At 35.7% G+C, this 72,089-nt stretch overlaps 1 protein-coding gene and 1 long non-coding RNA gene across 2 annotated transcripts; one reads left to right on the top strand and one right to left on the bottom strand.

Moving 5' to 3' along the window:
* Nucleotides 1-25,574: 25,574 nt before the first annotated feature.
* Nucleotides 25,575-38,405, top strand: LOC118766215. The gene is made up of 2 exons (XM_036509503.1): nucleotides 25,575-25,869; nucleotides 37,531-38,405. Exons 1-2 carry the CDS (start codon nucleotides 25,798-25,800, stop codon nucleotides 37,840-37,842), a joined length of 384 nt encoding a protein of 127 aa, XP_036365396.1. The 5' UTR covers nucleotides 25,575-25,797; the 3' UTR covers nucleotides 37,843-38,405.
* LOC118766217 lies at nucleotides 38,379-53,475 on the bottom strand. The gene is made up of 3 exons (XR_005002122.1): nucleotides 53,379-53,475; nucleotides 53,217-53,221; nucleotides 38,379-38,389 (listed from the first exon to the last, which is right to left on the bottom strand). It is a non-coding gene; the product is annotated as an uncharacterized LOC118766217 (long non-coding RNA).
* Nucleotides 53,476-72,089: the final 18,614 nt, after the last annotated feature.

Genomic DNA, 72,089 nt, shown 5'->3' with positions numbered 1-72,089 from the left:
ATATATATATATATATACAGAGAGAGATGGAGGTGGAGAGAAGATATATTTAAATATGAATATATATTTATGTTTGTATATATATATATATATATATCTATATATATATGTTAATAAAATAGAATATATGCATATATATAAACATATATGTACGTACCTACCTCTACATGTACATATACACGCATATATGTGTACAGGACACCAAAAGATGTCGAACACATAGAGAGACGAAACACATAGACACAAACCAAGGAACAAGACAAGCAAAAAAAAGGGAGAGATACAGGACAATAAGCAGAACGAAAAATCCCCTTCTTCAGTCGCTAAGATTTCATCTACTAAACGTTTCGAAGGATAAAAGCGAGACGTATACTTCGAAGAAAAATTCCTTCCGCGAAAAGCAAATCAATTAAAATTCTGAGATCTTTTCGCAGAGGGGTAAAAAAAGCAAGACGGTAACGACAGTACAAACATATAAACAGTAAAAAATATATATATAAACAGTGGAAAAATAAATATATAACAGTGAGAGACAAGACAAGGAGAACAAGATAGGAAGGGCTGTAACGCCAGACGAAAAAAGTATTGTAAACGCTGGATTATCGTGGAAGACAGAGAGGAAAATTTGTCAACCAGAAGCCTTGCAAGGCGGGCGAGAAAGGACAGGATAGCAGTTACGACGGAAGTATCGTCGCAGATGGATGACGGGAATGGGGGAGGAGGAGCAAGAGGAAGAGAGAGAAGAAGGGGAATGGTGCGAGGAGACCATGAAGAATGGTGAAAGGGAGAGAGAGAATAAAGAATGAGAGAGAGACGAAGAGACAAGTTAAGTGAGGGAAAAAAGACGAAAAAGGGAATGGGAGAGAAAGAAAGATGCAGAGTCGCGTGAGAGTTAATATCAAGGCTAACTTGATAAACAGAACAATATATATATATATATATATATATACACATCATCATTATCATCAAAATGCAATTTCATTTCAGTTTCGGCAATCTGACTATTCATTTGTCTAAGAATTTCTCAAGTTCCATGTGCTTCCCAGCCTCCATTTCTGTCAACGTCTTTCTCCCTAGATAACGATATATATGTAGATAAATAGATTTATGAATATAAATTAAAGTCTTTCAACTTCATCTATAATTGTCGTGCAATTTCATTATATGATTTGGTCTTCAGCTCCTATCAGTACAATGGTTTGCTTAAATTTCTTTCTCTCCCTTATAAATTGCATAAAAATACGCTGAATTTGCAAACATATTTACTTCTAATCAGAACGAAAATGTTTTCGATGCATTAAAATTCAATCTTCAATTCGGATAAATGCGATTAAGACTGAGGCTTAGAGAAAGTTACATTATGCAATGTCACACAACGGATACATTTAAAGATAATGCGGTGTGAGTGACCGAAACCTCAAAAGTACTTCTTCACTGCCTGATGAGACATTCGCTCTTATTAATATATCCAATCTTATAATATATCCACTCTTGCATTCATAGCTTATAAGCGCTTAACCCATAGGTTGTCCTTTCTAATCTTTCCTACTCTTATTTTCCTTGCACGATGTCACAGCACAAGTTAAGATAGTTTTCTTTGCCATCGACATAACCAGTGTTTTGTTTTTGCATTGCTATTAAATTCAGAGTAGTTTATTCTTTTTCTTTTATTTATTTCCGTCATTTGACTGCGGCCATGCTGGAGCACCAACTTTAATCGAGGAAATCGACCCCAGGGCTTATTCTTTGTAAGCCTAGTACTTATTATATCGGTTTCTTTTACAGAACCGCTAGGTTACGGGGACATAAACACACCAGCATCGGTTGCCAAGCGATGTTGGGGAGGACAAACACAGACAAACAAACTCACACACATATATATATTCATATACATATATACGACGGGCTTCCTTCAGTTTCCGTCTCCCAAATCCACTCACAAGGCTTTGGTCGCACCGAGGCTATAGTAGAAGACACTTGCCCATACTGCCAAACAGTGGGACTGAACCCAGATACCACGTGGTTGCTAAGCAAGCTACTTACCACACAGCCGCTCCTGTGCCCTGTTTATGTCCTAAAGCTGCAATACTCTTTATTATTTCTTTTACTCTATGTTGTACATAGCATAATTATATGCCCTGATATCTGAGTTATGATTATTTCTTAACTTCCTTTAAATAATTTCCGGGATACGTATTGTGTAAGGGTATATGGTTGAGATACGTGTTGTGCAAGGGTATTTTTCCGATTTTTTTTCTAAAATTGAGTATACTTCTTTTTCAAGATATTTTTAATTGGATATTTCTTCCATTTATTATAAAGCTGCATTATAATTTTATACAGCTTCTAATTAGGGAAGTGCCTTCGTTTCTGTTGACTTACATCAATATGGGGTGCATTAGTTTAGATCACTCGTGTTTAGGCTCTGATATACCAGAGGCTATGATATGGTTGTTAGTGTAAAAATATTTTGACTAATTCTTTTAAAGCATTACTTCATGGTGGTGGTATAATTTCAAGAATATCATATGTGTAACTCTGCCATCAATGAATATTCTCTTAGCTAGAAATCCAATTAATTGCTTCTTTCCAAACGCATTTTTAGTAACCGTATTCTTATCAGGTTACATATATATTTGTAGATTTTTATATTTTTCCCGAGTATGACACATGTAATGGATTTCTTTGGCAATGTTACATTATTTCTTCACTTCTAGCATAGAATATGGGTTACCTTTTCTTCTAATCAAATTCATTTTTTCTTCATTCGTCTAATTTTCTTCCTTCCCCCACATTCAGCATGTTTCATATATCTTAATTTCGTTGAAGACCAAAACCCAATCATCTATCTATCTATCTATCTATCTATCTATCTATCTATCTATCTATCTATCTATCTATCTATCTATCTATCTATCTACCTATCTCTCTATCTATCTATCTATCTATCTATCTATCTATCTATCTATCTATCTATCTATCTATCTATCTATCTATCTATCTATCTAGGATGTGTGCTCTAAGGAACAAAGGTGTTGGAGCCGCGAGAGAGGCCCGCGTGGCAGAGGCGCAACAGGGCAACAAAGCCACCATTCGGTCCCTGGTAGATGAACAGGGGCGCGAATTGCTCGAGCCAAGTAAAATGTGTGAGGCCTTTCAGCAGCATGTTGCCCGACTGTTCGGAACGAGTGGAGGGCAAGAACGTAGGGTGGACTTTACAATTGTATGCCAGACTTGTTTGGAGATCTCTTGGCGGCGGTGTACTGCAACTGGCAGCAAAACGGGAGCATTCCTGGTTTTGTGAGCCGAGGAGCCGTAACACTGCTGAAGAAAAATCTAAACAAGGGAAATGTAATAGATAACTTTAGGCCCATCACTCTGCTTAATGCAGACTTGAAAATTTTGGCCAAGGTGCTAGCCAAGAGGTTGGCGCTTGTCATCGGGAAACTGGTCGACAAGGCGCAAACATGCGCCGTGCCAGGCCGGACCATCCATGACAACCTCCACCTGATGCGCTACATCATATACAGGGTAGTTAACGAACCTGGCATGGGTGTGGCGCTGATCAATTTGGATCAATCGAAAGCTTTCGATAGGGTGGACCATCGATACTTGGAGGCGGTCCTCGGAGCGGCTGGCTTCGGTCCCGTCTTCCGCGGCTGGATAGCCGCTTTGTACAGAGGCATCCGTTCGGTAATTCGCGTGAATGGACATCTATTGAGACCCTTTGACATCTCACGTTCGGTCCGTCAGGGATGCCCCCTCTCGACGCTTCTATACGTATTGACTCTCGAGCCATTATTGCGGAAGCTGGCAACTTTGAGAGGCATCCCGCGAGAACTGGGATGCGGGACGAGCTTGTCTGCATACGCGGACGACGTCACCGTCATAGTGTCTAGCCACGAGCACATTGAGCAGGTCGGCGAGACACTGAAAAACTACGAAGCGGTGACAGGAAAATCAACCGGGAAAAGTCAGTGGGCTTGCGACTAGGCACCTGAAGAAGCAAGCCCATGCCGTCCACCAGCGCCTCCGTCGTGGGACGCTGGACCGACGGCTCGGTTGATTTGCTCGGGGTCTGGTTTAGTCCGGACCTCCAAGTGGAGAAGAACTGGAACGAGTGCTACCGAGAAGCGCTACCCGTTCGGGATAAGCTCTACAGACACGGCTCGAGAAACACGGGGCCGACCTGCCCGAGATGCGGTCAGAGCGACGAAACCTTTCTGCACGCACTCGTGCAGTGTCCAACAATTTCCGACCTGTGGGCTTATGTCGAACAACTGCTGTCACGTGTGGGACGAGTCGGTTTATCAGCTGAGTCTATCGTCAATATTGTCACGCCTCCTTCCTTCAAACGGGAAGGAAGAGCTATTTTCATCATCTTTGTGGCTATGGCGAAAGAATGTATCTGGTGGACGCGTCTGAAAGTATTGGAGACAAACACTTTCCTCTCTGGTCAATCTCTCATCAACTTCTTCAAGTACCACTTGAAAAGGAAAGTGAGAGTAGAGAGGCAAGATTTGTCTAGCGAATATTTTTAAAAAAAGATGGGTGAATGTAGCAAGAATGGCACGTATGAATGACGAAGCCACCTTGAGCATAATCCTATGAACCCAGAAATTGAAAACAGAGAGTTGCTTATCCGCAAAAAAAAAAAAAAGAAATATAACATGTGACTCCATTGACCGAAGTTACCGTGGTCTTTTCCGTAGGCTTTTCTTTCCACGGGTAAACCTCACCTGTCCTCCCCTTTACACTTCATATTGACATTTCTGTGATAACAATCCCTATTGATCAAAATTTTTTTCCTCTCCCCCTTTTTCTTTAACCCCTCTTTTTTTGTCCTCTTTCTCTCCTTTTACGATCCCTTTTGATCGAAACTCCCCCCTTCCTTTTTTTTTCGTTTTTTTTTTTAAACCTTCAAAAGAAAAGCTCTACCTTGTAATTTGTTCTATCTGTGTGCAGCCCTGTGTGGCTAATAAAGAAATATATCTATCTATCTATCTATCTATCTATCTATCTATCTATCTATCTATCTATCTATCTATCTATCTGTCTATCTATCTATCTATCTACCTATCTATCTATCTATCTATCTATCTACCTATATATATATTTATCTATCTATCTACCTATCTATCTATCTATCTATATATATATATATATATATATATATATCTACCTATGTATCTATCTATCTATCTATCTATATCTGTCTGTCTGTCTGTCTATCTATCTGTCTGTCTGTCTGTCTGTCTCTCTATCTGTCTATCTGTCTATCTATCTATCTATCTATCTACCTCTCTCTCTCTATATATATATGTATATATATATATATATATATATATATATGTTTGTATGTATGTATGTATATATTTCAAAGTTTTATGGGTATATATCGTAAACCATTTTATTCTAAGCAATCATTAATTACCTACGTTATTGTTACTTTAACATTTTTTTCTCTGGGCCGACAGATGATAGATCAGTATAATTTTGTGTTTTGTCTTTCTTCAGTTTCAGAGATTAAGAAAAAATTGAGCCAATTGCTTCATCACCTTCTGATTTGTTGTTCGACTCTCTAAGCAGATCATTAACTCTTTCTACATGCAACAGGTGGATGTGTGCCAAATATTGCAACCAAAATACAAGGACTCCTCACTACAGTTTCCAGTAACTTCCTTGATATTTAATGAGCTGATATGGATCCCTTCAATTATTCAGGTACTAGACTTGATGTGAACATACTCTTCCGTGATATCCTTTCAATTTCGTTAACCCTCCATATTCTTACCAGTTCTATACTTTTACTGATGTCATCTAGTTCTGCTTAATTTTTAATCTATGGAAACATTGAAGTTCGATGTCCTTTACAATTTCACATATTTACGTACAGAATTTTATAACTACAACTTTTTTATCTTTCTAATTTGATTCATTCTACGTTTCAAATGCATTTTTATCTGATAAAAATCGATAACATTGCAATAATAAGCTAATGCCAGTTATTCTTCAATCTTGCTACTGTTTGTTTTCGAATTCGGTTGCTGTTCTTTGGGATATTTTTAACGTTATTTTCTGTATGATATGTATCGATGGCATCCGCAGAACTTTGGCTATATAACGTATCTATATTGTATATTGTTCGCCAATTCACAATTTCTTTTACTTTACTTTCTATGGCGCTGCTTTAATTTTTATTTCACTTTTACATAGATACTGATAAAATCGTTTTCAATTACGTAGAACAGTTTGTTTTGTTCAAAGAATCATATTTTTTAACGATGATTCTTTGTGATATAATGAGGAAGACTTTCTTTGATATCAGAATAATATCTTTTTTAGTTTTGTTATATTTCTTTAGTAGTTGTCGGTCTTTCAAGATTTTTATTTATGTTTTTCCTTAAGGATTGTGAACTCATCTTTCATATTCTGGTTTTGCCTGGATGTTTGTTTTCAATATTACATAATTGTTTCGATTTTTCTATATGAATAAATATGAGTGAATACTTATATTCCATTATAATTACTATGGTAAGTGCATATATTATCTGGTTAATCATGGTAAAATTGATGCTTGTGTCTATTTTTATTAAGCTCTTTGATATGCATTCTTTGCATTTCTTTATTTTGTGTTTTAGACAAAATAATATTGAGAGACACTTTAGCTAAGCTATTAGGAAGATCGTGTATTCATTTTAATCTTTCAAATATGTCCGTATAAGATTATTGTCTCTTATTTTTTCTCATACCATTCATTCTCATAGTTGATGGTTTTCTGTACATTTTCTTGTTTTTTTTTCTATCTTGCTAGTATTCTCATATGCGTTCTCTTATCTTCTATGTCTCAATCTTTGTCAATATCTGAACGCTCCGTCCCTGTCTGAAGATAATATTTTTTTTTATGATTTCAGTAGTTTGTTTTGCAAATGTGATGTCTATGTTAGATATGTATGCTCTCATTCTTTCTATATCTATGTCATGTTTTATTTTTGCTATTAGTTGTTTTTTTTTGTATTTTGTCTTTCTCTTGAGTATTCTTTTTCTAAATTTGATGTTTCGAGTTTTAGGTTGTCTTAAACTGGCTAGACAATTAAGACAAAACTTTGCTTATACATTAGGATCTTTTTAATTTTTTTTTGATTCTCAGAGGAAAATGCTTTAGTTTCCTTGGGAAAGTATAATGTAACTGTACAATTTAATTCCTACTAATAATAAATGCATATTATTGTTTGAGAGAATTGACGAATAAATTCCATATCTTCATTCAAATTGTCTTCATACTCACTGGCTGGATGATTAGTACTCCATTTCTAAAAGTTGTTTTATATATCAAGGTTAACGGATGCATTTGCGTTTTAATTTCATTTGTATTCCATGACATTTTGTATAGGGGAAATAAGACAGTGACGTTTCGTTCAGCTGAAGAATTATTATTTTTATACGTTTTGTTTCGTTCATTGAATATTTAGTTTTTTTTCTGCCATTATTATACTGCTATGCATTAGACTACATGCTTCCTCTAGAGCTATAAAATTCTATTCGATATACATATTCAACAGTAATTAAAATTTTTTCACCTCGAAAGATATGTTACAATTGGGTTAAACACAGCTATAGTGCAATTCACAGTTTTCTGATGTCCCTATTTTACTTCCTTCTACTTTAAACCAGGCACACGACATGTGATTAAGCAACAATATTTTCCTTTTTATTGACTGACGACACTTGGATCTATTTGCTTGAACTTTTATATCTAATGCTTCTTTGTCATGGATGTTTTAATGCAATATTCCATTGTATTTTCATACCAACTTTCAATTTGTCGAGTCCAAATTGCGATTAGTTTTCTTTTTACTACTTATTGTAAGTACACCGAGCAATTCTTTACATTCAAATACTACTTGTGAAACCATATATTCTCATTCACCCTACATTCCACAAGCATCTGAGATGTCTTCCTATCTGTAATCTTTCTAATGTGTCTTGATCCCACTGTTTAATGCTACTGCTAGGATCAAGGCCTCCGTCTCTTTCCTGAAAGCGTCATTCTTCTAGCAATTGAAATGATATGTGAATCTCGATTCAATGAAATACAATAATTTGAAAGCGGTTTTATGTTTATTTCCTTCTGTTCGTATATTTGCTTTTCTTATTTTTGAGATTTTCATTTCTTCCTTTTTATCCAGCTACCATGTCGCTTCTTACTGAATTTAAAGGCAAATCATCCACTCTCACTAACGTATTTCCTTAAACACTCCACATCTATACCGGTAGTTTTATGACTTCTCATTTTTATCGATCCTTGTCTTTTTTCTTTCAAAGCACATTCTGTGAACCACTGCCCATGGGCGTAGGGTTCTTCAGATTGTTAGCAAATGCTTTGTTTTCCATCTCCGTTCTCAAGTTCTTCCTGTCTCAATTTCATTATTTCAGCGCTGTATTGAAGATGAATGATTACTTTTAGCTTTTGGCACTTTTGGTATTTATATCATTGACTTTAAATTTTAATATCTTCCTTGCTCTATAGAAATAGTATTTCTTGATTTCATCTTCCATTTCTCTATTCTTTATATATCAGCATCCAAGTCATTCAAATGTTTTTATCCTTCATCGGTATCAATCTTCTGTATTTTCTTCTTGTTTAATAGATATATTCTGTCACTTCTGGCATTTTCCTTCTTTGACTTCATGGATACCCCATTTTGAGAAGAAAATTCAGTTCTGATCTCAATGATAAACACCTTCACTGTACTGCGAGGTTTATTCTAATTTTTACGCTCGTGTCGTATGACTTTAGATCATCCTTGTATAGCAGATGATTGATATTGATTGAAATTTTAGAAGGTTATAACTATAGTTTATTTTTTTGAATACGAATGAAATAGGGATAAGAATGGTGGAAATATTTGTGGTGAGCAGGTAAGAACATGGCAATTACCTAAATCTATTTCCACTTTTGCCAAATTACTGTTGTGATACTTGCAATTTTGTTCTCGAATTCCCATACATACATTTATAAATTTAGTGATGTCATTTGCAGTTTGAACATGTCTAATGATTTCAAACTGCAAATTCAGAGACGATTTCATTCTTTGTTTGTAATTGATCCATTCTAATACTAAATAGATAATTTATAATAATAAGCGCAACGATTAAATTTTAGTCTAATTTTCCACATAAAATACCCCGACAGACTTTATATTCTTCAATATAACAATCTACATGTTGCTTCTTGCTACTAATTTATGCTTAATGTTTGTGAATTTGAATTACAATTTTATGTTACGTTAGTAGTGATACTTATAGAGTTGTATAGTGGTCTGACCGCTAACCTATTTTTTCGAATGTTATTCGCTTTGGTTTCTAGAATCTTTTTCTGTTATTCTTCATCCGTTTTCCCACTCACAGGTTCCGCTCATATATTAGCAGTCTTCCGTAAAGCTCAAGATTATCGATTTTCTGTATTATCTCCCAGCCATGGAATGTCAAATAAGATGCTCGAGAGTTTCGCGTTTTCACATATCCTTTAATTACAATACTGCTCTCTAAGGAGCATTATCATGCCATTTTTACACAGAAGACACCCAACTCCAAATCAGCAATATCCTTCATACAATTTCAGATCATCGTTAATTAAGAGGACCCGTTCTGCATGGAATCACTTTCTCTCTATTTTATATTTCAAATTAATTTATTTATGGTAAAACTTTACAGGTGATTCATATGATGAAGACGAGCATATTGATTCCAGTAGTTTCCTAGTATTCACATTTGTTTCTAAACATATTGACATATTGTCATGAAACTGATACGCTTTCTGAAACATGAAATGCCACTCATATAGTACATGACCAATCACTATCTCATAATCGATCAAAGTACATAAATAGTTGATTTGGATTTATTTTTCATAATAATAGTGTAGAATATGTTTACCAAAGATCTGACCAAATGCTCCATACAATGATGGGTTATAATTACATAAGTCATCATTAGATGTTTTCATAGGTATCTAAATTGTGCTAGACATCGAGTAACATATTTCGGACAACTATTTTACATATTTTCAAATTGGTCAACGAGGTGATTGTTCCAGATCCCAATGTACCTAACAGAAATCCTCAACTCAATCATTGTAGCGAGATGTTTCTCACATTTCTACTATAGCTCCAAGTTTTCTATAAAAAGGACAAATACTATTTCTAAATTATGGCCAAAGATAATTCTACGCATTGCTACTATTCTATATAAAGTAGGCAAGATGTTTCCGAAAGCATTTTAATGTTGATATTTGGAAGCATTATGAATTTCACTTTTACCTGCTAAATCTATTTGGAATTTTGTAGGGTATTGGCAGAGACATTGCTCTGCAGCACCCAAAATTGAATGATATTTAGTACAACATATTTTAGAATTTTTTTTTGATATCAAAATACATTTCTCATTTGCTTTTCTTCCTCAAAAATCTCCTTTAACAAGTAGTCAGGTCCAACTAAGAAGTTATTGGATTTTCTTAACGAGTAGAGATTCGCATTACATTCAATCATTCATTTGTGAGTCTGACTGCTGTAACTATTGGATATTTATTTATCACATGTCATGTCATTCCCGTTGGTGTATTTGGAATACATACATTCATACCTACCTACCTACCTACCTACCTACCTACATACATACATTCCTACCTACCTACCTACCTACATACATACATACATACATACCTACATGCATACATACATACATACATACTTACATACATACATTCATATACATACATACACACATACATGGACAACCTTAGATCATGAATGACCATGGTATTGTGCCTAGAAGTTTCTCTTTCGATGCATGATTCCGGGCAAGGCTCTTTATGGAAGGCCAGCCTTCACCCATACATACAAGCCCATCCCTCTCCAGTCCACCGATGTTATCCAAGTGAAATGTGAAAACAGATACAGCATGGCCCTAATGACGTCACAACTCATTTCTACAGATGAATGAACTGGAACAGCCTGAAATAAAAATGTCCCACTCAAGAACACAACACACAGCCCGGTCCGGAAATCGAACTCACTACCGCGTGATTGCGATCCTGTTGTCCTACACACTCAGCCATACACATTGACAAATAGACCTGTGTGTGCGTGTGTGTGTGCGTGCAGGTATGTATGTGTGCATGTATGCATGTATGTATGTATACATGTATGGATGTATGTATGTATGTATGTATGTATGTATGTATGTGTGTATGCATGTATGTATGTGTGTACGTATGTATGTATGTATGTATGTATGTATGTATGCATGCATGTGTGTATGTATGTATGTATGCATGTATGTATGTAAAAGATGTCCGGGCTAAATATTCCAGTTTGCTTAAAAGGAAAAGAAAATACAAGATCCCATTTAAAAATATGAACTGGGTTTGGATGGGAGATAACAACTTTCTCCATCGCTTTAAAACAAAACCTAGAGCATGGGGTCTCCTCGGTGTCTATGCGAAGATTTTCGAACACCTCCTACATCTTGGCCCCCACTTCGGCCTTTGTGCTGGAACTAAAAAATGGTTGTTGTCTTTCTTAAATGGACGCTCCCCACACTACTTCATGGGATTACAACCGGGGTTATTAAGATGTCCTTAATTTGGTTGACAAAGTCGTAGAATCTTTCTGACAATCATTTGTGACACTTTCCCGATATTTGACCGAGACCTGCATATGACATTCCAGCAGCAACCCGCTCAAGCTAGGAATTGACCGTTCTCTAGCAGCGTCACATATGTATTTGAATTGAGCCAAAGGCTCTGTTCCAAAACTCGGGGATGATCATCGACTTGGGGACACAGAATGCCCGTTGTTTCCCTGTTGGCAACGGCATCGTAAGCATCGTGGCAGTTGTCCATGTCTCATTGTTCACAGAACAATGAACAGCATTCTTCATGATGCAGGTGACAGTATTCCTGTATTCCGACAGCTTCCCCTCCATCACGTCAGCTAACTTTTTCTGTTATTATTCAACTTTTATATTTATACTCTTCAATGCCGTTGACTCTTCTCATATTTATCGTGCAGTACCTGAAAAAAAGAGACATAAGTAAGCAGTAAATTTAGTCATAACACCCTATATATGTGTGTGTGTTTGTGTATGTGTGCGTGCGTGTGTGTATGCGTGTTTGTACGTGTGTTGAGTGTATGTATATACATATAAATACACAAACACACGCATACAAACATATAGTTCATTTGTGTACGTCCATATGTTTAACTAGAAACAATTTCATAATGGAAAACAAGAGAGAAGCGTGAGAATCTTTTATAAATTAAGGGCTGAAAATATCAAGAAAATGCAAGACCGTGTTTCATTTTGGAAGCAAGAAGCAAAATCTCTTTGTTGAATGTCCAGCCGAAGCCCGACATTTGTTTGTTGGAACGACTGGCGGGGAGAAATGTCGAATGACATATGTGATATGTTGCCAAATAGGATACGTCTGACATGTTCCGCTAACCTGTCCATCAGATGATAGACAATTCATCCTTTGGAAATAGAACCACATTATAAAACTTGTAAACAGGTTAGGTTGTTGAACTTATAATGCGACTTCACTGTCATTTAAATAAGTATCATGAATGCAATGCTTAAGTGTGGTAGTAGAGAAAGAAGCAAGAGAAGAATAAAGACCGGTGGGTTATGATAATCAGTGTAAGAGGAGACAAAGTCCAACAGTTGAAATAGCAAACGTGAAAAGTTATTCTCACGCTAAACAGTGGATGTGGCGGATGAAGCGTTGCTGGCGGACGAGGTAACAATGGAAGGAGAGAAGGGGAATTGTTGAAAAGGTTTGTAAGAATAAGATGCAGAGTACAACAGGCACATATAAAAGAGCAGGTTGGAGGAGAGTCGGCGTTTAATGGCAGCAGGTAAATAACCCAGACATGGGTGGATCACAAATCGTATAGTGTAGATTACAGGAATGAATCATAGAACAAAGATTATTTGAGAAAATAAATTATAGCGCGCAGCATGTTTAAGAAGGTAGGAGTACAAAGAAAGTCAGCATAGATGACGTAGAAGACGGGTAGTTATAATAAAAAAAAACTGAGCCTGAGAGGGTGGGTGTAGAGATATTAAGGATAATTAGACGACGTCAAGTAATTAGATGGAGCTCTCAGGGTTTAGGCGATGAACCATTTGTACACGTATATACATTTACAAATCTGCACCAATACATAACTTTACATGGGTTCCGAAATAACTAAAACGGATTCTAAGTAACTTTACATGGGTTCCGAAATAACCAAAACGGATTCTAAGTACACATTGATATTGAAATATTCCCTGGATCTTAATATGTCATTTGATATATACTTAATGAAATGCAGATGCGTATCGACTTTTCATACACACACTCACACGTATACATATACACATATAAACACATCTATGTAAAATACATGCATACATATATGTGTGTGCGTGTGTGTGTGCGTGTGTGTGTATGTGTGTGTGTGTAATACATCTAGATAAAAATGCTTCAAGCTGGCAGAATCGATACCACGCCGGGCAAAATGCTTAGAACACTTCGTCCGTCTATACTATCTGATTTCAAATTATGCCAAATTAGACGTAGCTCTTCTTAGATCGATAGAATGAGTGTCTGATGTCAATGTGATAGACTTATTTTCTTCCCCGAAATTGCTGACATCATTCCAAAATTGGAAACTAATATATGTATTTATAATTATGTATGTATGTGTCTCTTCTATATTTTAATTATTAGAACTATTCCACTGAGGAAGGAGCCGGTTTCTGACAAAGAGACAAGTCTATATCTTTGGGATGTAGTTAACACAGACAAATTCACATTTGGAACTTGATAAATGTTCTGCTTGTTTTTACACTTCCACTCTAAGACTGCACTTGTAATGTACGAATTAGCCGGTCGATTTCAATTTCTGAGAATCCCAGTCAATCCAAATTCTCCTTTAAGCATTTACTAACAAAACCTAGTTTGTGTTTATGAATGTATTCCATAACAGAAGGGTTTTCTAAGTTTATTTCAGGATAGTCATTTTTGCGGATGGCATTGTAAATTGTTTTAGCCACAACAACGTGCCGAATAGGGAGGTAGGACGGTGGCGAAATTTTAGGACAGCTGCTAATCACATACGTGATGTCTTCTTCGGAAACATGACGGTCGACCTTGGAATCACAAGTACGTCACTTTTTCTTTTGTTCACTGGGTACTTCGTGGCGATCTCCTCTTCCTGGATTGCAAACGCATAGCCCTCAAAGTGTATTGTAGTGAACTTGTATCCATGAGAGACTGCACTTCTTGTCAATTCTACTGTCCTTTTCAAGCTTCCGGGCAATATACCCATGCATAGCATTTCTTTCCTTTCTTTTTGTAAGAGTGCTTTCCATCCAGGTCTGCTCTGGCGTAAGAGAGCACAGCTATTTTGGGGCTGTATAGATCATCATGAAGAGAGGACTTCTTGAGGAGCTCACTGCCAACTCGTATAATGTTGCTCACTTCCCTTTTCAGCACTGCATTTATATACTTATTTTTGCTGCTGCTGTTTAGCAGATGCTGCCTGAGTAGTATCATGGAGTGGATTTCCTCTATAGACCAATCAAGTACCTCAAATGTTGCGATAGGCTCTGGTACTGCAAACGCATTGTGGGATATTGTTTTGTTGTAAGAGGAGAGTTCCGACTGCCATATTTTCCTAAGTCAGGTGCAATATTCACTGGTCACTCTATCTTTATTCACAGTGCAATCATGCATGTATGTATGCATTTATGCATGTATGTATGCATTTATGCATGTATGCATGCATGCATGCATGTATGCAAGTATGAATGTATGCATGCATGTATTCAAGCATGCATGTATACATGTATACATGTATGTATAGATGGTTGATTTGAAACTATATTTTTTGGTGCATTCGAAACATATAACATAAGTTTAGAATCGTTATATTTTTTCTTAAAACCTATGCTTTCTCACAAGAGTCCTATCAATCTATAACGGTTGATTAACTTGGAATGATACCATAATTGATAGTACTATGAATATATATTACTATTCAATAACAAACTGTTAAATGTGGTCTCATCTTCACTGACATATATGTTTTTACCTTCTACGGGTGACTTTTGTAGATCTAATTCACCAGAAAAAATTTAAATTGACGTTGGTCACTAATGATTATTGAATTATGGAGACAATTTTTTAAGTTAGTATAACAATTTCCCAAATATGATGTAAAAAAGGAATTATGTATTTAATTTAAATAATTTAGTGTCCAGAACTCGAATGAACAAGTAAAGTACTTTCTGTAGAATGCAAAGTCTCTCTTCGTTTTATATTAAGATTTTTATCGGTGGGAAACCTAAACTTATATATATATATATATATATATATATATATATATTATATATATATATATATATATATATATAATATATATATATATATTAGTTGAAAATTATTTGTCTATATTTAATTCTTCAATGTTTCCAGAAGAAAATTTAATTCAGAACTAAACAACTACTACACGAAAACATCACCATGTATATATATATATATATTATATATATATATAATATATATATATATATATAAATGAAAGAATGGAGTTGAACGACAATTTAACAAAATTCCTTTATTCTCGACATATGTTTCGAAGGCTGCATATTCCTAATTTGCTACCCAGGTATCGGTTAACCGAATTATCCATACTAAGATAATTGATTCAACTACTTATATATAGGTATATATACATATATATATATATATATATAATATATATATATATATATATATGTATATATATATATGTGTGTGTGTGTGTGTGTGTGTGTGTGTGTGTGTGGTGTGTGTGTGTATGTGTGCGTGTGTGTGTTTGTTTGCGCGTGTGTATGTATGTATATATATATATGTAAATTTTGCTAAAAATGTACCAAAAATGTAAAATACAGAAACAAATAAAAGAAAACGCACGAGTTCATAAATATGGAAGAGGACTTTGACGTCTTGCGCCAATATTCTTGTACAGGGAAGAATGGGAGTAAACAGTGAAAAGGAATTGGTGAGAGGAAAAAGAAACGTGTCTGAATGAACGGAGCCACATGTTGAATTGACCGGAAGAAAGTTGCTGGCGGAGTCGGTGACACTCCAAATTTATCGATAGTGAAAATGTGGGTATCTAAATTTAGAAAGGGTGGGGAGGTTCTTAAATATGATCCAAGTTCTGGACATCTTCAGGCTATCACCAGCGAGGAAAACATTTATCGTATTCAACACATGGCAACGGAGGCTATTGGCTATAAATCACCTAGCCAATGGTATTAGCGTCACGCCTGAGCGACTTAAGAATATTCTCCAGAAGGAATTTGGCATAACGAAGGTCTCTAGTCAGTAGGCATCACATCCATTCACATCTGATCAAAAGTGAACCAGCTTGATCGAATCACAGGAAAATTTGAGGCAGATCCAGCTGGTTGAGCTACGGATAAATAGACAATCCGTTCAGGGGAAACAGCCCTGCTACTCTGCGCCAAACAAGGCCAACATTGTTTCGTCTGCAGGGAAGATGATGGCCGCAGTGGTTTTAGGATGCAAAATGCAATGTGGTCAATGGCATGAACAGAGCTACATCATCCAATGATGATGTGGCTTGTTACGGCAGTTATAAAAGGCTACCAAGAGCAAGTACCCAGGAAAAGTGATAAAAGTGTTTCGTTTCATCAGGACAATACTCCGGCACACAAGTCATTAGTGTCAATGGCTGTTGTGTGTGACTGGTCACCCTCCATATTCTCATGATTTGCTTTCATGTAACTACCTAATGTTCCCCAGCATGAAAAAACAGAAGGCTGGGAATTGGTGTCGCAGTGATAATGACGTGATATTTGTTGTTGATGACGTTTTTGGCCAAGAGCATTAAAGTTTCTTCACCTATAAAATACAAAAATTACAATACCGATAGATAAAGTAAGTGGACCTCATTTAGTTACATTCTATGAGAGCCAGCCTATGAAGATTTAAGTTTATATGGAATAGGTCCAAGTTTAACAAAAGGGCAGCAGTGTTTGATGTGAGGGGAAAGTCGATTAAAACAATCTCAGTACTTGACTGATAATTATATTATCGATCCCGTAATAGTTGAAGGGGAAATTCGAGCACGGTGGAATTTGATGTTAGGACCTGGAGACTAACGAAAAGTGGCTAAGCCTGACCAAAATCCTGCCGGCCGGCTGCCTAGATTTAAATAAAGAATAAGCACTCTCTTTCATTTGTATACTAACTGTAGTTGAAAATGCGTAGATGTAAGCAATATAGAATCTCGTCGTTGAATTTGTACATGCAAGTAAAAATACAATGCCTTGTCTCAAAAACGAACACGCGCAGATGTACACGGTCTTGAGTTGATTCTGACTGCACTACATTATGGGTACCCATGTCTATGGAATATTCGTCCGTTGTAGACAGTAGATGTGCGGGTGTATGCATGTGTGTTTGAGTGAATATATATATATATATATATATATATATATATATATATATATATATATATATATATATATATATATATATATATATATATATACTACATGCATACATACATACATGCATATATATTTAAGTTTGTACATTTCGATATTTCGAGGTAATTCGCAAATTACTGTAATGGAACAAGAATATTTCTCTCGATAGCATTTTGAATAATTCTGTCGTTTCAGCTGTATTATAGATCTCACAATCTATTACAGTCAGTTAATAATTCAAATACGATAAATACGTTAACAGACCAGAAATCCACCAATGCTCTTACAAAATTTATAACTAATATAAGTATCAAAATATGTAGCCTTTTCTCTAAGTGAATTTCGATACAGACGGTTGAAGATTGTGGCGAATAAGAAGATTTCATACATCATACAAACCTCTGTCATTCCGATATATATGAGAAAAAAATTGCCATATTATTAGCTCACACTATTTCAATTTTTACATTACGTTACGTGCAGGAAAAATATTGCTAGCTTACAACAATGGACTCCTTGTGGGGAATGCTTATGTACTCTGAATTGATACAATAATCTCATTTTTGTGAGTAATTTATTTCTGGCGGTAATTTTGCGTGTTCAGTTCGATCGAGGAACAGAATATGTTCCAGTATAAAGGATTCCCCCTTTAGGACGTGCTGCCTTCTATCAAAAATGCTCACATTCATATAAACTTCACGCAGCCTAAGCTAGACCCCGAGCAATTAATAGAATTGATTATCAAGATATATCTGAAATGAAATACATTTTCACACGTATATTTTTAGCGTGAATGTGTGAGTATTTGTATTGAGTTGTGTACATATTTCTCACAGATAGCAAGAGCGCTACACTAATATGTGTTCTTAGTATGTTTGTTGTTTTCAGCTGCCATTTGTTCTTATGTTTTTATCTGTGTTAATGTACATATGGTTTCTTTTTTTAAAAAAAGGAAAATGGTACTAAAAATGTATTATATGCATTCTTAAATGTTTGTGTGAGTATTTTCAAGCTTAGAGAAATATTTATCAACATAATTTGTCATTGCTGCAGGAATCTATATGTTCAGAATACATTTAATGCTAAATTTAGATTCACTTTTATTCTCTTTCACTCCTAAAAAACTTCAAATTTTGAAAGTCTATTTTTATTATAAAATGTCTTAGTGATTTATCACTTTAAAATATATTAATTAAAATTATTTAAAATTGCTTGCATCTTCAATGGTACATGGCTTAAGAAAATTCTTACCAGGGAGTACAATTTTGTAAGTATCGTAGATGTAACGTTGTTCATAAATATGACAAACTTTTCATTAATGTGATGTTTAAAATTGCTTAGTTTCAATTTATATTTTCAGTGAAAAAGGCTATGCTGACGAGAAGCGTCCTTAGAAGATATAAAAGTCACATACTAATTCAAAGGTTAATATACATTATTTAAACTGCTTGAGGCAATTTCTTGCTTAGTGTATATGAAAAGTTAACTAAATTTTAAAATATTTATCACGAAAATTTTATTTAAGATTTTTTTTTTTAAATACTAGTCTTTTATTACTCATGTAATATGAATGCCAAATTTCATATTATATATATAAATAAAAAAATATATATATATATATATATAATATATATATATATATATATATATAATATATATATATATATATATATATATATATATATATATATAATATATATATATATATTATATATATATATATATATATATATATATATATATATTATATATATATATTATATATATATATATATATATATATATATTTATATATATATATATATATATATATATATATATATATATATATATATTATATATATATATATATATATTATATATATATATATATATATATATATATATATTATATATATATACATATCCTCTCCAGGCATGTTTCAACCAACTATTATTATACGCGGAGCAGATGTAGTCATCTAAATCAATTGTGCACGTTATGTGAGTATTGAAGCCGCCACCGAAGTTGTTATAATATGAAGAAAATCGAAATATTTTATCTATTTTTATCTAGTTTATCTATTCTGTTGCACCGTAATCACAACTTAAAATACATAATATAGTTTTAATATAACTGCAGAACAGAGCGGAAAGCTAGATAAACTCGGAACAAACTTTTTGAGTTCAGACCTGCTACAGATTGATCACCTCGTTGCTTCGTGTATAGTACAGCTATTTGCAGCATACACCTAATAGTAGTACAATATATGTCAACACAGAATAACAGTAATAAAATCAATATTTTATCATACAATATGTCATGGAATGAAATCTAATCTATTTGTTATTTAGTTCGTTTTATAGCAAATAATTTTTTTTTACTCTTTACTCCTTGATTAAAGTGAAATAGTCGTACGTTGCTATAAAGCGACTTTTTACAATAAATTTCCACATAAATTAGCTGCTTCATTTCGTCTATAATAGCTATATCATAAAGTTGGATTCCATATACCATCAACAATGGTAAACGTGTTTTACGTTGAATTTAAAGTGAGATTTATAAGATCCAGTTCTTCATTGATATGTTCAACGAAGATATTTCGAAACTAGAGGTGCTAATAATGGCGATTAAATCAAAACTGAGACTCTGTTATTTCAAACGCTAAAATTTTCTTGTCATTCATTTTGCAGGATTGTTGATGTGTTGAAACATGTTTGGTATCTTGCAAAGTTCATTATGCATATAATACACACACGCAGGTTCTCCGCTTAGTACATGCAAACACCATGCACATATGTATGTATGTATGTATGTATTTATGTATGTATGTATGCAATATGTCCATATGCATACATGTACGTATGTTTCTTCTTCAAAGTGTTTAAGCCGGTCGCTAAAAAATGACAAAATCTTTTGACCAAGAGGGTTCCCGGTCTTTGTAAATATGTGGCTGTGTTGCTTGAACTGCCAATACATACACTCAAGTGTGTGCATCTATACACATACAAACCTCAGGTAGAGAGTTCTGGGAATTTCTTAGAAATATTCACTGTTCTACTAAAAGATTCGCCCGTTTGAGTTGCTCTTCCTCCGTGGAACCGAGTATTTTTAGGTTTTTGTGCTAATTCGTGGGTAAATAACCCAATGCACTTATAATGGTAGGTAAGAATAAAAATTCATAGTTAAAGTACAAGAGCTGTGAATTCTGACCCCTACAACAGTGCATGACTTTTGTTCCCTGCCCCACAGAAAAAAAAACATCAGGTTTGCTATGTTTGCACCGGATCGATGATTTCATTGGGGTGTTCCACCAGTATTCCTTCTTTTTTAAGATGTGAATACCGACTGGTTGTGACATGCCTTTGATCTATATATTTGGGCCGCCCTTCCTTTATATAACATTGTAAATATATTTGCATCTATAATATGCTGATGATAAAGGCGATATCTTTGACACTGGTGTAGCAGAGCCAACATTTCTTATCAGAACGAGGACGTTTGGTGGTATCGTTGTCCCTCTTATCGATGAGGTGTCTAGTAGCTACTTCCTGCTCCTGGATAGCGCGAGCATACCCTTCTAGCAGGGATGAAATATATCTGCGTATCCCAGTGAGTGTACAGTCTAATATCCAAATGCTGGTACTAGCACTGGTATTGCAAACGAATTGTAGGATACGGTCTTGTTAAATGCACATAGCTCAGCATTCCATATTTTCCGGAGTCTACAGGAAGTACTCTTTTGTTATTTGACTTTAACCACAGAACCAGCATACGCAACATTTTCATCATTAGAGATAGGTAAAACAGACAAGCCATCAATGTATATATACTGTGGCTGGTCAAAATTCTTTCTTCGGCTGACTATAATGTCTGAGCATCTATCTTGTCCAAACTCCATTCCTCTATCTCGTGTGAGTTTTGGGAGTATCTCTTGATGTTGATCATATTATCAAGTTATAAGTTTAGATCATCAACAAAAAATGTGTGGGTTACATTAATTCTATTCTTCTCTGCATATCCTTACACTTATCCCTGACATTCTGTTAACAGTGCTGGCAGGGGATTCACTGCAAGTACAAATAACGTTAGAGGTAAACCATCACACTGGAATATGGCTGTTGATTCGATAATTATGTCTGCAATAATAGGTGTTGCTTTAGTTCTTGCCAGTAATAACTGTGTGGACCATGGGGTAGCCGGTAATTCAACGGTATTTACTAAAGCAGGCGGTGCCTACGCAAGATTTACTGATTTTATCACCCACAAGGAAGTCACATGAGTGAGCCATGAGTGCGCTGAAAACCTTCTTGCAATATCATTAAGAGATTACGGTGATGTTGTTTGGATATCTTATGGACAATTTGTTGGGGATGAACTGTTTTGCAGAGCGCCAGATTTCTTTCTTTCATTCTGCTTGTTAATCAGTTACCAGACTATTTGTTTCAACGTGGGCCATGGCGGAACATACTCAGACAATCGGTATCACAGTTTGCACGTAACATTCAAGCATGCTATGGGCTAATAATGTTGCGCCACATGAATCGTTGTTGCCAGTAATAATTGTGGGGACCATGGGGTGGTCGGTAATTCAATGGTATTTACTAAAGCAGGCGGTGTTTACGCAAGATTTACTGATTTTATGACAGCTTGTCATCCCTGTGTGAATATATCTATGTGTGTACGTGTACAAGGGAAGTATGTAAATGTTTGTATGTGTGATTATTATGTACCTTATTTTGTACGTTATGCTTGTATAAAATACTACAATTAGCCGTCAATAAGGAATTGACGGAACGTGGTCAGGTAGTGTATATTATATATACACAGGTGGGCTGTATATATATATAATATATATATATATATATATATATATATATATATATATATATATATATATATATAGCAATAAAGGGTTTAGTGATACTAGTTGCGGAATTTGGTGATACTAGTTGCGGATTCTAGCTCGCTCTGATACTGAGTTGAGTTGGTGCCTTCTAGTATCTCAAAATTCAATATATAATCATTTATGATTATAGTATTCTACGCTGAAGAGGACAGAAGTTTTGGTAAGGTAGAATTATTTAATAGTTAATTCTTATGCTTTCCTAAAATCTTGATTTCGAAACGTGCGTCCGTAGATAACTTAAAATTGTATGATAGATTGCCGTCAATTCATTCTCTCTTACCTGTTTGTGTCTGCATTCCAATTGCTGTTTTTACTGAGATCTCACTTTTTAGTAGAAGAAATAGCTATAACTCTTTGACTGCTATTTCTAAATTCGGTATGTGGTAAGGCAATTCGTTGCTAAACCCTTTATTGCTTAGTATTACTTAAATTTTCCTCGAATGAGGCTTTTACATGCCGAAGACTACTTGGCGTAATTGATAATTATTCCAAATTAATTAATTTCACCCTTCATTATTACGGATAACCATATTTTATCTCAGTAGATGACCACAGCATCTTGTTTTGGCTACACGCGGGGGGGAAGGGGCTTGTGACACAATCTTTTCATTCACACGTTGAATTTGGTGATACTAGTTGCGGATTCTAGCTCGCTCTGATACTGAGTTGAGTTGGTGCCTTCTAGTATCTCAAAATTCAATATATAATCATTTATGATTATAGTATTCTACGCTGAAGAGAAAAGAAGTTTTGGTAAGGTAGAATTATTTAATATTTAATTCTTATGCTTTCCTAAAATCTTGATTTCGAAACGTGCGTCCGTAGATAACTTAAAATTGTATGATAGATTGCCGTCAATTCATTCTCTCTTACCTGTTTGTGTCTGCCTTCCAATTGCTGTTTTTACTGAGATCTCACTTTTTAGTAGAAGAAATAGCTATAACTCTTTGACTGCTATTTCTAAATTCGGTATGTGGTAAGGCAATTCGTTGCTAAACCCTTTATTGCTTAGTATTACTTAAATTTTCCTCGAATGAGGCTTTTACATGCCGAAGACTACTTGGTGTAATTGATAATTATTCCAAATTAATTAATTTCACCCTTCATTATATATATATATATATGTGTGTGTGTGTGTGTGTGTGTATGTATGTATGTGTGTGTGTGCACGCGTGTGTGTATGTGTGTGTTTGTATACAGAGTCAGAGGTGTAACTATAGAGGAAGTAGTTTGTGTGTGGTGAGAAATGTGCATCCCAACCACAATGCTCCGGTTCCATTCTCACAGCATTGCACCTTCGACTTGTCTCATCTGCTAAAGTCTCCGTCTCAGCAAAGTGTCGTGAGTGGGTTTGGGAAACGGAAACTGCAGCATGGCAAACGTGTATACATGTATGAATATATATGTGTGGCCATCTGTATGTGTCTTTGTGTGTGAGATTTTCCCCCATCATCGCTTGTCACTCCCTGTTGACGCGTTTAATTTCCCGTAAGTTGACCCTTAGAATAAGCATCGGGCCTTAATAAAATTACATATGCTCTGGTTGATTCATTCGACAAAATAGTCTTTAAAATGATGATCCATCATTGCCGCAGTCTATTTAGTGAAACAAATAGTAGATGAAAGATGCTTATATATATATATGACTTGGCTTGACTTGAGACCGCATTCACCCGGGGTAGGTTGAGATGGCTTCATTCATCCTCAATGCTGTATCTCTCACAAACGCCGACTAAACCTGGCGATTTGTGGATAACGACCGCGTGATCTCCAACCACTCCTTATTGCAGTGGCGAAAGCCATAGATATGGGGGCCTAGGTTGGTTTCCAGGTCAGCCTTGGCTGTCATCAGCCAGGTTTTTCCTTGTCCACCACATCGCTTTCGCCAACCCTGTAGGGGAGCTGGGGAAATTGCTTCGTAGATGAATTCTCCTGGTTGACGACGGAGGGCATGACCCAGCCAACACAGAAATATATATATATATGATTCGTAATTTGGTGGTGCGTCAGATCTCAGATCTTGACCAGAGTCGACTCAATGCACGACTCTGTTCAAGATCTGAAATCCGACGCACCACGAAAGTACGAATCATATATATATATATATATATATATATATGTGTGTGTGTATGTACATGTATGCATGTATGTATATATAAACTCTCGGGGTACGTCTAACTTTGTGTAAAAAGGTGTATTTAGATGTTGTTAAAACTACGTGGATGTAAAACTTACAATATGTATTACCTCAGTTCTGGTCAATCCGGTACATATGTGTAAATACAGATACTTTCTTGGGATCCGATGACCTATACATGTAAATATGCTGCGAAACTAGAGAATGTCCAAAGGCTCGCGTCGCTTTTGAGTACATAGTCTAAATCGAGTTTCTCCTTCTAGGAGCCACGAAATTTCTTCCACCCATGACCCGATTCCTTTCGTCTGTAAAATCGAATATGATTTTGGTGATAGGCATTTAGAATGTTTTAGGGAGTTCATCGAAAACCTTCTCAGATGTAATACTGTTGATCGTGCTAAAAGAGCAGTTGGCCCACACAAGATGGTCGGTATTATCTACAATTACAGAAAATGCAAGGCTCAAAGCTTAGCGCGAAAACAATTTGCCGACCTATTTGTCAATAACATTCCATATTATTTCTTTGGGAATATTCGCGCGTGGAAACCGCAACTCTGCGTAGTTTACCACATCATTGTGTGTAAAATCCGTTTTCATTCCGCCGGTTTTTTAGAATTTAGTGATTAAGCCGTATTGATGAGTATTGGATTATGTCGGTCGAGATTCATTCCGACCTTAGACAATGTAGGTAATATAAATAGTAGCAAATACTTGCTCATTCAGTTACCCTTTTGTCTTATTTATTAATGCAATGGCACGATTTCATAATGTAATCGCCTCTCTCTCTCCTTACGTATGTGCATATATATATATTGTATATATCAACTGTCACACTTGATATTGCAAAATATATCAAGCAAACTAGATAGATTTGAAATAATCTGAACTAGAAGAGTCTGAAGTGTTTTGAGATTATTATGAAAATATTGAACTATTCTCGAAATATAATTAGATTTGTATATAGAGAAATATAATCTATATATTTATAGATAAGACCACGAACTCTACTGCGCGAACGTCATATTTTACAACTGCATGTTCTTCGCATTCATAAATGAACTTGACGTAAACGTCGAATTCCTATTTCGTTTATGACATCATATCATTTATTTTTATCAAGTATTAATCCTTGTTTATTACTGTAAGCGGATTTTTTATGACCGTAAAATTACAAATATACCGCTGTCAAAATTGCTGGTAATCTTATTTCAGATAATGACTAAAAGGAACATAACCAGCCCTTTCAGGTTTAAATCATTGCTAGAACTACAAAAGCACCGGGCAAAGGTTAGAGATTCGTTTCAACTAATTTTTAGTTTAAGGGAGATGAATATTTGAGTGTGAAATGAAAGCCAAATGCCGTTTCTTTAAAATATCACTTTCAATAGAAATAGCATGTGTGATTGATAAAGAGTGTTATCTAAGATACTGAGAAAATTTCACTAAATGTTTTTTTATCATATTTCATGTGAGTCTTGACGAACATTTCTTCTGAAACGTAAATATGTTTCTATCAAACATTTTTCGCTGGCATATATAGATATATTAGGTGGAAAATATGCTGCTAGTGTGCATTAAAAAAAAAAACTCTCAGTAAAATTTCACCTACTACCAAGATGTATAACTTGCTCCCAAACATCTTTGCCATTGTTCTCAGTACATTAACAGTCATATTGACTATGTTCGGCCAGGCATGAATGAAGGCGGCGAGCTGGCAGAAACGGTAGCACGCCGGGCGAAATGTGTAGCCGTATTTTGTCTGCCGTTACGTTCTGAGTTCAAATTCCGCCGAGGTTGACTTTGCCTTTCATCCTTTCGGGGTCGATAAATTAAGTACCAGTTACGCACTGGGGTCGATGGAAACGACTTAATTGCTTTGTCTGTCCTTGTTTGTCCCCTCTGTGTTTAGCCCCTTGTGGGTAGTAAAGAAATATATATTCGGCCAGGCATATGGCCGATATAACGTTCAACCTCAATGACTCGTGTTGGTATAGATAGCAGTTAAATCATGTTTGGCTGAAATGATGTGGTTGCTTGGACAAGAGCAACAGTATGTCCCACAGCTGGCTTTCAGATTATGTCTTCTGTTTCCGTCTAAGACTGACCCAAATACCTTTCCTCACTTTGATAGTTTATTGTCTTTATCTTGCTCTAGAGGAATATATCATACAGTCTTAATCATTATTATTTCCTCTCATCTTTCAAAATACTGACCTATTATTCTCACTTCAAATTGTTGAACTATTACAGAAAGAAAAAACGTTAGCAAGCACACAATTTGTCATCTATTCGGGTATTTACTCTCACTACTGTCAATGTACAACCATATGTACCAGAGAGCTGTCACTGATATATTTTTCATTCCTCAGTACTCTTTAACTTTTAAGGATAATATCTTACGTAGTCGTGCAGGCGTTGTCTCACACTAACAAGTAAGAGTGGATGTGTGGTAAGTAGCTTGCTTACGAACCACATGGTTCCGGGTTCAGTTCAAACTGCGTGGCACCTTGGGAAAGTGTCTTGCACTATCGTCTCGGGCCGACTAAAGCCTTGCGAGTGGATTTGGTAGACGGAAACCGAAAGAAGCAGGTCGTTTATATGTATATATATATATATGTGTGTGTGTGTGTGTATACGTTTGTGTGTCTGTGTTTGTACCCCCAACATCGCTTGACAACTGACGCTGGTGTGTTTACGTCCCCGTAACTTAGCGGTTCGGCGAAAGAGACCGATAGAATAAGTACTAGGCTTACAGAGAAGAACCCCTGGGGTCGATTTGCTCGACTAAAGGTGGTGCTCCAGCATAGCTATAGTCAAATGACTGAAGCAAGTAAAAGAGTAAAAGAGATATGGTGCTCAAAACCATTTCCCTTCAAAGATCTGATGCTTTCTATGAGAATAAACCACTTGGAAGCGTTTCATAGCGCATCGCGTCAGTACCGTTGGAAGCCTGGAACCAATATTGTTTCCGACCACATTCATGATAGCAAAGCCGCTTTATGATTAAGAGAGAGAGAGGGGTGGGGTAGAGAGAGAGATATTAAGAGAGAAAGAGGGAGTAAGTGCATATTAATCACTCCCATGTATATGCAGGATAAGGTTCGACTAATATTATAATTTAATGAAAAGCTGCGAGCTGGCAGTATCGTTAGCAGGCTCTGCAAAATGCTTAGCGAAGTCGACTTTGCATTTTATCAGGCATTTTACCAGGAGTGGCTGTGTGGTAAGTAGCTTGTTTACCAACCACATGGTTCCGGGTTCAGTCCCACTGCGTGGCACCTTGGGCAAGTGTCTTCTACTATAGCCTCGGGCCGACCAAAGCTTTGTGAGTGCATTTGGTAGACGGAAACTGAAAGAAGCCCATCGTATATATGTATATACATATATGCATGTGTGCGTTTGCATGTCTGTGTTTGTCCCCCTAGCATTGCTTGACAACCGATGCTGGTGTGTTTATGTACCCGTTACTTAGCAGTTCGGCAAAAGAGACCGATAGAATAAGTACTGGGCTTACAAAAGAATAAGTCCGGGGGTCGAGTTGCTCGATTAAAGGCGGTGCTCCAGCATGGCCGCAGTCAAATGACTAAAACAAGTAAGAGAGTAAAAAAGAGTAAAAGAGTAAAAGAGTAATGTAATAAAATACAATTTTTTTTTTTTTTTTTTGTTATTTCATATAGTTTGTTTTAAACATACCTTAAATTATTCTGCAGAAGATAATTCCGAAAAATATACACCTTTGTCTATGGTTAATGGTTACAGTGGAGGCGCAATGGCCCAGTGGTTAGGGCAGCGGACTCGCGGTCATAGGATCGCGGTTTCGATTCCCAGACCGGGCGTTGTGAGTGTTTATTGAGCGAAAACACCTAAAGCTCCACGAGGCTCCGGCAGGGGATGGTGGTGATCCCCGCTGTACGCTTTCACCACAACTTTCTCTCACTCTTACTTCCTGTTTCTGTTGTACCTGTATTTCAAGGGGCCGGCCTTGTCACTCTCTGTGTCACGCTGAATATCCCCGAGAACTACGTTAAGGGTGCACGTGTCTGTGGAGTGCTCAGCCACTTACACGTTAATTTCACGAGCAGGCTGTTCCGTTGATTCGGATCAACCGGAACCCTCATCGTCGTAACCGACGGAGTGCTTCCATACATACAATGGTTACATAAAATTTAAACATAATGGATCAGACATAGCTTCTTAGTAGCACAATAATAGGCACAAAAGACATCTTCAACATTTCTTCACCGTAATTAAACTAATATGTTATTCATAATGACTGTGAATATTACGTAAGATACTGGGAATCGAAAGTCGAAAGTTTAGATTTTATGGTACTCTATGACATGTCTTCTCACTTATACCATTAATGTTTTGGGACAAATTCCTCATTGGCTCCAGATCTGCCTTTCCTTTTCGACTGACCATTATAAAGAACGCTTAGTTTTTATCATCATTATCCAGAATTATCAGATTTAAGAGAAAGCAACTGAACAGTATTTGTGTCATATAACTAAAGTAAGTTTCACATAGATTTATACTTAGATGACCTAACAAATAAAGTGCATTTCATGAGTATGTCGAATTTTATGCTTGATCTGTGGCGTATTATTTGAACAGTATACATTAATTAAATCAGATACAAATGATATTGAAAATAGTATACAAATCATGAGATTGAAGCGTCTTACAAAATGGCAGTGGAAAACAATTTTCATTTTAATAGTGAAGAAAGGAGAAATAAAAATCTACTGAATAGCTAAGTATTATTTTGAAATTCTTTGTATTGAAGTCATCGATCCTATTGATTTAAGATTGAAGAAACAGCAATTAGCTAATGCGTGTATTTGCGTATTATATTGGAAACATAATAGTCGGTTAACAGATGAAGGAAAAACGGAATAAATGAGTAGATGTTTAGAAGTTCTTTCAGATACATCGTGCGTGTAAATATATTGCAATAATTTACTTGATTCCGAATTGTACATTTAATGTAACCTCTTCCACTTCATCTGCCTCTACTTCCGAAGAGATTTTGCAACCTTGCAAGCAAGGCTCTCCATGGGAGACAAACACTTTAATTCGAAATGTTAGACAATGTACTTTATGAAAGGAGAAAAATACGTGAGATAAATAAATTGTCCTTATTTATTATAAAAGCAGACTAAAGGTTTCTATTTTCCGTGAAGTGTTAGGCATAAAGTGACATGAGATATAGTGTGCTGTTAAGACAATGTCGTTAAATATTTTAGAATTTTCTTTATCCTAAAAACAGCAAATATATAACAGAACATATGATCAACAAGGGGTCATAAGTATTACTATATAAAATGTAATGCACAATGCTGAAAGTTATTCTAGTATTGTGTTAATATAAGTAAAATTGTGGTGAAAGTCGTAAATAATCTGTAATGGAAATTTACTATCAATTCCATGCAATTATTTTTTCCTTCATTTATCTTCACTACATTTTAATATATATAATATCCTAAAATATTATATTGCTTTCCGTGATAGTTCGTCGATCTCAAATTATATGGAATTGTCATAGAAATTTTTTGCCATGTATGATAACCTCCAAGTTCAGGAGGTGTTATTTGTACGATAATGCGTTGTAGTAAACATTGCTTCAAAGGAAATATATTTTCAATTTTCCTGAATAAAACCCAGTGATGGCATATATAATTGATCTATGAGTTGTGCGTTAATACTGCTGAATATCTCTCCTGAGGAAACAACATTCCTCATAAGCTAAGATTGCATCCTAGCGACTGGTCCTTCTTTTGAGAGCCAGGGGATACTTTAGCTGTCAGCTATTATTGAAATTGTACAAAAAACAGGTAACCTACACTCATGAGTATTACTGTCTAGGTCTAGGCATCAGCTGCACTTAGATACATCACTGAGCTCCTCCGCAACTACCATCTAAATGGTTTGCATAAAGTCATTCTCAGACATGCGAATTTCCAAATGTTTGACAAACATAAATAATGTGAATTTTATCAGTTATGTATTAATGGTATTCCACAAACAAGAAAAGAATAAAATAAAAGATACTTGAAGTATGTTCCCTATTAAAGTCTTCAGAGGCAAATAATGACATAATATATTTCTGGAGTACAATAGTTATAATTTATAGAATTTCGGGAAACAAGCGTGTACGACAAAGTGATAGAGAAATGCATTTGCCAATCGTAAAGAACTCATAGCATTGAATCTCCGCCTATACTAACACGACATATAGGCGTACCAAATTATAATGAGCGATACTATGATTCGCCCGCGGACTTGCGGAAGGACTCGCGTTTATTGGCATTAAAGCCGATCTCCTTTAATTGGGAATACACATTTCTAGACTTCCCTACTCTCTCATATGTTTCCCTTTAGACTTAGATTTATATAGGCTTAAAATGTTCCTCAGCATTACCAATTTTCTTTCTCTCCTAATGATGTACAATATCATGTGTAGTAATATTTTCCGAGGTGTACCTGCAAATAATGACAATACACAACCGTCAGTTAAATTTATAACAATGAACTATGAAAACCTGCATATAGTAATCAAATTAGTGTAGAAGCGATATGAAATCATTCTCAAAGAGTTCATAGAATTGCTGACAAACAATGGAATGAGTAAGGTAAAGAGAATTTTTCTAACAATACCTACGGTAGAAAAATTATATGCTAGAAGCTATTTGTGTTAGAATAAATAATATAGTAGATTGCTATCACCTCCAATGATTAGAAACAGATATAGAATATAATTTTCAAGAATACATTGCCAAAATAAATCAATTAAAAAGAATCGCGCATATCTTGGGAATACATACTATAATATGTGGACTTTTATGATGAGTTCTGAGACTAGAAGTAAATTTCCAAGTTAGCTACTGAAGAACACAAACACACACATATGTATATATAGATTTATATAAGAGTCAGAACAACCCTTAGCCACGAGGAAGTACTTATCTAATGACTGATATGTATGTATGTATATATATGTATGTATCTCTCTCTCTCTCTCTCTCTCTCCTCTCTCTCTCTCTCTATATATATATATATATATATATATATATATACATACATATAAAGATAAGCTTACATATACATATTCATACGTATATACACAAACATAGTTTATATGCTTATACTCACACACACACACACATATACACACATTTATATATATATTATTAAGGTGGCTTGTTCGCAATTTACAACCAAAGGGTTCAAACATCGCCGTGTCTAATGTGACTGAGAGCGGTAGTCATTAGATAAGTACTTCCTCGTGACTAAGGATTGTTCTGACTCTTATCTCTAGCAATGCTGGTGCTGACTACCGCTCTCAGTCACATTAGACACGGCGATGTTTGAACCCTTTGGTTGTAAATTGCGAACAAGCCACCTTAATAATATATATATAAATGTGTGTATATGTGTGTGTGTGTGTGAGTATAAGCATATAAACTATGTTTGTGTATATACGTATGAATATGTATATGTAAGCTTATCTTTATATGTATGTATCTATCTATGTATGTACGCATGTGTTGGGATAAATGCTGATAATTTTTATGGCAGTGGAAATATTACGTATACTTTTTACAGTAATATGCTTCTCGTATCTCAAATTTTATTTGCTCAAATAATATTTTTCAATCGTTGCAAGGGTTTTAATCTTTCAATTTACAATTTTGTGTAACGTAAGTAGCAATTAGTCTCTTCGTAATCAATAACTGAAAAGCTATATGCTGATTTGAAGAAGAATTCCAATAAAAGAATTAAAAATTGATTTTATTCTGTGCTGCATTCATGTAAATTTTACCTAATAATTTTTTTCATTGTAAGAGATTACAAAGTGAAATACATTCCAGTAATCAATATTAGATACATGTATACTTTTTAATATACACTTTTAAATATACTTTTAGGAAGAAAAGGAAAATGAGTTGTCCGTTTGGCAAGGTGTCTCAGACTATGCATATAGATGAAGTGTGGGTGTGTGGTTGCATATACATGTGTGTGTGTGTGTGTGTGTGTATATGTATAGTGGATGCGCAATGGCCCAGTGGTTAGGGTAGCGGATCGCGGTTTCGATTCCCAGACCGGGCGTTGTGAGAGTTTATTGAGCGAAAACACCTAAAAAGCTCCACGAGGCTCCGGCAGGGGGTGGTGATCTCTGTTGTACTCTTTCACCACTCTTTCGCCCACTTTTTCTTCTGCTGGCCTGCTCGCTTAGCCAGCGGGGTGGCGTCATTCGAAGGCTAAAACAATGCGAACGCATTGTGACCAGCGATGTGTAACAACATGTGATGGTCTGGTCGGTCACGTGATCATGTGATATATATATATATATATATATATATATATGTATATATATGTATATATATATATATGTATATATATATACATATATATATATATATATATATATATATATATATATAGGTGCATGGCTCAGTGGTTAGAGCGTCGAGCTTACGATCGTGAGGTTGTGAGCTCGAATCCCGGACCGGGCTGCGTGTTGTGTTCTTGAGCAAGACACTTTATTTCACGTTGCTCCAGTTCACTCAGCTGTAGAAATGAGTTGCGACGTCACTGGTGCCAAGCTGTATCGACCTTTGTCTTTCCCTTTGGATAACACTGGTGGCGTGGAGAGGGGAGGCTGGTATGCATGGGCGACTGCTGGTCTTCCATAAGCAACCTTGCCCGGACTTGTTTCTAGGAGGGTAACTTTCTAGGTGCAATCCCATGGTCATTCATGACCGAAGGGGGTCTTTTATATATATATATATAGTTAATCCAAACATAAAAACACAAAGAGAAAACACAGCAACGCGTGGACGTGGAACAAATACAGTATTATTGGACGCTCAGGAACGAGGGGAAGAAGGAGGGTTTAACGTTTCGAGCGGAGCCCTTCGACAGAAACATAGGAAAAGGAAAGATCCAAAGAAGGGAAGACAGAGTAAAAAATCGCCGACGATATATATATATATATATATATATATATTATATATATATATATATATATATATATGTGTGTGTGTGTGTGTGTGTGTGTATCTATCTATCTATCTCTCTCTCTCTCTGTATATATATATATATATATATATATATATATATATATATATATGTATATATATATATATGTGAATGTATGTACGGATGTACATACATATATCTGTATGCATTTATAAGTACATTATAGCAGTTATTACTACTCAATGCTAGTACTGAATAGCCTGTTTTCTGTCCATTTATGTGAATATACAAACAACGAGTTGAAGTAGTTTGTTACATTTAACTGGGCTCAAAGACTGCTACTGAGCACCGCTTCTTAAGAAAACAGCTTTCTGTTGTCTGTCTGTCTGTCTGTCGCTCTTACTCTGTCGTTATATATATATATATATATATATATTATATATATATATATATATATATATATATATATATATATATATATATAATATATATATATATGGAGTGGAGGCGCAATGGCATAGTGGTTAGAGCAGCGGACTTGTCGCAGGATCGTGGTTTCGATTCCCAGACCGAAAAACACCTAAAAAGATCCACGACGCTCCGGCAGGGGGTGGTGATCCCTGTTGTACTCTTCCACCACTCTTTCTTCTGTTGGCCTGCTCGCTTAGCCAGCGGGGTGGCGTCATTCGAAGGCTAACAACATCTGATTGTCTGGTCGGTCACGTGATATATATATATATATATATATATATATATATATATATATATATATATATATATATATATATATATATATATATATATACATATATATACATATATATATATATATATGTATGTATGTATATATATAGTTAGGGGGTGAGGGAGAGAAAGTTAGAGAAAAATACCTATAGACATTAAGTTACTGGTCTGTTTCCCAAGAGGTTGAGACCATGACAGTGCACCGCGTAAAACTCTCATGCTGCTTGGCTGAATTTTCAATAGTTGTGCTTAAATATTACAGTAATTGTCCCTTATCTACATTGAGAGGTCAGGCACTTTGGTTATATGCAGTAAGCTCCCGTTCGTTGGTTGTTATAGCTTACATTTTCGATGCCTTGAGGTAGAACCTCCAGGATCTTTCATATGCTTTATCATTTCTTATTCTTAACGTCTTCTCTCTAGTGAGTAGAGATTCAGTTCCTTTATCCACTCTCGGTTGCGTATCTGTTTTACCGAGTCAATTGTCTTTTTATGTAGTGTATCTCGATTGCCTTAAGTTCCTCCACCAATTTAACGCTCTGTGTGTACTGCAGTTGGGATTAATAATCCAGAAGTCTGAGAACATAATTGTCCAAATTAGTCACATGGTATCCTTTTTCTGAGTTCAGAATTATCTCAGAATGCATCCAGCTCCTTGCCTGTACAGTGTTGTCATCCTGGTAATGTGCACATGAAATAAGGTGAGGTGGCAGAAACGTTAGCACACCGGCAAAATGTTTAGCGGTATTACGTCGTCTTTACGTTTTAAGCTCAAATACCGCCGAGGTTGACTTTGCCTTTCATCATTTCGGAGTAGATTAAATAAGTACCAATTATGCACTGGAGTCGATGTAATCGACTCAATCCCTCTGTTTGTTCCTGTTTGTCACCTCTTTTTTTAGTCCCTTATAAACAATAAAGAAATAAATATGCACATGAAATATTGCATTACTCATGTGGGTTCCTTTGTCACACACCGAGACTTCGTCTGGTTTTGCAAAACACCCTCGTACAGTGTATTACATTTGTGGTCTGTGTTTTGCAGAGCTTGGAAATTATCATCATTGAAATGCTTGTAAGTTTTCACCAGCCTACATCTATACTGCATTCAGGTCTTTTTGCTGTTGTGTCTTTTTTTTTTATAAGTCATTGGGTTTCTTGACTGCATGTGAAAGGTTTGCATCACCAGCATAACTATTAAGAATAGCTGACTGCACGATTGACAGCATGTCTGAGAGAGACACGACGAACAGCAGCTTTCCCTATAGATCTCCTTGAAAGAATCTGCTGAGAGTTGATACACCCCTAGAGAAACACTGTCTGATTTTTGCCTTTAACAATGTGATGCAGCCATTGATCTTGGTTAACAGTGATACCAAGGTCTTACAGTTTCAGTTATATCATCCTATGATCAACATTGCCGAAGTCCTTAGCAAAGTCGAGATACCTCACATCTGCATTTGAGTGGTTGAGCTGCTGTTTGAGTACCTAATCATAATGCTGTAGATGCTGTGTGAAGCAGCTCCTCCCTGGACGTAATTTATGTTGCATATTTGTGAGCAAGTTATTTTCTTCCAAGATCCATCTCCGTCTGAAAGTGCATTTCGTGACCTTGCTAGCATTTGATGTCAGAGCAGTCAACCAGACGTCTTTGGTATCTGCTCTGCTTTTTCCTTTATGGCCAGGGCATATTATACCTTCTTTTCACGGTTTTCGATCGTTTTCCACATGTAAAGAAATTCTGAAAAATGTATCCGAATTGATTTTGCGTTGGCCTTCCTGCATGGCTTTACACAACCAGCCAGAAATAGCTCTGGACCCGTTGCTAATTCCGGGTTCATCTTCAAATTTAAATCAATTTAATCTATGGTTGGCTCTTTTCCATAGAGATATACGGTGTTCCAAACTTATCATATGTCCTAATGGAGAAGTGAATACATTTTGAAATGATTTATTTAACACTCCAATATCTTCCTGGGATCTGCAGTTAGTGAACTCTCTTCTTCAAACAATGAACTTACCATGTATTTAACCACAGGCCATTCCTTTTTAAACCTGTAGAATGCTCTAAGATTCGTTTTTATTACTTTCCACCGCCCCGGTTATTATTTGTACCCTTACGTTTGACTTTTTATTAAAGAGTCTGAATATATTTTCCATCTCTTTCACGAGGGATTTGTCGCTGTCATTAAATTGCTTTAAATGCACTATGCGTATGTATTATCTGAGTTGCTGGTGTGGTATCTTCCAGGATGTATAATGCAAATCCACAGTGAGGTATTATTTATGTCTGCAGACAGATGTGTCTATAAGTACAACGTATATTACATGATTGTACACAGAAAGATTCTTCAGGTTCCCATTCAGACGTACACACACACACACATATAGAGAGCTGTTTTTTTGCGTACCATGTTGTACAGAAGTATTTAGCAACATACTAAAATGTATGTATTGAGAGAGCACCAGTATTATGTCATACATATATCTTAAAATCCACAAACATTAGATATGAACATTGATAGTATGCTTCAAGAATATGTTATGATCAAATGTTCAGTGTTAGTGCCAACTGCAAACTCATGGTCGTATAATAATTATAAAATGTCATAGAGTATCTAAAATAAATAAGCATGCAAAATATGTCTTTTTATGCTAATGACATTAAATGTTGAGCAATACTAATGCTACATACGAACTAAAACGTCATTCTTGATGACAACATCATGTAGAACAGTTAACTAGAATTTACCAGTTAAGTATGAGACATAACGCTGATATTTATTCTCTAATTATTTCACTAATCCTGAATAGGAAATTTATTTTAAAGTGATATTTTTTGAAATACTAATGCTAGGTGGAAATAAGTTTGTAGTTGTAGCAAATGTATTCCCATAGAAATTTGAGTTTCGAGAGATGAAACGTAAAAGAGCCAGAGAAATCTCCCGTCATGTATCTCCCCTCAATACAAGGTAGTAGAGATTTTTGGTTACGTTTGTATATGTGCGTCTGTACGTATGCATAAAATTTCCATAATCAAAACAGGTAAAGAGTCATTAACGTGCAGATATAATTACACAGACGAAGATATATTTGATCGCACGAGGAATCGCAAACTCAGCAGTCATTTTATACACACTATATGACTTCTTTATGTATAAAATCTGATTTGAATTATCACTAAACTTAATGTATATATTATTTGTTTATATTTATTTTCAGGTAACATTATGGAAGAAACTTTGTTTGTGTTTTCAAAGGGAAATGAAAAAGGCGCATTTAAATCTAAAATTTCTCACACGAGAGCGACGATTTATCAGAAAATTACGCCAGCTGCAAAAGCATCAAAGGCAGATGTTTTTAAAATTAACTCGTGAGAAATTACGAGAACTGAAACGTAAATCAACTCGGAGTAAAGCTGTTCGTAAAATTGATAACACAAATCTACGAAAGAAAATTTTATTGAAACAATCATACAAAAAGTATAAAGCCACCAAATTTAGTGATTGTCCGATTGATTTGGAAATATCCTAACTTTCGACTTGCAAACGTTTTGTGAACTTAAGAAATAAAAGAGGCGATACAATACAAAACAAATTAATATATAGTAATGTGTGAAAATATATTCACACAATATATGTTCGCACAAATTTATATTGGACAAATGCATGAGCAAAAACCACTTATGATTTCATGTAAAATACAATAACCAAATATATATATAAAACAAAAGACACTAAGTCACTAAAACAGTGTATTTTATGCAAGAGTTTTATATTCATTTGATATGTGTTAATGGCCTAAAATGTAATTTCCTCACTCGGTGCCAATAATGGTGTAAGAAGAAACACTAAATTCGTAGTAACTCTTAAACCGACGTTAATGTGTCTATAAGACAAAGTCTGTAACCAATATTCATATAATTCTGTTCGGAAAAACAATTTTAAAAACACTTTTCCGTGAGAAAAACTTGTTAGATCAAGTCTTTTTCATTGGTATCAATGATTTAAAAATATTCTTACACATTTCGTAGATTTTATCGAATAACTATTCTACCTTATTCGCTAATAAAAAATGCAATCTCATTTTTTCTTAAACGAGCAGTAAAATATCTATTAAATTTTTGCCATAAATGTGCAACAATAATTACTTTGAAAACCAATCATCTAATTAATCAGTATATTATGAAATGTCATACAATTTTAAAATAAAATAGATTATATGGCAAATTTCAAATAACACTTATAATTAGAATTTTGGCTTCTAACTTTCTAAGGGTTCCCACTTGCATATATTAAGTGGTTGATACGATTATAAACATTTTGGATGAATTAGTATTTATTTTTGTTTAACAATCTCTGAAAAACAATAGACGTTTAGGTAACTTTCTGGTAAATGAAAAAGAAAGTAATACCGTTTTAATTCTATTTCGCCTACGTCATTAATGTGTTAGCTAAATTTATCAACAACGATTTCACATTTTCTGCCTACACTAAAGGAAGTTAGTTTTAACCGTAGCTGAAAAGAAATTGATGTTGAAGAAAATCAAAACTAACTACGAGATTTATTTCTGTTATGTAAATGATTCTTTAGTATTAAAATCCTAGATCAAGCATCCATAATACTGTTAATGATAACATGTGATAAACGCATAAGACATGTCAAATTCTCATAAAATCATTTCCAGTGTCACTTACAGATATAACTCTGCAGCAAAATTACATCAGTGAGATAAAAGCCAAACTAGTTATGATTATACGAGTTTTCAACCAGCAAACTATTACAAAGATACTTTTATTACTGAAGCAGCACACAGCGTGTGTTCGATACTTTGAAATTCAGATTTCCGTATACATTTATATACAGTAAATGTTTAACGTTTTCGCGTTGATTTCTTCTTCTTCTTCTTCCAATCAGGACTCATGCCATTAGCCACAAAGAATAATCTCTAATTCGAGCCTACTCTAAGCTACTAAGAATGCGTGTGGCAACTTAAAGATCCACTTCCCACACGCGAGAGACTGGCGGTTGCATGGGCGTGAAAGTTACGCTGTTATCCTCATTCCGTAAACGGTGGCGTTTAACGGGTGGAGAGCTGAACCATCCTCGGATACAGATGATTCGTAATCTAGACTAGGGTCTGAAAGTTTACCACACCATAGTGGGTTACACCATGGTTCCTCTGCTTTTTGGCAGATGTAGGAAGAAAGAGTGAGAGAAAGTTGTGGTGAAAGAGTACAGCGGGGTTCAACACAGCCTCCCCACCGCCGGAGCCTCGTGGATCTGAGGTGTTTTTGCTCAATAAACACTCAAAATGCATGGTCTGGGAATCGAATCTGCGTTCTTACGACCGCGAGTCCGCTGCCCTAACCACTAGGCCATTGTGCCTCCACTCGAGTTGATGTGTAATTGAATACGCATGCCCAGAATGAGCAAATGTCTCTTTCATATCGTCTTTGATAAAAAAAAATGTGTTGCCCGAGTTTATTTATATTATTTCGGATTACTTTAGTGACCGCGCAAAAAAAAAACTTATCTCTGTACCGAGAAATATATCTTTCAGATATTTAAGTATCCCAGCTCCCCGAAATTTGCTTACGAATTTCTATATACACTGCGGTGACTATGGAGACATTCATATATCTAAATTTGCGCGTTACCTATGGTGTTTCACATCTCTCTTATTGAGCTCTCTTTACTCTTTTACTTGCTTCAGTCATTTGACTGCGGCCACGCTGGAGCACCGCCTTTAGTCGACCAAATCGACCCTGGGACTTATTCTTTGTAAGCCCAGTACTTATTCTATCGGTCTCTTTTGCCGAACCGCTAAGTGACGGGGGCGGAAACACACACCAGCATCGGCTGTTAAGCAATGCTAGGGGGACAAACACAGACACACAAACACACACACATACATATATATACATATACATATATATGACAGGCTTCTTTCAGTTTCCGTCTACCAAATCCGCTCACAAGGCATCGGTCGGCCCGGGACTATAGCAGAAGACACTTGCCCAAAATGCCACGCAGTGGGACTGAACCCGGAACCATGTGGTTGGTTAGCAAGCTACTTACCACACAGCCACTCCTGCTGTTGACGATTGGTTTAGAAATGCTACCTGCAACGCACGGTAAAGCTAACGCATTAGGCTATCAAGTCCTATATTGAAATGCGTCTGAATTTGTGTTGGCAGTCACACGCATGCGCGTGTTTATGGTGGGGGGGCGTATGTTGATTCGTATGACAGCAAACGTTATACAGAATGAGGTGTCTGAGTTATTGAGAATTTTCTCTATGTCAGTCATATTCCCAAGGAAGAAAAAGACCTACGTTAAAATTTACTATAATTTACTTATCGGTCATTTTCTTTTTGTTTCAGTCATTAAGTTCCGGCCATGCTGGGGCACTGCGTTAAAGCACTTATTTTTAAGTGTGGTATTCATACTACTTGTTTCTACCGAACGGGGATGTAAACAGATCAACATCGGTTGTCAAGTGACGGTGGGTGACAAACAGAAACATAAACACACATATATGCTTTTAAATGTACACACACACACAAACAAACAAACACACGCGCGCACACACACACATAGGTGATTTCAGTACCCTGATCCCTAAAACCCAAATATTTTTTTAACGTCTACGTGAAGTATATTGAGATAAAAAAACTTATCTTAGCAGTACAAAAGAGGTAACAAAAGATGGCAAAATCCAAAATCACAACATCAACTATATAAAGAAACAGCAAAATCAAGGAAAAAGTACCCTATAACGAATGTAACAATAAAAACAAATCAACAGTAGGAAGTACAAGAAGTGAAGCAACAGAAAACTGACAGCAAAATAAGAATTACACATGGAATATGTTTTAAATATTTCAATGGTAAACGCACCACCTACAAATGTCTTCAAAGTTTGGATGCGTTTCTTGGGTTGGCTGAAATAAGCAAATGCAATATATTAACAGCAGCACAAGTGTTGGTGTGCAGGCCCTCTCCACATCTCTACTGGTAACACTTTTGATTAGAGCAATAATTTTAGCCACTGCAGTTATTTCGTTGACATGAAGAACTGTGAGACAGATGGTATTACATGTAGACCCCTAGGCTACTTTACTTACTTCTTAGACATTATGAATGGTGAGCCCGGTGCCATTACCCGCATACTTCAGCAAGGTTATAACTCGAATCAAGCTGGGAAAACATATTCCTTTAGTCGCCTTGAGCGAAAAGCTGGATCAGTGGTTATATGAGCGATCTGAAAGGCATTTTCACCACTCGTAGTGTTTGTGTGGGATTCACCAAAATGAGTGTGCGTGCAAATGACTAACAAATGTTCTTGGGGTCCATTTAGCTAATTTAATCTCCCATATGTACCAATATGAATATATATATGATGAATCATTTTTTCTGGGCATAGGATATTCCTCATTTTAGTAGAGTTTATGAGTACATTATTGTCACTTTCAGATATTTGTCAACAAGCAACCGCAGTTTTTATTTTTATCTCTACTACCAACTTCGTAAAGCCATGGACCAACAGCTTGAATCAGATAGGTTCCCTTTGAAAGTGAGACGATTTAAGGAATAACATTAGCTAACTGGATAAGCAACAAATGACAGCAGCAGTCAGCAGAAGCTGACCATGATTCCGCTAAAGAGATTTGCTTCCAGTGTCACTTACAGATATAACTCTGCAGCAAAATTACATCAGTGAGATAAAAGCCAAACTAGTTATAATTATACTAGTTTTCAACCAGTAAACTATTACAGAAGATACTTTTATTACTGAAGCAGCACACAGCGTGTGTTCGATACTTTGAAATTCACATTTCAGTATACGTTTATATACAGTGAATGATATCCACATGATATCAGAGCCACATGATATCAGAGAAGAGACAAAATTGGTGAGAAGTTTAGAACATGCATATATCGAGGGTTTCATGAACGTATTTCTATCAACGAAAATGGCTCCCGATCACTTGAAACATGAAGTCTATGAAAGGCCAATACTGAAACATGAAGCAGAGGAGTACAATTACATTCCCAAAGTATTGCAGCTGAAAAGTGTGCACCACTTCCAAACAAACTTGGGTGTTTATCCAGCAACACATTCCAACCTGATCTCAGTCAACTCTAGACTGGAGACGATGAGTTCAGATGTATACGTCACCCAATCTCGAACCAAGGGAAAATAATATGAAACTTCATGTTACATGAACGAAGAATCGAATGAATTGAGCCGTTGTGTAAGGGAGAAATAGTCGCATTTTTAAGAAATGCACTATGAGTTCTATGTTCATATGCTAGACTTGGTGAATTCTGGCTTATCGCTCGTTGCAACGGGAACAGACGGAGAACAAAACCTATAGTGTAAACAAGTCAGTGACACCTCTATTGCAAACGGAGTCGCACAAAGAGTTCATAAAATACACCTTCAGAAACATGACCCTTTATGAAAGCAGAGTTAAATATTTTTGCCTGAGATTTAGTAAACATATTGAAGCTTGTCAATGGTTACGTCGTTCGCGAAACTCGAGAATACAATACCACCAGAAATTTCTCTTCTCTGTTTCAAATTCAGATGATACGCCACAAAGCATTTCGGTGGCAAAGCTAGCTTCAGTGGGATATTGGTCAAGTATTCATTTTCAACACTTAGCAAATATCCTGGTTGAATCGAGCATTTCTACCTCAGTATTTCAATAAAATTTAATTGTTGACGGAACGCATGGAGAATTGTGGAAGAGATAGACTCTAGACGACAGCAGAAATATTTACGTTGCAGAAAGGCATACAAACGCTGTACTGACAAATAGACGGCTTGAGGAATGACAATCCTAAACTCTATTTGCCCAATGCTTGGAAATGAATACGGACGCATCAGCCCCAGAACACACCAAGGGATTTTGGTAGAGTGCCCGCTTGATTAACTGGTAGAGTTCATCTCTTTCCTATGGAGCTAAATATTACTATTTCCAAAAGTAGGTTTCATGCGATCTGAAGTAATATTCGATGATTAAAGTGTAATATAATTTCTATACAATTATTTGAAGGAAGGCTTTTTATGTCATTTGTTGTCATTGCCCTATGCCTTACAATTACGTTCGCTTCTACAACTTTTCCAAAATGGATACCGCCGTGTGTTTGATAACACACACACTGTTAACAACAGGTTTATTTCTTTAGTGACGCGACCCCAAAGAAGCAGCCCCTACGTCTGCGTTAGTGGTGTACACATAGTTGCAACATGTGGATTAGAGCGAAGAAATCGTATCAAGAATAGATATCTGTTGCTCAGGCATAGTCTCTCCATCACATTGGGCGCCTTTTATACTTTGTTGTCCTGATCACGCCAGTAACTAGAGCCATTTTGTGTCATATGAGACTGGAACATTTGTTATACATATGGAGGCCAGGACCGAAGCAACCACAATGTTTTATTAAGAATCTAGATTCAGTAGAAAATAATATCAGAAAGAAAATACCTTTATATAGGAATCAAGTTTCATACTCACGGATATTTCGTTATGAATGTTCGTTACCAATATCAACATTTACACTTTGCTTTAGATTTTGTTTGTAAAGTCATATATGCTTTAGTATAGACCCATTAACGTGAATTTCTGTGATTTCTGACCGCATTGACTTTAATCACTTTCACAACTTCCTTTCTATTATCAGTAGTATGAGATGAAAATTCAAGTTTTCGAAAGTTTCTAGGAATATTAACGTTGATGAATTGATAGTCTTTTCCAAGGCAGTTTCGATTTGTTTAAATGAAATATGACCTGAAGCTGCTAAATAAAGGAGCTATGAATCGTCTAAGAGGCACAGGAAACAATAGGAAATTACTACAATCACTAGAGGAATGCGAAATATAACGTGTCTTGAATGGCACAACAGTGCAGAATGGACTATAATAACTATTATGATTTAATTATTCATAGTTTGATATAATGGAAACTCCTTCTTCTTATATTGCTAGGAATTGAGCGAGTCAATGCTATAATCGGTATTGTCAAGTATTCATTTTCAACACTTAGCAAATATCCTGGTTGAATCTAACATTTCTACCTCAGTATTTCAATAAAATATAATTGTTGACGGAACGCATGCAGATTTGTGGAAGAGATAGACTCTAGACGACAGCAGAAATATTTACGTTGCAGAAAGGCATGCAAACGGTTATATACACTAGGGAGATATTTTCGATCCTATCACAAACTTTATGGCCACTGGATTTTTTCCAGGTCCCACCCAAACAAGATTGTTGATGAATAATCTTAAGGATATATCGAAGTATGTGGTGCCTTTCTCCCATTGGTTTATAATTCAATAGTTAAAGACTTATCGATAAATTCCTCTTCGATATATCAATGTTCACGATACTGAAGAATATGAATGTGAGTGAAAAAGAAAACGGTTCGCTCCATGTTCTGAAGTTGAATTTAATTTTTTAAAAATAATGGATGCTTATTTTTAGTGTTCAAACAGACGTTTTACAAGAGAATGGACTAATTTATATAAATAGCAGTAAACAACGAATGGGAACACGAGTTAGGAAGCATAAACTATAAATGAGGGAGTACTACCAGAAGAAAAGACAAGATGTTGTATGAGTCATTTTTATAGGTATAATTAAAATGCAGGAAAATTATTATTCCATCAAATTATTATTCCATTAAATGCAATTTGAAAGAAAAGCATGCATATCTAGAATATGAAAACAAGTATATCTACAATATGCAAAATAATAGTTTCGAATCCGGGTAACAAAACCAGCAATTTTAAGGAGAAAGAGTTAGTCATCTACATTGACACTAGAACTTGGTAACCATTTTGTTGTTGAACTCATAAGAATAAAAGGCAATTTGCCCTCAGGGGTATCTGAAGGGTGAATGTAAAGGGATAGTATGAATAATGTGAGACATTTTATACGACGCCCCAAAGATTCTACTATCTTAGAATATGGTGAAAGTATCAGTGGGGATGATTCTTTTTACCTATGCTGAATACAGTCGCGCCTGTCAGTTCACCAACGCATCTCAACTGATATGTGGATTGATCATGCCACATTATAATGAGGTCATAAATGTTTCATGATCAAGCTAATTACCTGTTAAACTATCACGTCCACCAAAACATTCAGCATTCCTTGAGGGCTTAGAGAATAACTTTGGAAGCAGTGCGGAAGTTATGGAAAATGAGAGTTTCGTGGCTTTCTGTAATGATATCAATTATACCCAAGGGCACTAATCCACAGGAAACAGCACAACGAAAGGTTCTATATTACAATCAATATACCATAGCACACGTCACCTTTAGAGCTCTTGATAAGAGAGAGAGAGAGAGAGAGAGAGAGAGAGAGAGAGAAAGAGAGAGAGAGAGAGAGAGAAGGAGATTCCATGCTAATTGTGTTCTTAGTTCATGTTCCTTTTCAAAGAATATTCTTTATTGAAATCCTATATCGATTTAATAGTGACAGTGTGTATGTGCTTTAGAATACATTATTTGGATCTGCTCAATTTCTGTAATGTTTCTGAAGTTATGCATACCGGATGGAAAATACCAAAGCACAAATTCATAGAGCAGAGGGGGAAATATCATTTTTTAATCATCCATGTGAAAAGCATGTTTAACGCATTTCAACCAATAGTAGACTGAAACATGTAAATTTAACTCCGAACAAAAATTCTTTTACAATATCAAGCTGTTTGTCTTTGAAAGAAAGCAAAACATCCAGACATTGTTCATTCCAAAATGAAAGAGTAGATAAGGTGTTAATTAAGGGCGAATTATAACACGTAATGATAAATCATTAGGAAAATCTATGGTCTCCCCAGAGGTAGAATATATGCAATCATTTGCCTTGCTAGGAATAACAAACTCATTTCGTTCAGATTAAATTGAAGCTAATTAGAAATATAATTGTAGATTGGATGATATATTCGTGCTTACAAATTGACGAGAGGGTCATAAATAGCATACCTTTATGCATAAAGATACTTATCAGGTTTCACATGGAGCTAATTTACGATATAAACCCAACAGACATTCAACATCTCCATTGTGAAAGACAAATTTGAAAACAACTTAATCTGAACTGAAAAGTATCTAAAACAATGTACGCTGAGCAATGTAGCCCAAGTCTCCTTTCCGTTCCTATCGTTCTCATGACAGGAATAAGATCAATATAAACAGTATGTAACTCTGTTCAAATATAACTTTGAGCAATTATCTTGTATGTTAGACATTATTTATCGTTTAGTGATCGTTATCTCTTCAGAATACACAGTTCGCTTTCAGACAGTGAATGTGAGTTCACAGATCATATATGACAAATAATCATAAAACCCGTTGTTGTTGATACAAGAAAATAGGTTTAACTGAATACCTAACCTATGGTGTAACAATTCTTTTCACGGTAGGGTACTTGATTTATTTTATTCACCAATGTCTCAGGTAAACGAAAAATGATGAGTCGAATAGGTTAATAGTTGGCAATAAGAAGCAATCAATAAACAATGATATATAGTTGAATCAGTGCGATTTCAAATATCTATTCAGTAAATTAAACATTTAACATCTAAGCGCACATAATTATCGAGGCACACTTCTAGGAGACACTATTTGCCTATATTTACACCTTGCTATTCCCTCATCAATCAGAGAAATATTGAATTTCGTCTCAATAATATATCTTATTTCTTGTTGACAGCTATCAGTTCTTCATGAGATATTACTTCTACTTACTCACGGTAGGTGCTTCGACATTTTCTCCTTCCGATAACTTTGTCTGACATGTTAGGTCTCATAGATTGATAGCAATGACAAAGAGGTGAATGATATACTGTTTTAGCACATTGCATATTCACACAAATTTAACCTTGACTGTATCATGTGGTTTCACTCAATCTTTCTTCTATTCTATTTTATCATTATTGATAAGCGTCAGTTAATCTGTAAATACTTTCTTTTGCTATTCATCAACGAATTTGTTGCATTTTCATAAACCTATTATATGACTAGCTCGAACTAGTCGTAGAGTCTGTTACATATAATATATAACTTATTTAATTATATTCTTATTCAATTTTGAATATCTCAATTTTATGCATCATATTTTTCGTACACTACGAAAATGTAAAGAAGACATTATTATCGAGCTCAATATAATGTTCCAACATACATTTTGAATAGAAGACATGAAAATAATAGTCAAACATAAGCAACTGAATAGCTGAATGTATACGAATTTTCTGTGGTTCAAATTATATAAAAGAGAACTCAAAACATTACATATACATACCACATAGATATGGATAGAGAAAATTGATATTATGGATTTGGGAAATTGGAAAAGCATCCTTAGTCTAGGCAAAACTGTTAGCTATGTGGCGGTGTTTATCACATGAAAGTGAACAACACTTGATACTAGCATAAAGGGAAAATAGGCATAATATTTAGAGATAATAAAGAAAGAACACTTGTGTAAAAATTAATGATACTGTAACAGATATTAACTTTTTTTCCGTGTAAGCCAATTTAAAATGAGAGTATCCGAAAGAAAAATAATTAAGATATTCAATCAAAACCAGTCGAGAAATTACAGAAATCTAAGAATAAAATAAATACTTTATGTTCTTCTACTGACCAAATATTCTTATCTATTGTGGAGGACATATGGAGTGAGGAAATGAAATTTGGAAGACGTGATAGCCCTCTATCGCATAGAAGATCAATAGTGAAACTCTTCAAATTACGATTCAGAAACTTCGGGGTAGATAAGGGAAGATAAGGAAGAGACCTGATTACCTCAAATTTATAGAAAACCTGATAATCTGTCAGACGTATTTTATGGTCTACTAAGAGTAAGCTCTCCGTGGAAAATTAAACACACGTTCATGGCAGAATCTCATATGTACCGTAGGTGAGTAGATGCAGCAAGCATGAATATATTCTTCTAGTATTAGGAATTTATAATTTTTTTTTATTCTTTTACTTGTTTCAGTTATTTGACCGTGGCCATGCTGGAGCACCGCCTCTAGTCGAGCAAATCGACCCCTGGACTTATTCTTTGTAATCCGAGTACTTATTATATCGGTCTCTTTTGCCGAACCGCTAAGTTACGGGGACATAAACACACCAGGATCGGTTGTCAAGCGATGTTGGGGGGACAAATCCAGAAACACAATGACACACACACACACACACACACACACACGTATATATATATATATATATATATATATATATATATACGACGGGCTTCTAAATCCGTCTACCAAATCCACTCACAAGGCCTGAGGCTATAGTAGAAGACACTTGCCCAAGACGCCACGCAGTGGGACTGAACCCATGATTAAGTGGTTGGTAAGCAAGCTACTTACCACATAGCCACTCCTGCGCCTATGATACATATTTAGCATGATATATATATATATATATATATATATATATATATATATATATATATATATATATACAGAGAGATATATACATACGTATGTATGTATATATGTATGCATGCACGCATGTATATAAACCCCAACTAAACTTAATTCAAACCGCGTATCAGGGAAGTGAAAGAATATCCAAGGTCATTGTATGTAAGATATTAAGATCATTCGATTCTATTTCCCACACATGGACTGCATCCTCTCTCTCTACCTCTCTCTCGCTCTCTCTCTCTCTCTCTCGCTCTCTCTAGCTCTTTCTAAAGCGTGCACCACAGCCTCAACACAGTAGAAAAAAAATAAACTAGCGCAAGCATTCTTGACTGTGTCCCTCGGAAAAGTTTTTAACACCTCTTTCATCTTTGTCCTACGCTTGGACTTGGCGTTTCGGGCAGAGTGGTTGACTTCTTTTTCAAAAGCGCCCCAGATTTAGTAATCCATGGGATTAAAATCGGTGGAATTACCAACTGCGGATTTGAGTCACGTGAAATATTCGAAATACTCCAACTACACTATGAGACTTATCTGGGAGTTTAGTAAACAGATGGATCCTGCTGCCAAACGCATGAACTTCCAGTAGCAACCTTATCCAGCCAGAAATTTAACAAAATCTGAAGCATCTTCACCTAGATATTTGAATTTGCGCCTAAGTCCCCTTTCGGGTGTGTGGAGCGGCATGATATCACCGTTGCTAGCGACACAGCCAAAGGCCATTTCACTTTGGTTGAACCTGATTGTGATGATATGTGGGTCATCATATATGTTGTAGGGAAACCACCTATCGTTCTGTGATGTACAACTTGTTCTAGTAGAAGTTAGTTTGATAGGAGAAAACGTAGGTCACCCCCAACATAAAAGTATGGTCAGCAGCATTTTAGCCTTCGACAAGCGGTTATCCTTGGACATGGCTCTCAGAATTACTCCCTTGCACTCTTGAACAAGAGATATCAAAAGTCCTTGTTAAAAGAAAAGTGTCATAGCGACACCCCGACGTCCATCCCTCTCTCCAAACAACGGATTCCTTTCCACGGACGTTTTATCAACTCGTCCAGCAGATGTGGAATCAACGCCTGCTGTGTTCTTTCTTTCTGGCTACTACTTCGTGGTCTCTGTTTCCGCTTCCCAGGTCATATCTTACAGTCTTTACAATATTCATAAAACTTTGCGCATCCGTCATTTTCATACCAAACACAAATTATCACGATGATGGTAATTCATTTCCAGTATGCAGATAAGTTCCAGTCCTCATTGCCAGCTAACTTTTTCTCATATACAAATTTAAACTTTATGTTCTCCAACGCTGCTCACAGAGAAAAGAAAATGATACATAAATATCGTCACATTTTGCACAAACATTCTGTAACATAGCATGTGAATATTGTCGAAATGAGTGTCCTTTTGTCATTCAATTTATGCGTACTGAATCTTTGGTTGAAATAAAAATAGCTGCATTTGATTTCCTCAAAGATCGGTACTAGTAAATATTTATATTTGAGCATATTTATATACATGCATAAATAAAAATTATATGCATATATATTTATATTCTTCGAGGGAGCTAAAATCTACTTGAAGAGAATAGTTTCTGTGCTGATAAACTTTCCTATTCCACTTGTGTCAAAATAGCCAAAATAGAAGCAGAAAAATTACGCTATGCATATAGACAAGCATACACTTGAAAAATATGTACGAAGTATCTATGTAGTGTGCATTTATATATATATATATATATATATATATATATATATATATATATATATATATATATATATATATATATATATATATATATGTATATATGTGCGTGTGTGTCGCCTCGAAATCATTAAAATAATCATACACACACACAAACATTCACATGCCTCCTTTTTTACGTACACACACATATACTCAACAGAATTGAAATGCTTATTTTTTCACCCCTTCCTTTCTCCATTTCTGTTAGTGTCTCTCAGTATCTCTCTTTTCCTCTCTCTCTAAGTCAGGGCTATTATTCTCGCTACTTCACCTTCACAGAATTACTATTTTCTCTCCTATATACAAATATATAAAAACAGTGCACTCATTATCATATTAGAATATATACTATTAGGTTTAGTGAAATTGTTATTGTTCCGGGTAGAAATTAAAGTAGTTTTTTTTTAAATGTCTATTTCTAATATCCTCCATTAGAAAGTGATTATTATTCGTATTTATAATTTATTATTCCATAACTAAACACTGATTTTAAGTTTTGGCCTTTCTCTTCCGCATTGCTAACTCCAAGTTTCATAATCTCTTTCTTTAAGCTAGCATATCACCCTCTGACATTTTTCGTTTTTTTATTATTTTCATTTTAAACCGATTAGCTATTACAATAACACATGGTTTGTTAAATTACAATTCTGCTGAATTAATACAATTGCCTTTTTCAGAAGTATTATATAAATTCTACAATAGTGATTAGAGATAATACAGCAGTAAATATTTATTGCTGCTTCTATTTTCGAGGGAAATTGAATCGACCAATAATATCCAGTGTGGTTGACCATAGCGTAAGTTTAAATATGGATCTGAGGGTTAGTATAATCCTATCTTTAATTGTTTTACTAATACGACCTTCGTCCGAGATAGATAGGCATATCAATGTCACTGTAGGGTCACTGTACAATCTAAGATTAATTCTGTGTGTGTATATAATTCGATGTCTATACATATATATATATATATATATATATATATATATATATATATATATATATATATATATGTATACAGAGAGTGAAAGACAGAGAGAGAGACGGAAATTGAAAGAAACCCATCGTATATATATATATATAACTAAAAATAAGGGTGTCTGAGAGACACCCTTATCTTTAGTTGTAAAAAATTATTACCTTTGTATGGTATTTTTTCCCATGCTGGCCACTTGATAATATCGATATTTAAATATCGATATTATCCTTATTTATAAATATATATATATATATATATATATATATATATATATATATATATATATATGTATGTATGTATGTATGTATGTATGTATATATATATTTATGTGAATGTGTCATTGCGTCTATGTTTTTCCCTCCACCATCGCTTGACAACCGATGTAGGTGTATTTACGTCACGGTAACATTAGCAGTTCAGCAAAAAAGACCAGGATTATAAAGAAAGTCCTGGTACTTATTCTATCGGTCACTTTTGCCAAAACGCTAAGTTACGGGGACCTAAACAAACCAACCTTGGTTGTCAAGCAACGATGGTGGTGGGGGACAAACAACAGACACAAACAACAGACACAAACACACATACATAAATTTTCGAATCACATGCACGATATTACCATACAACTTTAGCGACGGCTGGAAACTGTGAGAAAATTCAATACATACAAGACACAGACATACATACATAATCTTGCCAATTCCTCCAATAATAATATACATTGTACGCAAACACATCGTTACGGTGGGTGATCTGACTCCGAGCGAGAGTACAGGCCAGAAAGAATCGGTCAAGGCAATAAGTTAATAACAAAACTTCAAAATACACAACACAATAACTCTACTGCTTATGACACAATAAATTGTCCCAACGTTATACAACACACTAGAATAAATAAGCCAAATAGTAAAAATTGGAATCCTGATGTTCTCTGTTACAACCCAGTCTTTGATTCACATGTTTCAACAAAGGAAATATTTTGCTGCTTTAGACACATATTTCTCCAAATCAAATACATACCTTGCTATTTTTACTAGAGAAATCGTGAAGTTACCATACGCTAACTTTATTTATATAAAACGGCATATGAACCTCATTACTACCCACAAGGGGCTAAACACAGAGAGGACAAACAAGGACAAACGGATTAAGTCGATTATATCGACCCCAGTGCGTAGCTGGTACTTATTTAATCGACCCCGAAAGGATGAAAGGCAAAGTCAACCTCGGCGGAATTTGAACTCAGAACATAACAGCAGACGAAATACGGCTACGCATTTCGCCCGGCGTGCTAACGTTTCTGCCAGCTCGCCGCCTTATGAACCTCATTACCAACAGCAAAATGAAACAACAGTTTAATAACTCACCTACTGGAACTAGCAATCATATACATGAGAATACCAAGACTAGAGATGTAAACCGCGATGGAAAGTACTTGATACGAATAAATCGTGAGAGTAGAAATGATTGTGATGTATCTAACAGGGTAATAACATCGAAAAATGAAGTCAGCACTACTATATATACAAATAGATATAATAAATGCCCATACAGAGAGAAATCAAAGTGTCCTTTGATGAATCTCGATAACAAATCTTATGAATGAATATACTGTACCCGCAAGGGTATTATCATATGTTTACATTGGGGTAACGGCTGATTCAGTCAAGAACTGTTATCGGGACCACGTCACCAGCTTCAAGAAAATCAATAAAAACATTCAACTTTGTCTATAGCAATGCATGGAAAACCGTGTTATATCATTACAAGGAGATGCCGATTCTGCTGCAATGAATTCCTTTCAATTCTGCGTACCAATGAAAAGATCATTAATACAATTTCTGTAAGACTCTCAGGATACTTACATGCATGTAAGGGCAATGTCACACATTGCAGCGGGATTGAATTTGAGTAACTGTTAACATAATTCACTTTAAGGTATGGATGAATTAAATTTAGCTCCAACCTCCCCATTCTTATAAAAACTAAGTAGCTAGTGAACTCGCTATGTCAACGCACGTGTGCTAAATCACATGTCTGCGTATGCTTCTGTCTTCGTAGATGTTTGTATGAGCGAGGGGCCTGCCTCAGGAAACCTACAAGAGGGTGTTTATATATCAAAATCCGTTAACGTTTATATTTAATACTTTTTTTACCCTGCATTACCTCTTCGTCACTTTTTTGCATCTGTTATTTTATTATTGTTTTCTTTTATATAATGAGGTTATTTCCTTTAACTTGCTGCTTTTTTCCCATGTATTGAGGTGATAAATTGTGTAACGGTTATTTTAACGAGTTATATCAATTCATCAGCCGAAGAAAATCCTCTGCACCGTCGGATGTTACTGAACCACTTGTTAAGTATCCTACTCAGTAAGGGGTCCACACACGTAAGTGATCGATGATGGATGGTTGAAACAAAGGCAGTGAGTAATAAAAAATCTCGTATCTTACATCCTCATTAAGAATATATATGACCTGTAAGTGGATATCCATTATGCTAGAAGAAGATCCGCTATGGTCTAACATGGTTTGTGATTAATCTATATTTTGTATCTTTTCATTTGTCTCGCTTGCTTACTTTCTGGCGTTTTGCTAAATTTTCTTGAGCACATTCTTTTCTTAGTGGTTAGACCAAAGCGGATCTTCTTCTGGCATAATTGATGTCTACTTACAGGTCATCACTTTTATATGTATGTAACATAACTTTTCTGAAACTATAGATTTTTAAATATACTAGACTACTGGTTTTAAATTGATATTAATCAAATGAATATTCAATTTTTCACCCTTATTATTTTAGATTATATATATATATATGTATAGGTGCAGGAGTGGCTGTGTGGTAAGTAGCTTGCTAATCAACCACATGGCTCCGGGTTTAGTCCCACTGCGTGGCATCTTGGGCAAATGTCTTCCGACCAATGCCTTGTGAGTGGATTTGGAAACTGAAAGAAGCCTGTCGTATATATGTATATATATATGTGTGTGTGTGTTTGTGTGCCTGTGTTCGTCACTTAGCGGTGCGGCAAAAGGAGACCGTACTGGTCTTACAAAGAATAAGTCCCAGGGTCGATTTGCTCGACTAAAGGCGATGCTCCAGCATGGCCGCAGTCAAATGACTGAAACAAGTAAAAGAGTAAAAGAGTAAAAGAGTATATATATATATATACACACGATTAAGCGTATCAAAAAGATACCACCATGCTTGACACTAAAACCACATTAATGTTGTGTGTATATATATATATATATATATATATATATATATATATATATATAATTTAAAATAATAAGGGTGAACAATTGAATATTAATTTAAGTAATATCAATTTAAAACCAGTGGTCTAGCATATTTAAAAATCTGAAGTTTCAGAAAAGTTACATTACATACATGTATGTATTCTTCATAGAATTAGGTGCTTAAAAGGATATACGCCGAGTAGGATTGGATAAAACTGTGGTCACCACATATGTTCGATTAAATATCCAGCAAAATAGTTAGGTTTTGCACGTTGAGGATACCAACCCTGTGAGTTTTAAGCGCTTAGGGGCCGGTCCAAAATACACGTTGTGTTGTTCATATGTTCTTCTGTATACTCCAGGGTGTGCCATGTGTCGTGTATACATATGGTGCATTACAAGCAAATAAAGAATATCAGACAATGCATAAATATCTGTTCATTATATCTCCTATAACGCATTTTAATCGAAGAATGTGTACAATACATCACTTCAAAAAAGCCATAATTATGAGATGAAACATGTCAAAACAATAGAATAACTAATGAATACAGTGGGAAGATGCGTAAAGTCAGCCAAAGCTGACCGTGAAAGGCGAGAAACACACACGTAAAAAATTGGCTCTTATGTGCATTAGCGGGTGGGATTAGGTTAAGAATTTGCAAGAAGTTGTAATATGATATTTATAATTTGTGACTGGGGTTAGATGAAGTAAACTGGAAACAGATAGACTGGTTTATTTGAGAGACTGGAGAAGTAATGATATGCGAATTGAAGATGCCGATGGTGATAATTACGTTATAATATATACCAATGCAATTAAGAGAAGTTTGGATGATGTTATACAGACTCTACTAATTCTGGTATACCCAAAGGCCTGATTAAATCGCCCATACTTGAAAATGAAGTACAGAGAAATCGCATGAAGATTATCACTAACCCTTTAAGTTGAAGTTGTGAAATTAGAAGGCCAAAAATATTCGTTAATAATAAAGGCGGTAAAAATTAAAATAATAATTTTAATAAACGTGTTGATGTGGTCCAGGGAATAAATATTAGGTATACTGATAGGGGGATCTGGGTGGTTACTAACAGGGAGAATAGTAAGTATGCTATCAATAGGGTCAGTGAACATTTCGGCAATAATACAAGCAATAACATGGATCAGCAACTAATTATAAGAAGCATAGATGATACAAAGGAAAAATATGAGAAAAAAAGTAGCGTAATTTGTTATAAACCTCCCTTCAATTACGTAATAGATACTAATTCATGCAGCAAATTATTTAACATACTTCCTTCCGTCACATGAATTATTTCGCAAATTACGTAGCAAAGCATCCCTTCGTAACATAGATACAACCGTTTACTCTCCCGTAAAAATGTTAGGGTATCCTATTGAACATTCCCTAATCTGGACGCAAATATAGCTGTCGTTGCTACGCTCAATGAATATAACGCCAACTACCATTCTGTTATATCGCCCACCCACAAACCCTTAGTGTCAAAATCTGAGGCTGTATTCTCTTACGGCTATGCTGATTATCCACATTCCCTTACACCGGGCTTAGCAACGAATTTTAATGGTAATGATCCCAGTACTAGTAATATTACTCCTGGTAGCACCTATACCAGCAATATTAACTCACAAGATCATGTCATGGTTCTATATATCCTAAGGATCTGTACAGTGCGGAGCACAGATTTTTAAATTAATTCTTTTTAACTAAAAAGTTTGTAACTTCGTATACTGGTGGAAATTCTCACTAAGAGCACTGTTTACTCTGAATATTTTTGAAAAATTCGTATTTTAGAAGTTATATCGTGTTAAAGATGTCGTATTTGGGCAATTTTAGCCAATCAACGACTTGCATTCATTTAAAGAAAGCTACTGCTGTTTGCGATAACAATTCCTCTCATAATTGTAAAATAAATCATCTTGAAACTAAATGCACGTCAACAACCAAAAAGCTAGCTGCGGACTGGTTACCCTGACGCGAGAACCTAAAAAAACCCCAAAAAGCGTTTGGTATCCAACATAGCAAGTAAACAAAAAAATAAAACAGAACAGCGTGGTGACATTTAGTAGAGATGACCCGGAAGTAGCTTTCTTCGACTGAATATACATCGATGATTGGCAAAAATTACCCAAATACGACAACTTTAACACGAAATAAATTCTAAAATACGAAATTTTGTCAAACATTTGCAGAGTAAACAGTGTTCTGGGTGACAAATTCCACCGGTATACGAAGTTTAAAACTTACTGGTTAAAAAGTACTTATGAGCCAACTTGAACAGATCCTGTTCTAATATTATAGGAAGGCCCACTCGCAATAAAAATTATGTGATGTTAAATAATGGGTGCAACTGCTCAAATAAAAACTTATGTCAGTACTTGACCGAAAATGTACTTTACGGGTGTAGTGTAGTGACAGATACTAATTGCATATCTGAAGCAGCACTTCGTAATCCCACCAAATTGACAGCATGAGATCGTTTTGATGCAATTCAGCTTTCGATGTGGTTTGTGCTGGTTCATTACGCTTGAACCGTGATTGTTTTCGAGTGATTTTATTGCAAACAATCCACTTTTGTATCACCAGTGATGATTCGTTTCAAACAAAGATTGATTTCATTGCGTGTGAGATGCATATGGCACATATTGATTTGTTGTGTTCAGTGAATCTCTTTCAATTTATATGGAACCCAAATATCGAGCTTCTTAACAGGCACGAGATATTTTAAATGATTTTCAATTGTTTTCTGAGATTCATTTAACATATATGAAATCTCTCGCGCAGTTATATGACAATTAGATTGACTTATGTCTTTCATTCGGCTAGATCATTTGAACTCAATAAAGCCATCCATACATTTCACAATGAAAACGAAAAAGACAATCATCTAGTATTCCTGTACGTATTAATAACACGCACCAAGTATGGATTCAGGACTTACGTATACCACAAGCCGACCTTCACAGGACAATACCTCAACTCCATCTCCTACCATCCGTACTGTGTAAAGAGAGGGATTGCTCAGTGCCTAATACATTGAACAATGAATATAAGTAGAGATTGTGATACCCACCACGAAGAAACGATCAAGTTCAGTAACAATCTATTAAGCAGCAACTATCCCAAAAACATACTCTCCACTCCAATAGGAAGAAAAGATGGGATGAAACCGGTAAACTGTCCACAGTCTGTCTACCCTATGTGAAAGGCCGCTCCGAAAAGATACAAAAGATATGCTGCCCATATGACATTAGGACAGTATCCAAAAGTAATACTACACTTAGCAAATATCTCCTTCGAGTAAAACCACCAATAGAAGAGAATATGACTAAGAACTGCGTGTACTCCATCCCATGAAGCTATGGTTGGTTATACAAAGGTGAAACATGCTACCCCCTCAAAATAAGTGTAGAGGAACATCGCAAAGCTGTGAAATTGATAAATCTGGTAAAGCTGATCATGTATGGGAAAATGGAGACCACATCCCCTTGTGGGATTAAGTTAAAATAATAGGCAGAGAACACCACTGGAAAATACGAAAACTGAAAGAATCAGCACATATGCTAGGACAGCAATCTACTAAGCAGACCGAGTGCAGATATGAACAGCATATGCGAAGAGGTATTAAGGAAAGATAGGAGAATATTAGATTGATCTGCCCTAAATTTCACTCCATAATTGCCCACGGGCATATGGCCACTAACCCCAAGATTCCGAGTTCGAGGATTCCATACAGTGACCTGAAAAATAATAATAATAATAATAATAATAATAATAATAATAATAATAATAATAATAATAATAATAATGGAATAACAACAGAAAAAAGATGGTATAGGCACACACCAGAAAAGGTTACAGAAAACGAGAAAGCAACCATACTCTGGGATATGCCGATACACACAGATAGAGAAATTAAGGCCAACAGACCAGATATAGTTGACAGAGATCATGAAGAAAAAAAATGCTTTCTTATTGATGTATCAATACCGGCAGATGACAACGTGTCTCTAAAAGAAATGGAGAAACTCTCAAAATACAAAGACCTGGAAATAGAGGTAACTAGAATGTGGAATCTGAAAACAGAAACAATTCCTATCATAGTAGGTGCATTAGGCATGATAAAAAAATATTCAGACAAATACATAACAAAAACACCAGGACTTACAAACACATATATTATACAGAAAATTGCACTACTAGGCACTGCACACATCCTACGCAGAACACTTTCCATACAATAACCATCAGAGCATCACAACAAATCACAGCACATACCCAAGGCACACAGAGCTGCGCTCGGTAGTGAAGTGAAAGCACGCTATAAAAATAAAACTACTGAATAATAATAATAATAATAATAATAATAATAATAGCGCCAGCCTTGACAGCGGCTGGACGTGTTACTCACTGCTCTGACAGTTCGGTGGCTGAAAGTCATAGAAACACTAATATGGGCCAGTTTAGCAACGGGGAAAAATAACTCTCAAAGACTGGAACATCTACAATACCTCGTGAGTATTTGAAATTCTCTTCAAAGTGGGTTAAGAAATTTACAAATTTACATATCTGCAGCTTTCAAACATACATCCGATCGGCTTTAAAAACTTTAATACCCACAACTGCCTCTGTAAGCACCCTTTTTTTTCTTCTCTCTAAAATCATCACGCTTTTCTTTTTGTGGACTTGCAAAACCCTAAAACTTTCTATGAAAATCTGACTTTTCTTTGCTTCCTCCCAGAATATTCAAATATAAATGTAAACATATACTCTTTATTGCAAAACACACCTGTTCCTCTAACTGGACATACAAACATCTCTAGAGGGGTCAACTTCAACCTCCACAATATTACCTTGCACGAAATATACTAACACTTTTTATTGCAATAACACAAACGCACATGGAAAAAATAATGATGCTAAGATTCTCTCTGGTCGAACACAGCTTCTCTATTCACAAATAATACAGAATAGCCCTTCAAAATAAGCACGAAATATACAAACATTTTTTATTGCAATAACACAAACGCACATGGAAAAAATAATGATGCTAAGATTCTCTCTGGTCGAACACAACTTCTCTATTCACAAATAATACAGAACAGCCCTTCAAAATAAGTTAAGAAATTTACAAATTTACATATCTACAGTTTTCAATCATACATTCGACCAGCTTTAAAAACTTTGATACCCACAATTGCCTCTGTAAACATCCTTTTTTTTTCTTCTCTCTAAAAACATCACGCTTTTCTTTTTTTTCTTTTTGTGGACTTACAAAACCCTAAAACTTTCTATGAAAATCTGACTTTTCTTGCTTCCTCCCAGAATATTCAAATATAAATGTAAACATATACTCTTTATTGCAAAACACACCTGTTCCTCTAACTGGACATACAAACATCTCTAGAGGGGTCAACTTCAACCTCCACAATATTACCTTGCACGAAATATACTAACACTTTTTATTGCAATAACACAAACGCACATGGAAAAAATAATGATGCTAAGATTCTCTCTGGTCGAACACAGCTTCTCTATTCACAAATAATACAGAATAGCCCTTCAAAATAAGCACGAAATATACAAACATTTTTTATTGCAATAACACAAACGCACATGGAAAAAATAATGATGCTAAGATTCTCTCTGGTCGAACACAACTTCTCTATTCACAAATAATACAGAACAGCCCTTCAAAATAAGTTAAGAAATTTACAAATTTACATATCTACAGTTTTCAATCATACATTCGACCAGCTTTAAAAACTTTGATACCCACAATTGCCTCTGTAAACATCCTTTTTTTTTCTTCTCTCTAAAAACATCACGCTTTTCTTTTTTTTCTTTTTGTGGACTTACAAAACCCTAAAACTTTCTATGAAAATCTGACTTTTCTTTGCTTCCTCCCTGAATATTCAAAATTAAATGTAAACATATACTTTTTATTGCAAAACACACCTGTTCCTCTAACTGGACATACAAACATCTCTAGAGGGGTCAACTTCAACCTCCACAATATTACCTTGCACGAAATATACTAACACTTTTTATTGCAATAACACAAACGCACATGGAAAAAATAATGATGCTAAGATTCTCTCTGGTCGAACACAGCTTCTCTATTCACAAATAATACAGAATAGCCCTTCAAAATAAGCACGAAATATACAAACATTTTTTATTGCAATAACACAAACGCACATGGAAAAAATAATGATGCTAAGATTCTCTCTGGTCGAACACAACTTCTCTATTCACAAATAATACAGAACAGCCCTTCAAAATAAGTTAAGAAAATTTACAAATTTACATATCTACAGTTTTCAATCATACATTCGACCAGCTTTAAAAACTTTGATACCCACAATTGCCTCTGTAAACATCCTTTTTTTTTCTTCTCTCTAAAAACATCACGCTTTTCTTTTTTTTCTTTTTGTGGACTTACAAAACCCTAAAACTTTCTATGAAAATCTGACTTTTCTTTGCTTCCTCCCTGAATATTCAAAATTAAATGTAAACATATACTTTTTATTGTAAAAACACACCTGTTCTTCTAACTGGACATACAAACATCTCTAGAAAAGTCAACTTCAACCTCCACAATATTACCTTACAGGAAATATACAAACACTTTTAATTGCAATAACACAAACGCACGTGGAAAAAAAAAATGATGATGCTACGATTCTCTCTGGTCGAACACAACTTCTCTATTCACAAACAATACAGAACAGCCCTTCCTTAATTTTTCTTAAGCCTAATAGTAGTAAACATCTGAAATTTTTTTTTTTTTTGACCAATACGACCTCACCCAAAAAAAAAAAAAAAAGACAGTCAGCCAGCCAACCACCAAGCCAGCCAACGAGACAGACAGACACTACTGTGATGGTGATAATGATAAAAAAACAAAAATAACAATAATAAGATACTGCTGTGACTACACATAAAACAATATCATTGATGATGATGGTGGTGATGGTGATGGTGATGATGATAATGATGATGGTAATGGTGGTGATAATGATGATAGTGATGGTAATGGTGATGATAATAGCAATAATAAGCCGACTACGGCTGCTATAATGGTACGATTATAATTGTAACGGCAATGATGGCCGTCTCCCCACGAGCCAATCAAAGCTAAAAAATGATAACATTGTCGTAGCACCAAAATGTTTTTGGAAACTAAAAGGAAAACTAAATCAGTATACCAAATCGCTTGTCCTATGGTTAATCTGGAAGCGCGTCCCCCAGGGAAGAGCCAGCCTGGGATCGAAAAGTCATCAACTGGCACAAACTCTTCTCCGAATACGGACATGGATGGTCACTTCAACGGGAAATCCCCCAACTCGAGCCCTCCAAGTTCACCACCACAACCACCACAGAAAGAAAAATGTAAGCGGAACAAATGGACCCGAGAAGAGTATAAAGAAGTAATATACGCTTATTACTATGCATTAGGTAGGCCATCTCAAGAGAGACACACCGCAAACTCTTACACTATATGGAGAACACGGAATCAAGACAGTAGGCCCTATTTGGACGAGAACAAATTAGCAAATGTGAGGAGGGATATCTTTAGAAATAACAGACTCACAGACAGTGAAATAAGCGCGATCAATGACATAAATATAAGACACAGAGGAAATGAAGAATCAGATGAACAGTATAGCCCGCCACGAGGCTTAATTGAAACACTGCCATCTGACCAAAGTACGCAAAGGCCTGAAGATACAAGAAATTCTATTGTACCTGTTAAAGATAGCCAGGAAAACGAAAAAACAACAGTAACTGAAGATCTCGCATTTGCTGAAGAACACAGAGAGTCTATAGCAGAAATGAGGCAGAAAATCCTGAATACGCTTGAAGTTGTAAGACATACAAGTATGAATGATAGAGAACCGCTTCATAAACTCTCAAATACAAACCAAAATAAAAAACAAATCCAAATTGGCAACTATGTAACAAATGAAATAATACGAGAATTAAAACCTGATTTTACTGAGTTAAATGAAATTATTTACGCTTCTGCTAGGGCAATTGAAACCAGCTGTATGCCCCCGAAAAAACAAAGAAAACAAAACCTGGGAAGAAATCAAACCTGGAGAAGTAAAATTGAAAAAGAGATTGAATTTATGAGAGGGGAAATATCAATATTAAATGAACTAATATGTGGAAATGATGTAAGATCCAGAACAGGAAGAAAGATGAAGAGAAAATTTGGATCCTCACCAAGAGAAGAACTGATATCAATAAAAGAAACGCTGAAACAAAAAGTCCAAGCAAAAGCCCAAAGAATACGAAGATTTGAGAAGAGAAACAAGTTTTACAAGCAAAATAAGCTGTTCACATCCAATGCCAAAAAATTCTACAGAGAAATAGGGAAGGAGAAAGTAACCGTTAAAGACCCCCCTCCCATGGAAGAAGTTCAAAACTTTTGGAAAAGGATTTGGAGTGACAAGAAGATGTACAACATAAATGCAGACTGGATTATACAAACTGAAGGATCCTACCAAAATTTACAACAACAAGCATGGGAAGACATCACAATAGCAGACCTAAGAAAGGCACTCACGAAGGCCCATAATTGGAAATCCCCCGGTAAAGATAGGGTGCCGAATTTCTGGCTCGCATCGCTCCCGTGCGCACACGGTAAGCTAGTTCAGCTGCTCAATGGAATTATGAGAGACCCAAAGAAAACACCTGAATGGTTAGCAAGTGGCATTACTTACCTACTCCCAAAGAATAACGAAACCAACCTTCCAAAAAACTATCGGCCTATAACCTGTCTATCCACCACGTATAAAATCCTAACATCTATCCTGGCGGAGAAAACATATGCATTCATGGAGAAGAACGATATTTTCCCCATCGAACAAAAAGGGTGCCGCCGAGGCTCTTACGGATGCAAAGATCAACTGCTAATCAATCGTATGATCCTTGAGAACTGTCACAACAAGCGCAGAAATCTCAGCACCGCATGGATTGACTATAAAAAGGCCTTCGACAGTATACCGCATCCATGGATCTTGAGATCGCTGGACATCTTCAAAATTTCCCCTGTGATTTCAAACTTCCTGAAGCACAATATGTCGTTGTGGAATACGAATCTCCAATTATACCACTCTAATGGAGTACTTGCCTCAGAAAATATAAACATCAACTGTGGAATTTTTCAAGGTGTCTCACTTTCACCTTTAATATTCTGCATAGCCCTAATACCCCTTACAAGTGAATTAAAGAGAACAGGGTATGGGTATAAAATTGCCAATAAAAAAATAAGCCATCTATTTTATATGGATGACTTAAAACTTTATGGTAAATAATGAACTTGAAGGCCTATTGCGCACCGTGAAATCATTCAGCGATGACATCGGGATGGAGTTTGGACTTGAGAAGTGTGCCAAGGCCACTTTCCAGAAAGGGAAAGTGAAGACCACAAATTCAGTCGTGTTAGATGTTGACACAGTCATAAGAGAGCTTGAGCAAGAACAAACATACAAATATTTAGGGATAAATGAAGGCTCTGGTATTCAGCATGCAAGCATGAAAGAGAAAATCAGGAAGGAATGTTATAGGAGAGTTCGTGCAGTCCTGAACTCTGAACTAAATGCACGTAACAAGGTGTTAGCTATAAATTCCCTAGCAGTTCCAGTTGTTACTTATAGCTACAATGTGTTGAACTGGAATATGAGTGAAGTAAAGAATATAGATAGAAAAATACGCAAGCTGCTGAGTTGTAATAGGATGCACCACCCAAAGGCAGACGTAGATCGCCTTTACCTTCCCAGAGCCCAAGGAGGTCGAGGCCTGATCCAATTTGAACTAGCTTACAAAACAACCACAATTGGACTGGCCAAATATCTCGAAATATCGAATGACTGGATGCTAAAGCTCGTGGAAAATCACGAGAGACGAAAGAAGCTTCATTCTATCATCACGGAAAGCAAAAAATTTGCTATTGATCTCGTGCAGGATACCCAAACTGAACAACCCGAGGGAAGTACGGCAACTATTGTTGCAAAGAAGGTGAAAATGATGGCAATGAAAAAAGCGCACGAGCAATTGGCTGATAGGTGGGAGGAGAAACCTCTGCACGGCAAATATGTGACCCGCAGCAAACAAGCTGATGTTGACCAGAAGCAAACCCATCAGTGGCTGCGGAGCTCAGGGCTAAAAGCAGAGAGCGAAGGTTTCATCCAGGCTGCTCAAGACCAAAGCCTATCAACCCGGAACTACCAGGCCAATGTGATGAAAAATGAAGCAGACCCAAAATGCCGATTCTGCAACGACATGATTGAAACAGTGGACCATCTAATCTCTGGATGTAAAGTCTTAGCACCAGTGGAGTATAAATTAAGACATGACAGAGTTGGCCAATATCTCCACTGGCTAATAAGTCGGCATTACAATATCAAAACTGCCGACAAGTGGTATAATCACCACCCTGAGGCTGTAACTGAAGGAGAAAATGTAACCATTCTGTGGGACTTTCCAGTACATACAGACCGAACCATCAAGGCCAATAAACCAGATATTGTTGTGAAAGACCAAAACAATAAAGTTTGCTTATTGATCAACATGAGCATCCCCTGTGATCATAATATCTCAGCGAAAGAGTTTGACAAGCTCAGAAAATATAAAGACCTACTCATTGAAATTGAGAAAATGTGGCATCTCAAGGCGGTTACAATACCAGTGATCGTAGGAGCACTAGGAATGATCAAGAAGGAACCGAAAATTATATGAGAATGATCCCTGGCTTACCATCCCTGCAAGAAGTGCAAAAGATTGTCTTAACTGGTACATCACACGTATTGAGAAGAGCATTGTCGATGTGAGAACTGTTGCTGCTCATGTATTTTAATTTAACTTTACAAAAAAAAAAAAAAAAAACGAACGAACTACTGAGTTTGGTTTAATGGCCTACCAATATACACTATGAGTTTCTTTGCCCTAGGAGTCGGGAAGACACTCGGCAAGAAATGGAAGAAATTTGAAAGAAGAAAAAAAAAGTAATAATAATAATAATAATAATAATAATGATAATAGTAACAACAATAATAATAATAATAATTAACATCGAAAAATTACTTAGGAATGAGAACCCAGGTTCGAAATTTCCTCAAGGCTGGAGGGTATATCATCCGAAATGTGTTAACAACAAAGATGAGGATAAATATCTGTCAATTTTAAATAACGTAAATAATGATCGAATGGCGTATATATCATACTTAATTGACCTTGGTTGTTTTGTGTTTGATAGACTTCAAACAACAACAACTTTTATCAAATAATTTCCCTTACAGTTACATCCAGATACATCACAATATAGATAATTATTCCAGCATAAACCTTACATCTCTTACCTGTGCACGTTGCAAAAATTAGAAGTCTTAAATGAATACGAATATTACTAGATGCTTCATTCATCATACACATACGATGCGATTTCAGAGAGACATTACCAGTTACTAACCTCATTCACTTGTGTGCTTAATTCCTATTTCTAGCATACATGGCTTTCTTTCTTGCAACCCATCTGTGTTTCTCTCTAGCTCTGTCAATCAAGGCCTTACCATACATATTCATAGTATGGTAAAGCTACATCTTATTGAAAACAGTCTTGTTTCTAGTATTTATACTTTTGTATGTAGCTGTCATATAACAAAATCATCATCTTTAATGCAAATCTGATTGTTATTCAACATTACACATGACAATTCCAACTAAAATGAAATTATTTCAATACGTATTGCCTCTTACTTATGTACAAACAATAACCTATTGGGACAATTTATTGATGAGGTCGTCAAGCGAGCAAGGTAAGTAGTTACGACGTTTTACTGCCTGGACTATTAATCATTGAGCTCCAGAGCTATAGTCACAAAACTAAATTTATCCCATTATGTATCTATCACAAGCTATAGAAACGCTTGGCATTGTATCTTAAGCACACAAATATCAATCTCTGAAGTACTCAGCTGTCATCAACATTTCAACATTTGAAACTCTTAGCAACCACCTCATTCATCTCGCTCAGTTCACTCTTTCTTCTCAGCAGCGTATACTATGTTTAATGCTTTCCCACTTTGCCTACGCACTTGTCATACTTCGTATTCAAACCTTCGATTGAAGCAATACTGTTATTTATGACATCATCAATAACTGAGTTCGTTTACTTGATATGTGCTTCATCTGTTTCCATGTATTAGATTATAAATTTTCTATGAGACTGTTGCGTTGCAGGTTCTCTATAAAATCTTCAGCCTACCCCTTTAAAAGTCTGCTGTTCAATCTAAACAGAAACTCCATAGCATATTTTCTACCCTCTTCTCACAACCAATTAAGCTTCAATTTGTACACATTTATGTAATGTCTATAATATATATCAAAGCATTGGATATCCTTCTCTATCGTGCTCTATCTAACATTCGACACATATATTCATTTTGTAAACATACAAACATACAAATTCCTACGTTTAATGAACATAAAACGCAAAAGGATCTTCCAGTACAAAAATGCTAATCTTTCAAATGCATCAATTTACAGTCGCTAAACACTTAGGAGAATAATCTTGCAAATCTACAAATTTTACGTGTCTTAATTTCTGATGATTACTCTTGTAGAAACTGGTTCAAATAGAAAGCATTTTCTCCGAGATTAGAAAAAAATGCTCAGCGTTGATAATATCTAACCCCTATAACGACCATATCAGCACCCCCGTTCATATATCTGGTGCTCTTTTTTACGCAAAACATTATGCACTTTATAAAAATTACATGATTAAGTTCATTTCTAATCTTCAGCTGCTGATACAATACATCAATACTGATTCTTTATAAATTATGAATGAATTTGCTGTCTCAAATGCATAAATATCTGCAAAACCTGTTGTAATTTGCGTGAAATTCCACGCCTGACGTAAATGCAAGGTATAGCTTTTCTCCTTACCTCACATAATGCTTCAATCAACATATTTCATATTTAACTAAACTCTAGTCACAAAGAACTAAGACGTCAGTATTTCCTTGCATCCCAATGTATTTCTACAGGTAGAGATTGAAATACGTTAAAAATTGAAACGCAACACTGGGTTCTACCCAGGTTTTCTAGTTATTTGAAGGACACACATTGACATATATGTGTGTTTGTGTATATGTGTATGTTACACGCACACACACACGCCATATATATATATGTGTGTGTGTGTTTGTGTGTATGGATAATACCCGTTTTCTCTTTGGTAACGAAGTTTTAATTTTGACTGAAATCACCGCATTTTGTACGAACATTTATAATGTGTCTTGTATAGATCCATCATTGATCGGCCTAACGTGCAAAGTGAATAATTATTGAAGGAAGCTTTATAGTCACGGATATAATAATACACACTTGAATGCATAATGATCAAACATCACCAGATACAGTAATGTTTGTTCTGCTCCTCCTTCTATACCATGGCCGAAAAAACATTTCCAAATTAATTTTTACCGATCGGATTTTAAAAACGTATGAGTAGGGAAAATATAATAATTAAGGTGAAAATAATGATAAATATAATGATGAAAATAGTGTGAATTAGGATAAACTAAATCAAGATATAAAGATTTATATATTTAGAATTTATTGTAATTATTGTATGTACTCACTGTTGTAGTTATATGAACATTATATTGTGTTGGCTGGAATGTCCGTTCGCGTATTTGAAGGATAATAAGTCAGAAGTTTTAAACCCAGAAACGAATTATTCAATCAATGATAGCATTGCCATTTATTTTCAGTATCTTGTTCTATTTTATTGGAACATCCTCAATTCAGTGGTCAAGAAGTATTCCAGGTGAATATCTACAATCTCTCCAGAGCTGAAAATCTGTCCATTCAATGAATTTTGAAGAGAATTAAGACGCAAGTTCGGGCGAATATAGAAGGTGAAGCAAAAATTCGCAACCAAGACACGACAACGCCTCCTGTGTCCGTAAAACATGGAGGTGTTTGGCATTATTGGGATGAAAGACAATGTACGTACGATTAGCAAGTTCTGGAAGCTTCTGGTGGATCGCTCCAGCTGGTTACAGTAAGCATCACAAATGCTAATCTTGTGGGGAGAAGCGAGTAAAAAAGAAAACTCTTTCAATTCGCCCAATTGAAATCATAATCTTTGTAGTAGTGATTCGAAACCGAATCCCTGGATACGCGCTCAGACATCGCCAGAAAACAATAATAGTTTCACGTGGTCGGTCTGTTACTTACTTAGTCATTGGGAAGCGATGATGTCAATGAATATTGTTTTGTCGAACATTGTAGAATGTTCGGCAAGCCGTAGGTTGCTGTAATAATATATTTTTCTAACCTGAGATATGTGTCTCTCTCTCAGTCTGCTGTTAACTGTAAAATGTCAAAACAGTTTATATTCAGTTAAATGTTCCAGGGTCTTGTTCGGTTACTACATTACGCAACCAAAAGTATATATTTACATTCATTAACTCAACCAGCTATCACAACAGCATAGACGAATCTTCATAAGACAACTCGCAACAGCTTCAATGGATGCAAGTCGTGCTTTCGAGGTTCTATATGGTGATTCACAGCGCTTTCAACGTTATGGATTTGAGCTTCACATTGACATAGACAATCCATTTTTCGATTCCTTTTACCATTTGTTTCATAAAAGGATCGGTTCTATTCACGCATCTGCAATGAACCGAAGTCAGACGTACTTTGGGCCATGCCCTTCACATTCAGTGGATGTGGGACCAAATCATCAAGCCTGATGTTGATGGTTTTCAACACTCAGCCTCGATTTTTGGAGACTATCTGCGACCATCGTCGTCTATTATAAGTGGTATTGATCTCGACTAACTCCTTCACCTCAGTTGGCCATCCAATGTGAAGTTCAGTTTGAAAAGAAAAATTTCCGGAATTCTTGAAAACCATTTCTGGCACATTCGATCTGTAACAGAGTTTTCCTGTACACATCACTAATCTTCCTGCCTGTGTCTTTCGTTTACCTGCCATGGGTATGATGGCAGAACATTTTTCTCTAAATAATTGTCTCACGAATAAGTTGGTGTACTCAAACAACTGTTGCGTTGATTTAACATCTATGTGGTATTATCTTTGAAATTTCTATGGAGGTTAATTGGTCATGCTGTGATATAGTTTGTTAGAAACACAAGTACTCGCAAAAACTGTGAGTTTGGCGAAAGAGGTATCAAATCTAAACTTTGAACCACACAACAAGCTATAAATAACAGAAGAAATATTCTCTCCCTGCCCACGCCACAGAAAATTACTTTAAACTACACAACTTTGAAAAATTTCGTATTCCAAATGGACTGCAAATTTAAACTGGTTAGCTCTCTCTAAGAATATAACCACATTCCACAACACAAAGATCGTCGTTATACCGAATACCCAAAAACATAAACATTGACACGTTACAGTGCAATACACACACACATGTATCTTATATTGCAATTTCTGTCTTTCCGTCTGTCTGTTACTATCTTGCTGCCCAAACCAGGGTACCAAGCTTCACATGTTGAACTAACGTCTAGTTCAGTTATAGGCTACTTGAATTTCAAAAGAAACCGATAATGGACCGACTACGGAAATGTGGAATAATGATAGTGTGAAGGGGGGGGGGACAGGAAGAGATAGACGCACAGGGATATATGAGAGACAGCTAGAGAGAACGACATACCGGGACACTTCCATATATATAAAGGAGAGTTTCTATGTTTCTATAAAATTTTCTATAAAAGAGAGTTTGTGTCTGTGTGTGTATCTTCCTTATGCATTCGAAAACTCAGTTGCCGATTTTGAAGCATGAGATAACAAAAGGTTGAGTAATCTTACGACTATCAAATACTCTTTATTTTCATTTACATATTTACATTACAAAAATTTAATATAATTTCTTTTTATAATTCAGCTATCGTAACCATTTTATACCACAACAACGACGGCCACGTCACACTTTCTTTATGTGTGTGTACCTTAAAGGACAACTGTTTCCCTATGCGCTAAGACTAAATACAGTCACCCATTCTCATCTCACAAGCACATGAACACATATATACAAAAAAGATGTATGCATATGTATTTACGTATGTGTATATGAAAGATGTGTGAGAGAGAGACCGAGTATCACTTACACATACATGGTAACACACCTTCACTCGCTCACACATCCACTCACTCACGATCTCTTTCCGTCCCTCACTCTCACGCACACGCACACAAACAGAAACACACACGCGTCCATTTCATTTTACACGTATATACATTTTTCACTTTCTCGTATTTTCCAGTTTCTGCTCTCTTCAAAGCATGAAGAAAATTACTGAAAATAACGAATAGATTCCAAAGGTGAGTGGCTGATTTTGACGTATAGGATATTAAAAGTTTCAGCAATCGTTCAGCAAAAAAATTAAAAATTAGTTTCCTTTATATATTTACATAGCAAAAAATTAACGTTATAATCTTTGTATAATTAAACTATCCTAAGCGACAGTTTGTAGCTCGGGGACGATGACGTCACATTTCCTATATGTGTGTGTACCTTAAAAGACATCCATTACTATATAGGCTATAACGAATTATAGTCACTCACATTCTCTCTCATATGCACACGCACACATAAAAACAAAAGATCTATGCACATCTATTTATATAATAGTATATGAAAGATAATGTGTGTGAGAGAAAGAGAGAGAGATCGAATGCGTGCCACTATACATACATACGTGCAAAAATATATATATGATACCACACAGCTTCACTCATTCTCTCTCTCCTCCCCTCTCTCTCTCTCTCTCTCTCTCTTACGCACACGCAATTACACACATAATTAGGTGGCGTTTGGAGGTAGAGGCAAAACTTGGATTGTGGTCTTCGATCGGCTATACCTAGAACGATGGCTAATTGCTTGCTTCACTATTGTATGCATATAGGTTAATGCGTCTACAGTTCTATGAGATGCTATCTTATAAAATATATCATATGAGCATGAGCGTACTCTGTATACATATTTGCCCTGTCGGAAGACCTTAGCAACCGTAAATCAGAAACGATTTCTCTCTGGAAGTTGCTATAGGACTTACAGAATCTCAGCCTGAGTAGTATTTTGAAGGGCAAACCTTGTGACAACTAGTGTTACGCTTATTCTCTCTGAAAATTAAGTTAAGAGTGTGTGTGTTTGTGGCGTGCTCAGCCACTTGCACATTAATTTCGTGGGCAAGCCTTTTCATTTATCAGATCAACTTGAATACTCGTCGTTGTAAGAGAAGGAGTGCCAATATTTATATGCGTGCAGAACACAAACAAC

The sequence above is a fragment of the Octopus sinensis genome, linkage group LG1 (assembly GCF_006345805.1).
Source record: "Octopus sinensis linkage group LG1, ASM634580v1, whole genome shotgun sequence".
Classification (NCBI taxonomy): Eukaryota; Metazoa; Mollusca; class Cephalopoda; order Octopoda; family Octopodidae; genus Octopus; species Octopus sinensis.
Note: the sequence above shows the minus strand (reverse complement) of the source record. Positions and strands in the feature narration are given on the sequence as shown.

Coding starts and splice junctions, on each gene's coding strand:
- LOC118766215 (XM_036509503.1), top strand. CDS start 25,798: ATGACTAAAAGGAACATAACCAGCCCTTTCAGGTTTAAATCATTGCTA. Junction 25,870..37,530: donor TACAAAAGCACCGGGCAAAG/GTTAGAGATTCG, acceptor ATTTATTTTCAG/GTAACATTATGGAAGAAACT.